Source organism: Watersipora subatra, chromosome 1 (genome assembly GCF_963576615.1).
Source record: "Watersipora subatra chromosome 1, tzWatSuba1.1, whole genome shotgun sequence".
NCBI classification, from domain to species: Eukaryota; Metazoa; Bryozoa; class Gymnolaemata; order Cheilostomatida; family Watersiporidae; genus Watersipora; species Watersipora subatra.
In genome coordinates, this window is record NC_088708.1 from 6,981,839 (window position 1) to 7,048,555 (window position 66,717).

The 66,717-nt window shown below is 34.6% G+C and overlaps 3 protein-coding genes across 3 annotated transcripts; 2 read left to right on the plus strand and 1 right to left on the minus strand.

The window, feature by feature from the left end:
- Positions 1-530: 530 nt before the first annotated feature.
- LOC137393585 (transient receptor potential cation channel subfamily V member 4-like) lies at positions 531-6,959 on the plus strand. Its single transcript, XM_068080247.1, is given in 7 exon segments — positions 531-541; positions 1,010-1,131; positions 4,347-4,457; positions 4,563-4,712; positions 4,715-4,804; positions 5,407-5,792; positions 6,141-6,959. Coding segments are annotated over 7 exon segments (1,689 nt in total).
- Positions 6,960-11,559: 4,600 nt separating this feature from the next.
- On the minus strand, positions 11,560-32,619 carry LOC137400890 (protein lin-9 homolog). Its single transcript, XM_068087234.1, has 9 exons — positions 32,457-32,619; positions 31,808-31,933; positions 29,330-29,493; positions 23,923-24,064; positions 20,528-20,630; positions 17,047-17,270; positions 16,164-16,425; positions 15,609-15,703; positions 11,560-11,739 (listed from the first exon to the last, which is right to left on the minus strand). The coding sequence occupies exons 1-9, from the start codon at positions 32,486-32,488 to the stop codon at positions 11,634-11,636; spliced, it is 1,254 nt and encodes a 417-aa protein (XP_067943335.1). The 5' UTR covers positions 32,489-32,619; the 3' UTR covers positions 11,560-11,633.
- Positions 32,620-42,315: 9,696 nt separating this feature from the next.
- LOC137393679 (transient receptor potential cation channel subfamily V member 3-like) lies at positions 42,316-47,840 on the plus strand. The gene is made up of 6 exons (XM_068080364.1): positions 42,316-42,326; positions 42,782-43,020; positions 45,073-45,183; positions 45,306-45,544; positions 46,173-46,769; positions 47,040-47,840. The coding sequence occupies exons 1-6, from the start codon at positions 42,316-42,318 to the stop codon at positions 47,838-47,840; spliced, it is 1,998 nt and encodes a 665-aa protein (XP_067936465.1).
- Positions 47,841-66,717: the final 18,877 nt, after the last annotated feature.

The following is a 66,717-nucleotide window of genomic DNA, read 5'->3' on the forward strand; positions in this document are numbered from 1 at the left end:
CTAGAACATAGAGTTCTTATGAAAGTTGCATCAATTTGCACTATTTAACTTTTGTTTGGAATTAATTTGTGTAAACGCAGGCAATCTAGCAGTTCTCTTTCCATGGAGCTTATTTGCACCAGACCCAAATGGGCAACTAGTTCATTCACATTCACGAGAAGACGTATGTATCACATATTCGATCTTTTGATGTCACAAAAGTGTAATGACCTTGTCTCGCTATTGATCGTAGTACTTCATTTGTTATCAATGTGTGGGTGCTGCTAAACAATAACAGGCTGCAAGAAAAATAGCGTACTTTATGTAAATGTTTGCACTCTTATTGTTTGGTCTACAGGCTAACTATCCAGCTGAAGCGTTCTGTCTTTTACTTGTTAATGAGTGACAAAAGGATGGCAGGCATAGTTATGGTTACAAAAACATTGATGTATAAATTATCTATTGATGAAAAAATAGCTTAACAACATTAACACAGAAGGTGAAGCGCAAAGGTTGGCACAAGACGCTGACAACAAAATCCTACTCGAGAAATGGCTGACCAGTGAGTTATAAAATTTATTTATTCAGTGAGAGGTTTATGGTGGCTCATCAATAGCTGCATGACACATGCTGCTATCTTTTATTATATTTACGTGGGAAGATATTTAGACATATCAACACCTCCACCGTACTTTGCTACGCTGTACATGTGAGCTTTTTTATTGTAATAATGAGTGATGTGTAAAATGGTACCCTTTGATGCGCTTCAGCAACACAGTTTCTCAATAAATTTATCAACTCTGCTTGTAATTTCCAACTTTAAATAATAGTTTATATTAAAACATAGCATGCCAGATAGGCATGGTTCAGTGTACCATTTACATTGTAGTTGTAAATCCTAATATCACGGCTTCGTTATATTCTGTATAAAAACAGATCTTTGAATTTACTATGTACACTAATAATAATAATAATAATTAATAGTAACGCGTAGGCTTTTGTTTCTGATATACCGGCTCTATATGTGTAGCTCTGGAACACAATTGGATTACCGGTACAAGGAAAAGAAGCGGGCAGTATTGGAAGACCAAGACTTCGACAAGTTCAACCGATCACTAACTAAAGCCATTAAAAACAAAAAACCTAAAAAAAGTGGAGATTCTCATTAAAATAGCCTAAGAGAAGAATGCTCAGGCAAAGCTACCAACAAATTTACTAAAAAAGGCTCTACTTTCCAGAGGTGATGGTAAGAACATTAAAGAAATCTGTATTTCAGCAAACCTTTCCATAAAAAGGTTCTGTTGTTCTTTGCCGGTCTTAGAAGTTACCATATTACTACAAGTTTGTAGCAAAAACTCGCATCTCAATTTTATCAGATGCAGTATAGTATTTTAGCATTTATGGTGGGCTTCCAGAAGGACTGGGCAGAATTACTATAAAACCTGTACTTAAATGCCATCTTTATTTGAACATCACCTCTATTCGAGCACCACTATGGAAAAAAGGTTGAAAAATAGAGCGCCTACCCTTTAATTAAACGCCACTTACCGTATATTTGAACGCCACTCGGCATTCTTTGATCTTTACAAACACATAATAGAAAGTGATCAGTAGAAAATTGTCCACAAAATCGTACTAATAATGACTCGATTACATCAATAATAATTAATTCTTTCGTTGTTTCTGTTTGTATCAAACACTGTTTCCCGAGTCTTGACGGTTTTTTCGTTAAAATTTCGATGCAGCACTATAAAAATAATTAATAACTGTATCAGGCTAATAGTATAGTTCCTTTTTTAACGCGGTTTTGATAATTCAATGTACATGTACATGGGAAAATTTTTTTACCTTTATGATGAAAAATGTGCTACTATGTATTTTGAGGCTAACGTGTGGATGCTATTTTGATTACAGATGGTTTCTCTTAATTTGCGCTAGAAGTTTCTATCCAAAATGGCATCACGTAAAAGTTTTGCTCTACTAAAAAATGGTTTGAACCATAGATACAATCAACCCTTACTATATCTATGGTTTGAACGCTAATATCGACTAGCTCAGCTGTGCAGAAAATGAACTGAGGCCAGAAGACATTGTGGAAGGTATTGAACAGCCAGAAGAATATGAAATGGTTCCAAAAAGAAGCAACAATCAGAACGCAACTGGCCGAGTAAAAGAAGCTAATATTTCTGTTTTAAAATGTTAATTTTGTTTTAAAATGTTAATTTTTGTTTCTGAGTGCATTATAATTATAGTTTGTTTATGTCACTTGTTCTTAAATATATATTTGTAGCATTTAATAGATCATTATTATTATAAAACTTATAAATTTGCAGATTTATAACATATTATTTGATAGCATCATTGCGATTATATACACTCAATTTACAATGGATCGACGCTTGTAACTCCTGTACTATCGTGCATAAAAAACCAGTTTTGGCTGCAAACTGTAGCAACATATCGATGAGTGTAATGAGCTTTTATGTAATCTCGTTGAATATAATTATAAAATGACAATATGCCTCCAAATATAACATGAAATTAAAAACATTAAAGCTTCAACGATTTGAAATGCAGGTTATAAGATCATCATAAGTTAACTGCAAGCAATAGAACTCAACCGGTAGACAGACTACGTATCATCTTTCTCATGCATATTTATTTAAAGATCTAAAACAAGTTGGAGGTAAGTTCGCAAATTTCTTGCATCCAAAAGGGTTAATGTCACACCCCCCACGGAGAGTGCAAAATATAGGCGACAATTGATTCGCCCACCGAAAGGGTTAAATTTATCTTTCTCAGCATTCTGATTAGGTGTTTTGAAAAGTACAACACCACACTTTAGTTGAATTTCACCTCTAATAAAGGTCCACTCTAAGGGAAAGGTTGAAAAATAGCGCGCCATGGCGTTCAAATAAATTTTTTATGGTGTGTAAAGTTGAAAAGATACCACCTTTTTCTACTTTGTGTCAAATTTGAATTTGGACTTTGCCATCTGATTATAAGACTAGAACTTCCATGAGATGTCAATTAGGCAGTTTTATTGCAGCCATGTTGCAATTTGTATAAATTGATTCAGAGTAACTTTACAAGTTGAACAGGTTTCATGTGATCAAATCGTCTAAAATTAGAATACACTTTTCATTGCAAAAGATTGAAACATGTTAAAAAATTATCAGTTTCAAGCATTGCTGACTATTGCCATTTTACATACGAACATGACAGCTATCTTGCCTGACACAAGCAGACTCCATAGCTTTAGCATTAATCTGTATAGATTACTGAGCTAGCGACAGAACACATAATAATCAATTGGTAGTTAATTATTGCTACTAGGTTAAACAGTAAACAACTATAAACATGGTCCTATAAACATGAGATACAAAACAAATAATTTGATCCTCAGTCTGCACTGATATCCACAGTAAAAATCACTCTACTTGATTACACAATCAATGCTGCCGCTTGTGCTGGCATGCTGCCTTACACATGTTATAACTTCAAGTTTAATGCACTTTCGGTATAATGATTAAACATCGTACTGCTTTATTGTAATCTGAAAGATATTTTTGCGAAATAAAGTCAATTCATATGGAATATGTCTGTATGATCAGTTAAAAATGTCAAAGTCAAACTCTTATGAAAAAGACAAGAAAAGGGAGGCAACTGGCAAAACAAAAGACTTATATCGAGTGTAGATCAAAATGTTAGCTCCTAAATTTCCAGAAAGACTTTTCACTCCTTCAATTATTAGTTACTAGTTACCAGTTACTAGGTCTCAACAATAATATACTATCTTCTGACACTCTTGCTGCCTGATTATATCTATACTGCAAGAAGGTATATATACTACAAATTTATACACATTGTCCACACTGATGTACATGCTATATGCTAGTATGCAAGCTATACACTGCTATAAATACTATACACTGCTATAAATACTATACACTGCTATAAATACTATACACTGCTATAACTACTATAATTATACCAATATATTCAATACACACGCTATACACGAATAACCATGCAATATTCTGGTATACATCAGACAACCAGACGACTAAACCAACTAGACATACTTCTGCTGACTCAACTTTCAGGTTCCGCGCCTTGATTAGCCCTGCTATTGCGCACAGGGACCTCATCATCACCTTCCCTGGAGTGACATTTTTTATTTTTTTTTCTATTTCTCTTGTCTTTTATACTGTTAGAAACACTCTTCATATTATTTTTTGAGGTTATATTATAGATGAAAATAAACAAACAAACAAACAAACATGTTATGCCCTGGTATATGCTACACAAATTACACACACTGTTTGCTACACAATTAAACCCGCTCGCTGTATTTGTTTGCGCAGATGTAGAAATATTTGAGCTCCTCGTCAAAGAGTTTCCTGTTCAGCTCTTCCGTAATGTGGAATCACAAGAAACCCTCTTACATATTGCTGTTGCAAGACAAGATTTCAAAGGTAATACAAAATCTTTGAATACCTCACGCCACCACTATGGAATTTAAGCTATCTGCTACTTGCGTTGGCATATTGACAGATAATGCTCTGCACACTTGATTAAAGGGGCCAAACTCATCTTGAAACTTTGGAGAGAGCATTCGGAGGTAGTTTTGCATAAATACATCCATGTACCTTACGGGAGCAGCGAATCTCAGAACGATGGCTGCCTCAAGGTTGAACTTCCTCTTTCTATGGCTGCCTGGAATGGAGATAAAAAATGATAGACCTTTTGCTTGAGAATGGAGCATCTATGAAGAGAACCAACAGTTGTGGTCAAAATGTGTTCCACAGCTTAGTGCAAGTAAGTAACTGTTTTGATTGGATCTAATGTTTGGAAAAAATGAAAAATGAACTGTAAATGGTACCTAAAGTGTAGTTAAGTACCCTTCGGATTCTGCAATTGGAAACATAACAAATACCGTAAACAATAAGAAGTTGCAGGTGCATTTTATGTTTTACACTCGATAACCTAGTGGAGTTTGAAAACTCTTCTTAGAGAGGTTCTCAGCAAACGAAATGTTTGTGTGTTGGGATGGCAATACAAAAAGATGTATCTCATGGTATCTTGATATCCCTAGGGGTGAGATGAGCACAGTCTATTTCAACATATTTATCATTTAGGCATATAAAGCATACTTCATTTCAGTTTATGCCTGCAATAAGTAGCTTGGGTATCAAACGCAATTAGAGACTCAGACAAACCCAAAGTGTTTCTGAAGTACTCTTGTAAAGGTGCACCAGTTTCTCTTCTCTGGCTCTCTACTACCGGTCTCTGTATTACAGATGATATCTGATCCAAATAGTCAAGGAGAGCTCGAAAAGATAATAGAGACCTTTCAACACTTAATTAAAAAAGCAGAACCTAAAAAAGATGTGATTTAAAAAAAAACACCTCAAACTCAACCAGAGCAAGCAAAGAACGGGTCTCAAACTCCAGCAAAAGAAATGAAAGATGGTACCCAAACACCAAAAGTGGAACCGGATGTGACGCAACAGAAGTGGCCAAATTTAAATTTGCGTGATCTTGCATACATGCTGAATGAAAAAGACAAAGATGGCTACACACCCCTCACCTTATCAGCCAAAGTTGGTTGCAAGCAACTATTCGAAATCATAGTCAACTCTGATGTTTATAGGCTAGCAGACATCGATGAAGAGACATCAGTGTCTAATGTTTATTTCCACGACGTAACGGAAATAGATAGTTGCCTGGCCGATCCTGGTAAATCTGCTATGGAGCTCATCATGATTGGTAGTGGAGAAAAAGAAAGAAACTACTATGAACTAGCAGAGGTTTGTCCAGCCCTTGAGATAATTCGAGAGAAATGGCAAAGCTATAAATGGTGGTATATTGGTTGGGGGTCAGTCCACTTTGTCTCTATGTTGTTTTACACAATCTTCACTACTACAACAGCACCAGTTCCATCCTTCTACAAAGTTGATGCGCGAAATTTCGTAACCAGTTTGCTGATGTCTATCTACTCGATGGCGTTGACTATTTATGAATTCTGGCTACTGATACTGCTGCTGAAACGAGATCGACCCCTTGATTGGCTTAACCCAAATAAAAATAGAAATATACCCTATACAATACTATTACTATCTTTTGGCCTATGTACATTTTCAACTTTCGTGTTACAGTTCTTTAGGGAAGAGTGGGCAATGCCAACAAAATCACTGAGCCTTCTGACTGAATGGTTATTCATGCTATTCTTTACTCGAGGTGCAAAGCCTTTCAGCTCTTTCACCGTTATGATACAACTTGCTCTAGGAGATGTATTAAAGTTTGCTGTAGTTTATATCTGCATTCTCATACCATACGCTGCCTCAATGACAATATTACACAGAACTTCCGCAGAACAGACCAATCAATTTAGTAACTTCTGGAACTCTGCACTTACCATGTTCTCATTAATGCTTGGATTAGCAGATCTTGATGCAACTTTTCCAAATGTGAAATATCCTGGACTCGGCATCTTTTTATACATTGCTTTTCTCATAACTTCCTATATCTTGCTACTTAACATGGTAATTGCCATTCTCTCTGACACCTGTACACAAGTGTCAAATATTAAGCAAGACCAATGGCATCTACAAAAGCTGGGGATCATTTTGTTCATAGAGTCTCACATTCTCAAGCAACGCCGAAAAATCTGTGGGGAGAATCCACCCTTTTCGAACAAAAGATCCCCTGAACCACAAACTCCAAAACAGGTAGATGAATTTATTCTTCAAGAGCCAATACGCTCGCGAGTACATACTCAAGACACTTCAGGCCGCCACTATTTTAAAATGAGGACACTAACTCAGCGAACAATGAAGGAATTTTCAACTGCTATTGAGGTAGCTAAAGCACTAGGTTGGATAAAGAAGAAACCTTCAAGATCTAACACTTGGGTAGATATGTCACAACTGAGTAAGAAAACGAGCAAAGCCGAAACTGCAAAAAATATTCCTTAATGGAATGCGAATATAGATTAGGTTACCATGCAGGAAAAATGATTGTGAGCGTATTTTAAGCTTTTTTAGTGAATAAGCATTGATTCAGATAGATTTAAAAACATAAATAGAGAATAATATCTCCTATTTATATTATTTATCAACTATATTATGGTTGATTAAAAACTTTTGTGTTATAAGGTTGAGATGTTGACTACTATATTTTTACGTGCGTGTTTGCTTGCAGCATTGATTCGGTTTATTATAGAAACGTACATGTATGAGTTGAGTTTTATAGTCAGCTTGTTTGCATTAAAAACTTGCTAGAAGTACTGCTATGAAATTAGTCTCAAAGCTATTTATTAAGGCATAGTATCCTTTAAAAGATTGAATGTAAAAATGCCTATTAACAATTTTTATTGTTTATCAAATCCAAATCCTAAATCCCTTTATATTTTCAAACCCATAATCACTTTCACACTTGTCCAAATTGAATCAAATGAAAACTGGCTCGAATCATTTCAAAGTAGATTTGTTTTATATATTCAAATATTTGAACTCCCTTTGATATGGACACAGCTCTGTTATATATGTTATATCAATCATTGCTGTTTCTTTTTATTTTGTAGTTTTAGTATAAAAAACCTTTCATTATTTTATTAGAATTTTCCTTTCTCTCTATTCTGGTTTTGCATTATCCCAATTACAAAAATCACTTTGGTTACCATCATATTTTTGAGATCTATATTAAGGCATCTATACTTGAGAGCCACTTTACTTAGTCTAGGAGGAATCACCAATCTGATGAGCTCCCTGACTCTGTTGCTGACATTGTCTTGCTAGAATAGACATAAAACTGCATTTCGAAGGTTATCCTCACCTTGATATATAGACAGGGAGCAATTTAACACAGTCTCAGAGCTTTGGGTTCATATGACTTGCAGGTGCATCTCGTTATTTCACAGATTACCAGATTTGGGTATTTGGCCAACACTTTTATCTAGTTGTTGTTCTTTTGATAAATGTACAAACTTGAAATCCAAATCATAACCTTTGAACATGGTGTTTTTTGTCAAACAACAAGCAAATTATAGTTAAAATGGACTCAGCTATGCTGCCTGCGAGACAGCTAAAGTGCTCCGAGGGAGCAATAAGTATGTGCCAGTCGAGCATTGTGAACTGAAACTTATTAGAGACTTGTCCATATGATGACCAGTGACTCCAAGGGCCATATTGACACACCTTAGTCTACTCTACTACGATTCAATAAGCCGCCAGATAACTTGTCTTAATGTTGATGGAAATGAAAGCAGTATGCCTGACCATGTAAAATCACCCATAATAAACTGTCGAATATTCTCAATAGATCTCAATGTTAGTTGCCAAAGCAACTAGCATTGCTTGGCTATTTATTAAAAGTTAAGGTATGCCAAGCTGTGGTGTGTGAACAAACTAAAGAAATGAATCATTTATGTGTCTGCACTATAAATGGTACAGGAATAAAACACCAGTTTTCACACAGCAAATAGTACTTGTTCCGTGATAGTTTGTAATTGTTTTCACAATACTGTAGAGTTTCAAATGAGCCTAAAGCACTTTTGTTTGTGGTATAATTATAGCCTAGGCTGAACTTTGTAGCCAGCACTGGTCAGCGTCTTATAAGTCTCATGTTTTTCATCAATATATGGACAAGACAGTTGCAGCTATATGTATATAAGAGCTTGAATTTGCTGAAAACATCGCTGCCAACCTACAAAACCAAGCTCTGTGACACACCACACTTAAAACCGTGGACAGCTACTCGGTAAAGGGTCCAAGTCATTATTGATGCAAACAATGCAAAAACAACCTCGACAACCGTCTGTTGGTTAGCAAAATTGTACTTGACGGTCATCATGATATAAGATGCGTTATATCTAGATAAGATTATTATTATTAGATGTTATACTATTATATATATATGTAGTATAACTAGATGAGATATAGTATTACTAGATAAAATATAATATTACTAATTAAGATATAGTATTACTAGATGAGATATAGTATTACTAGATGAGATATAGTATTACTAGATGAGATATAGTATTACTAGTTAAGATATAGTATTACTAGATAAGATATAGCATTAATAGATAGGATATAGTATTACTAGATAAGATATAGTATTACTAGATGAGATATAGTATTAGTTAAGATATAGTATTACTAGATAAGATATAGTATTACTAGATAGGATATAGTATTACTAGATGAAATATAGTATTACTAGATAGGATATAGTATTAATAGATGAGATATAGTATTACTAGATAAGATATAATATTACTAATTAAGATATAGTATTACTAGATGAGATATAGTATTACTAGATGAGATATAGTATTACTAGATGAGATATAGTATTACTAGTTAAGATATAGTATTACTAGATAAGATATAGCATTAATAGATAGGATATAGTATTACTAGATAAGATATAGTATTACTAGATGAGATATAGTATTAGTTAAGATATAGTATTACTAGATAAGATATAGTATTACTAGATAGGATATAGTATTACTAGATGAGATATAGTATTACTAGATGAGATATAGTATTACTAGATAAGATATAGTATTACTAGATAGGACATAGTATTACTAGATGAGATATAGTATTACTAGATGAGATATAGTATTACTAGATGAGATATAGTATTACTAGATAGGATATAGTATTACTAGATAAGATATAGTATTACTAGTTAAGATATAGTATTACTAGATAGGATATAGTATTACTAGATAAGATATAATATTACTAATTAAGATATAGTATTACTAGATGAGATATAGTATTACTAGATGAGATATAGTATTACTAGATGAGATATAGTATTACTAGTTAAGATATAGTATTACTAGATAAGATATAGTATTACTAGATAGGATATAGTATTACTAGATGAGATATAGTATTACTAGATGAGATATAGTATTACTAGATGAAATATAGTATTACTAGATAGGATATAGTATTAATAGATGAGATATAGTATTACTAGATAAGATATAGTATTACTAGATAGGACATAGTATTACTAGATGAGATATAGTATTACTAGATGAGATATAGTATTACTAGATGAGATATAGTATTACTAGATAGGATATAGTATTACTAGATAAGATATAGTATTACTAGTTAAGATATAGTATTACTAGATAGGATATAGTATTACTAGATAAGATATAATATTACTAATTAAGATATAGTATTAATAGATGAGATATAGTATTACTAGATGAAATATAGTATTACTAGATAGGATATAGTATTAATAGATGAGATATAGTATTACTAGATAAGATATAATATTACTAATTAAGATATAGTATTACTAGATGAGATATAGTATTACTAGATGAGATATAGTATTACTAGATGAGATATAGTATTACTAGTTAAGATATAGTATTACTAGATAAGATATAGTATTACTAGATAGGATATAGTATTACTAGATGAGATATAGTATTACTAGATGAGATATAGTATTACTAGATGAGATATAGTATTACTAGATGAGATATAGTATTACTAGATGAGATATAGTATTACTAGATGAGATATAGTATTACTAGATGAGATATAGTATTACTAGATAAGATATAGTATTACTAGATAGGACATAGTATTACTAGATGAGATATAGTATTACTAGATGAGATATAGTATTACTAGATGAGATATAGTATTACTAGATAGGATATAGTATTACTGGATGAGATATAGTATTACTAGATAGGATATAGTATTACTAGTTAGGATATAGTATTACTAGATAAGATATAGTATTACTAGATAAGATATAGTATTACTAGATAGGATATAGTATTACTAGATAAGATATAGTATTACTAGATGAAATATAGTATTACTAGTTAATATATAGTATTACTAGATGAGATATAGTATTACTAGATATGATATAGTATTACTAGATAGGATATAGTATTACTAGTTAGGATATAGTATTACTAGATAAGATATAGTATTACTAGATAGGATATAGTATTACTAGTTAGGATATAGTATTTTCTTAGATAAGATATAATGGTACTAGATGAGATATAGTGCTACGAGATGAGGTATGCAACTACTAGATTAGATTAAGAACCACTAGAGACAATTCAAGGTTGCTAAAAGAAATGATTGCAAGAAACTACAATAATCATAAAAGATCTTATTTATATTAAGCAGATCATTTATTACTGATGAACAACTCGTGAACATTAAAAATGACAGCAAACAATAAAAACTAGTGCACTTTTAAAAATTTTGTATCTAACAATTAGAGTATAATATTGAATGGTACTATTGAGTCAGGGCTGTACATTCATAAATAAGATAATAAAAATGACAATAAAATTGCACTCCAAAGTGAGCAGAAAATGAAGGTATCGAATTCAAAATCATTGATAAAAGCTCAAGGTATGTCACGAAAAATTGTGCTATACATGTTAAGAAAACTTTCAAGTAGAACAATTTTTATAGCATGAAAACTGCCGCAAGTCGAAAGCCCTTTTATAGATGCTACTTTTATATTACAATCTATCTCTGCAAAAAGCTCATAAAAACCGCTTTAAAAATATTCAATGAAAAAAATAAATAAAGTACTACGCTATACAATTAGCATCCTTACAGTTGCTACAAATATCGATCAGCAGATGAGGTAAATGCGTGGAGGTTGCCCATTTGAGTGAGACAGCTCTGAATGTGATTTACGTGCACTTCTACATTGTTCCTGAAGCAACTAAAATGGTGATTCACATGAATGAGATCAATACCAGACAGACACAGTTGAGTATAACACAGGTTCATCATGCCTTGAAAACTAGTATTTTCAACACAAACACTACGCTCTTCTTAAACAGCTATTGACCCTAACAATGAGCTCTTCATCTTGTAATGATTCATTCTTTGCATACAGCTTGACAATGTAAGAGACATGCAGAATGAACAAACTTGAAGCTCTAGTTCACCCACCGACAGTTGTTGGCCTACGACAGTTATCTCAATCAGGAAACAGTTTAAAGCACACACGTGTTAAAACATGATTCAGAGAAGTCTACTACGAGAAAGGTTACGCATTTAAACGATATCATGTTCTTGTGAACTCATGTTCTTATGAACTTATGTTCTTGTAAATTCATGTTCTTGTAAATTCATGTTCTTGTAAACTCATGTTCTGGTAAACTCATGTTCTTGTAAATTCATTTTCTTGTAAACTCATGTTCCTGTAAATTCATGTTCTTGTAAATTTATGTTCTTGTAAACTCATGCTCTTGCAAACTCATGTTCTTGTAAACTCATATTCCTGTAAATTCATGTTCTTGTGAACTCATGTTCTTGTAAACTCATGTTCTTGCAAACTCATGTTTTTGCAAACTCATGTTCTTGTAAACTCATGTTCCTGTAAATTCATGTTCTTGTAAATTCATGTCCTTGCAAACTCATATTCTTGTAAACTCATGTTCTTAAAAACTCATGTTCTTGTAAATTCATGTTCTTGTAAACTCACGCTCTTAAAAACTTATGTTCTTGCAAACTCATGTTCATATAAACTCATGTTCATCTAAACTCATGTTCATATAAACTCATGTTCATATAAACTCATGTTTATATAAACTCATGTTCATATAAACTCATGTTCATATAAACTCATGTTCTTGTAAACTCATGTTCATATAAAGTTATGTTCATATAAACTCATGTTCATATAAACTCATGTTCATATAAACTCATGTTTATATAAACTCATGTTCATATAAACTCACATTCATATAAACTCATGTTTATATAAACTCATGTTCAAATAAATTCATGTTCTTGTAAATTCATGTTCTTGTAAACTCGCGCTCTTAAAAACTCATGTTCATATAAACACATGTTCATATAAACTCATGTTCATATAAACTCATGTTCATATAAACAAATGTTCTTGTAAACTTAAACTATCATGTCACCTAAGGTTCTTAGCTCATGTCTCTGGCACAGATTCAAACACCCTAACCACGAAGTTACTGAAAATGCTAACTTTAAGTAAACCAAAGTTTGTATGATGCATTTTCAAACGAAGCTTATTCTTCTTCCCGAATCTTATTGGAGCCCAAGCTATTCGTTTCCTGTCATAATGATCTATTTCAATATTTAATTTTTGCGATTCATCAAACATGTAGAAGCTACATTACCGCTTAATGTGTTGGAATAATTAAAAGAACGTTTTATGGAGTGACTTTTGCATATCCAATGAGCACACATCGTAGCGAAATAATGATATAGTTTGTTCTCAAATCAAACCACAAAATGAACACAATTCACAATATCAATGTTTATAATGAGCCAACAGTAAGCCCTACTTGCAGTAACAGAAATCCATGTTTGCCAGACTAAAACCATCATGATATATGACTACCACTTGGAAAAAACTATTTCCGATTTACATGGTTTGCATCACATCAAGCTACTACAATCATGCAACTGTTGAGGAAATACTGGATAAATTCTATATGTGTAATCCAACATAATTAAAAAAATATCAAAAATGCAGTTCGGATATTGTACCATTGAGAAAAAAAAATTAATTTACTCATGAATATTTTAATGCATCTCAAGGGATATGTGAGCAACTGTCATGGTTAGTTATTGCTTGAATAATATCAGCTGACAGAAAATCCGAAAACAGTAAAAATTTATTACTATTGCTGTAGCTACTAGCATTTCAGTTTTACCGACTGCAAAGAAAATGAATGATAGGTTAGATTTTTTCCTTCTTGCAAAGGTATGGTTTATATTGGTATGAGTATTTACTTGGTATGGGTTTATAATGCACATTGCATAATATGCAGTTTCAGTTTACCTGAGACGTTCATAAAATCTGCCATGGATTTCATTACTACCGCGAACAATTTCTTTCAAATATTAGATTTTTTACAGAAAAAGTGTATTGCAATATAGGTTTAAATAGCCACCAAGTAGTAAGTGATAAATACTTCTGAATTAAATCGCAAATGTTGTAATCATGCCAATCCTTGGTAAATGTTGTAATAATGCCAATCCTTGGTAAATGTTGTAATCATGCCAATCCTTGGTAAATCATTTGGATAGCGTGAGTCCTACTCGATAGTAGGGTTCAACACATTTCCTCCGATGACAAGACCTTGGGTACACTTATGCAATCCAAACGCGCCAATACTCAATCACTACTGCAATTACTGTAAAACCAGTATTTGAATGCGACCTTTATTTGAGCATCACTATTTGCCATTATTAATCTTTACGAACCCTTAATAGCAATTGATCAGTAAAAATGAGTCCGCTAAACCGTACTAATAATAATTCGACTACATCAATAAAAATTCATTTGTTCACAGTTTCTGTTCATATCAAATTCCGTTTTTCAACTCCAAGTCTTCAAGTTTTTTCATCAGAAACTTTGACTGCAACACCATAGAAATAATTAATAACTCCATCAGTAGTTCATTTTTAAACGCGATCTTGATACTTCGATGTACGTGAAAAAACTTTTCGCATTCACAATGGAATCTGTGCTACTACATATTTTGAGGCCATTTTGATTACACGCAGGTTCTCTTAATTTGTGTAGAAATGTCTATTACAATGGGCAACGTGTAAAAGTTTTGCTCTGCTAAAAAATTGTTTGGATGCTCATATCCACTAGCTCAGCTGTTCAGTAGGTGGGTTGAGGTCAGAAGACACCGTGGAAAGTATTGAACCAGAAGAATATGAAATGGTTCCAAACAGAACAAAAATCAGAATGCAACTGGTAGAGCAAATGACGCAATATTTTTGTTTTAAAAATGTTAATATTTGTTTTTAAAATGTTAATTTTTGTTGCTGCATGTATTATAATTGTGGTTTGTTTATGCCACTTGTTCTTAAATATATATTTGTAGCATTTGATAGATTATTACAAAACTTATAAATTTGTAGTTTTATAGCATATTATTTGATAGCATGATTGCGGTAACGTGAACTCAGCTTACAACGGATCGACGCTTGTAACTCCTGTTCTACCAAACATAAAAAAACAGTTTTGGCTGCAAACTGTAGCAAACATACCGATGAGTGCAATGAGCTTTTATGCAACATTGTTGAATATAATTATAAAATGAAATATGCCTTCAAATTTAAAATGAATAAAAAACTTGAAAAGCTCCGAAAAATTGCCACTCAGGCTATAAGATCATCGCAGGTTAATTGCAAGCAATAGATACCAAGCGGTAGAGACATGTATAAGCTTTCTCGTGCATATTTATTTAGAGATCTAATACAAGTTGGAGGTAAGTTAGCAAATTTCTTGTATCCAAAAGGGTTGATGTCGCACGGCCCGAAGGAAAGTGCAAAATATAGGCAACATTCGAATTGCCTGTGAAAGTGTTAAATTTGTCTTCTCAACATTCTGATGAGATATTTGACAAATACAACGTCACCCCTTATGTGAACGTCACCTCTCATAAGGGCCCGCCCAAAGGGAAGGGTCGAAAAATAGAAGGCCATGGCGTTCAAATAAAGGTTTTATGGTAATTGCAAACCAGGCATGATCATGGCGGTGAGATGAGATAAAACTATCAAACTACTGAACTAAATTTATAAACAGACCTGCTATTAGTTGAATCTGTAGAGAGTCTGATACCTTCTAGTGCATTCTGTATAGATCGCAAGTCAAGCGCATTGACATCTCCCTCGCTGACAGCCTGAAATAAGTAAAATATATTTAATTGAGAATTAATACAAATTAGCTCGTTGTAATTAGACTTAGAGACTGTGGCTACATTGGGCAAAAAATCAATCTAGGTATCCACTGAAGTCTATATATTGCTAGCTTGCACCTCGTAGTTAAGCTCTAGTTAGTTGAAACCAAGTAGCTTTTGTAGCTATATGTATATCACAACTGGCTAGCAAATGTGGCTCTCTCTCGCTAGTTAGCAAGCAAAACATTATCATAAAAATAATAGAACCTGAATTTGAGTTGTGTACTACCGATAAAGAATGTGGCAGTATAATTGTGGTGTTTATGCCAACAAGTTCGCTGCAGTATGGTTTAACAAGAGCAAGCATGAACAGACCAGCAATTTTATCCTGAAAGAAAAATATGTAAGTGCTGAATGCAAATCTAAGTTTTACGACTGTCTTGGAGTCCAAGCCTGAGCCTACCTTAAGTTGTAACAGCATGGCTGTTAGTTTGGTAATGAGTGCGGCCATACTAGGCGACTGAATCGTGCATTTGAGGTCTTCCATGCGCCGTTCAAACATGGCCTTAGCCTCTAAATCACAACCATGCCTCGTTTCCTGTGATGTGTCTGCCCCATCAACCCCTTGTTCCATTGACAGCTCGTGGCTATAGATCTGAACAGCTGACAGTTGTTCTTCCAGACGCCGATTTATCTCTTCTAATTCTAGTATATCATAGGCATACCTAGATGAAATGAAAAAGTATCTTTAAACTACCTCTAATTGGTATCAACTGATAGATACGATTTGAATATTAATGAAATCCTCTGTCAAGTTTCTGCTTGATAGAGGATTTAAAGATCTTGATGACAGGCATACGTGATGACAGGCATACTTGATGACAGGCATACGTGAAGGCAGGCATACTTGATGACAGGCATACTTGATGACAGGCATACTTGATGACAAGCATATTTGATGACAAGCATACTTGATGACAGGCATACTTGATGACAGGCATACTTGATGACAAGCATACTTGATGACAGGCATACTTGATGACAGGCATACTTGATGACAAGCATACTTGATGACAGGCATACTTGATGACAGGCATACTTGATGACAGGCATACTTGATGACAAGCATACTTGATGACAGGCATACTTGATGACAAGCATACTTGATGCCAGGCATACTTGATGACAAGCATACTTGATGACAGGCATACTTGATGACAGGCATACTTGATGACAGGCATACTTGATGACAAGCATACTTGATGACAGGCACATGTTAAGAATTCGTGGAGCACAAACCACAAACAAGAAAAGCAAACAAAAAGATTAGCGAGGAGACTCCTTACCTCTTTTGAAATTCTACAGAAAGGGGTTCTAAATAAGATTGAAATTTTTCTGCTTTGGCATTCATTGACTTCAGTTCATCAACTTTCTCACGTTTGATGGAAAGTGACTTGGAAAGTTTGGTGACCTGCACAAGGAACTTGACTGGAAATCCCCCAATGGTCCCTGACTGGTCACCGAGAAGGCGCGAGTGAAGTGGGGCGAATCCAAGCAACGGGTCATTATCCTATAACATGGATCAGCTTTCTACATGCTATGACAGCCTAAACTGTTGCCAGGATTACAATACATGTGTTAACTCTTTCGCTACGTACTCATTCGCCGTAATATGGCTTGGCAAAGCATTTGTGTATGGACAAGAGCATTATGGTGTGGCTTTAGTAGGCTTCATAGAAAGCGTTTCTGATTAGTCAATAGTTAATTAATTAGCCTATTGTATCCGTATTAAAACAAAAGGTAAACAATTATCTGCATGTGTTGAGCGAATAGAAAATATGTTTACAATTCATCCTAAGCGAAGTTTCACTTCGCAAAAACTTAATTTTTGATCGCAATTTCTTTTTAGCAATGGCCTGTCATGTCAGACGGATTACAGCTTCAAAGGTTCATCTAATTTTAGATTTATGGAATATGAGCGATTTTCATTGAATAACAGTACTACTGAGAGTGATTACTCTATTTTTAGCGGTAATAATATTGCTGTAAGCTGTAATAATATTGATTGTCCAAATCAGACATACCCATGGTCGTAGTGTGAATGACCAACAAGTGTCAGAGCTTATTCTGCAACACATTTTTGGCTAAAATCTTATGCTGATAAATTTGATATTGAAACATCTTTTTATAGACCGTGTTGTTCAAAAGTTATGACAATTTATATGCGGCCTTGTCAAATATTAGGTTTTACCAAATATGAAATTACGGTATGTCCTGGAAAGGAAATTAATTTGGTAGCAAAAGGGCTAAGTTTCTTATCTACAATGTAAAAATTCGACCTTACATAGGAAATCGCATTCAACTATAATGAAGGCAAAAGAATAGCAGAAAAAGGTGGACAGATACCTGGCAACTACCGTACTTTTCAGACTATTAACCGCACCCTATATAAGCCGCATCTGCTTTATTTCCAAAAACGATAATAAAACAATACATAGGCTGCACTTTTTGTATAGGTCGCACAACTCATGACAGTGCTTTTTAACATGGCAATAACTTTGCTGGTTAATACGGAACAGTGCCGTTAGGCACTGTTCCGTATTAACCAACGCTTTTTAACCTAGTGCCTAAAGAAACAGTACCGCTAGGCATTGTTTCGTTTTTTATTTCACCACTAGAGGAGCACTAACTGAAGATTCCAGTTAATGCGCCCTAGCGGTGAAAGAAAAAAACCACAGAATGGCTGCACCCTCTAAACAAGCCGCATGGCTCAAAATATCAGAAAAAAGTAGCAGCTAATAGTCCGAAAAGTACAGTAACTGCATGTGTTTTTCATCTGACCCAACTGCCAAGCACTTGATATATAAACCAGTTGCTACCAATACATGACAGGCAGCTTGCTATATTTGTATACGGAAATCTGTCCTTAAAAGGTGGGATATTATTTTACCTCTGTAACTCGACTACAACATTAGTTATAGAGCTAAAATACAACTTTTCATATTCGTTATTAACAGTAAAACAATATTGATTCAGAGATTTATTGTCTCGGAGAATCTTAGCAAATGAAGTTGGACAGTTTGAGAATGAGTTTGAGAAATGAGAATTTTAAGCAAGAACATGTGAAGGTTTGCTACATGTCATGCTTCATGTCGTCACAAGCTTTAAGCTCACAAGGAGTTGAATAAGTACAGTAAAATATTCTGGGTGCTGCCAGCAGGGAATTGTAATAATTGTAATTGTTGCTTGGTTTTACTAATCAACAAATAATATATGAAAACAATTTTAGTTTCAATTCTTTGCAATCTGAAAAAAATTTGCTACTTATACTGCTAGAATAAATTTCCAAACATTCCGTAAAAGCTGTATTTGAACGCCACCTTTATTTGAATGCCACCTCTATTTGAGAGCCACCTTTATTTGAATGCCACCTCTATTTGAGTGCCACCTTTATTTGAGTGCCACTACGGGAAAAGGGTTGATTTACAATGGCACCCTTTAATTGAACGCCACTTATATTTGAACGCCATTTCTATTTGACTGGTACTATTTGACATTCTTAATCTTTACGAACCCACAATAGCAAGTGATAAATTTTTATGGAAAAGTGTCCACAAAACCGTACCAACAATGACTCAATTACATCGATAACAATTAATTCGTTCATTGTTTCTGTTCATGTTCGAAGTCTGTTCTCCAACTCAAAGTCTTTAGGTTTTTTCGTTAAAAACTTTGATTGCAACACGACAGAAACATCTAGTAATTGTATAAGGGCTAATAGTAGTTCCTTCTTTAACGCAGCCTTGATACTTCAATGGATATGGAAAAAAGTTTCCGCATTTATGATGAAAAATGTGTTACTACATATTTTGAGGCTAATATTTTGAAGCCATTTTGATTAAACGAGGTTTCTCTTTATTTGCGCTAGAAGTTTCTATTCAAAATGGCATCGCAAAAGTTTTTCTCTGCTAAAAAATTGTTTGGACGCTAATATCAACCAGCTCAACTGTGCAGAAAACGGGTTGAGGTCAGAAGGCATTGTGGAAATTATTGAACAGCCGGAAAAATATGAAATGGTTCCAAACAGAAGCAACAATTGCAACGCAACTGGCTGAGCCTACGATGCTAATATTTTTGTTCTAAAAATGTCAATATTTGTTTTAAAATGTTAATTTTTGTTTCTGCATGTATTATAGTTATGGTTTGTGTCAATTGTTCTTAAATATATACTTGTAGCATTCAATAGATTATTATCAACCTTATAAATTTGCAGATTTATAGCATATTATTTGCGGTAATCTGAACTCAGCTTACAATGAATCGAAGCTCGTAACTCTTGTTCTATCGCACATAAAAATTAAGTTTTGGCTGCAAACTGTAGCAAACATCGATGAGTGCAATGAGCTGCTATGGAACATTGTTAAATAAAATTATAAAATAAAACTATGCCTTCCAATTAAAATGAAATTAAAAACTTTAAAGCTCCAACGAATTGCAACACAGGCTATAAGATCATCGTAGCCAATCTTCAGCTACCACGCATGAAATACTAGAAAAAATGTGCCCAGACTGCCCCAAAATGCTATAAATATATATATATATATAGCATAAACTTAATTAAACTTGTAGCGCACACAGAAATAAACAAACACCTTCATTTAAAAGTTAGAATGATGAATGTTGTATATGTTTATTCATAATGAATTTTTTGCGCAACATCTTTTTACTCCACCTGCAACTCCGGGCATTCAGGTAGTACATAAATGAAATGTGATCGTAATCAACTTAATAGGCTTGAAACTAACTTCACTTTCCAGGGACACTCACCAGTTGGAGATGACTACTTCTGTGAGGAGGAGATATTGTGCCGGTGTATCGTGCAGGACGAATTCTGTGTTGGAATGAGGATAGGGGTATTGTATCTTGCAGCCTACGGGACAGAATACTACAACACTTAAGACTTGCTTTAGCAATTGTTAATGGTTAAAAGCATTATTAAAGCATATAAACTATTTCCAAAAGTGAAATGAACTTTTCAACCGGATCATAAGTTAGTTAATTGATTTCTATGTTAGTGCATTAAAATTTAGCTAAATTTTAAATATTTTTGGTGCATATATTGGCAAGCTACCATAAAAATTTCCAGTTGTTTGAATCCATAATTTGTTTGCTTTTCAATTCAGTAAAAAACAAATGTTTCCATAAACCATGAGAAGGGAATTTCAGGTAATAGCGCAGCTATAAATTCGACCGACAGGAGGAGAGTTAAAGGTTAGCACAAGATATTATTGCACTAACAGAAACAGATAGCATCATGGTTTGAATATTTTTGTGTAATTTCAACCAAATCAGCTTTATCAGTTTGATCAGCGTTTGCAAAATATCAACTGGCTGTGATGCTACACAATTGCATTAAAGCCTCATTTTTCGAACTCGATTTTCTAAAAACTATTTGTTCACGTTACTTATTCATAAAAGCAGAGCATACCTTAATAAGTTTTAAATGTATGACTTCCTAGAATAGCAAATTTTTGGCACAATTTTTTTAATTTCTTACTTATGTAAAAGAAAACTTTTTTGCAGGCACGCTCCTCAAGATGATATACACAAACCAATGGGTGTAATTTTACAACAAAAATTAAAGTGGGACGCTTAAATACGATGCAGACATTGTTGGAATCCTTGTTGACCTTGCGTTATAATTATCTGTCATTTTGTGCAGCCATAACAACGTAGCATAGCAACTACTAGGGAGAAATGTATTAGAATGACAGCCAACATAAGTGCTTCTTATCTCGTGTTCACACATAATTACAATGGCAGTGACATTTTAATTACATTGCAATGGCATTGCAATGTAGCATTGTATCAAACAATGTAGCCATGTTGTATTAAAACAAATTCAATGTATAAATATGTAAAAATCAATGTAAAACAAAATTACGTGAAAAACTTTATGAATTATTAATCGATAAAACGGGCAGTTGAGACATTGCCATTACATTAAAACTGAGGAATTGAGAAGAATAGTTGAACGATGGAGATATAGAAATCGTCTACCATACAGTAGTTTAAATGAACTTTAAATTAACAGGACTCGCTGACATTTATTTATATCTACACTTTATTTTTATTCATGATTTTTTTAAATTTATCATTAATTATCATGGCCAGTTTTTTAATCTTTGCTCATTTCAGGTTTTCAACTCTTACCACTATTTTTACTCCTTCCTCTCAATAACTACTACACTACTTCAGCCTTCTTCAAAAAATGATTCAAAGATGTTTGTTTATGGCTTTTATGATCCCTTGTCTTAAGTTCAGGAGTAATATCGCCTTTTTTTAACTGTTACTATGACAGGCTTAGTCTTCACGGAAGTTATAGTTTTAAACAATTACAGTTAACCCCACCATCGACATTAATTCGTTCTAGTGCTGAGATAGTAAGGCGAAAATGTCGTATAGAGGGGTGTAGAAACCCATAGTAATAATCTAATGCAAACACCCCAACCGTTAAAAAAACATCAAAATGTTATATACCTACAGTACCTAGTAAAAATCAGCATCAAAATAGTATATTAACCATGGTAACTTAAAATTTATAGTAAATATTATATTAAACACTAGAATGCCCAATAAATTCGATATCGTTTCACTTGTGCAAGATCGTAAGGTGAAAAACCCTCAAACAGGGTGGTCGTAACGACCGGGATTGACCGTAAGAGGAGGGTACAGTGCATCACAGGTTATGACGTTCCTCTTTTACGGTTTTTACAGTGAGTGAAATCTATCGAATTTATTGTGCTTTCTAGCGTTTAATATAATATTTACTATAAATGTTAAGTTACTGAAATTAATATACTATTTTGATGCTGATTTTTAACATATACAGTATGCATATATATTACATAACTTTAAAGGTTGACTTGCAACAAAATTCACATTACAGTTATTTGGTATCAAAAGATTCACCATGTCTTACTCTGTTGTGTTGTAAGTGCCAAATATGTGGAAATGTGATTACAAGCTTTTAAAAGCTCAAAAACGAAAAGCCGCCATAGATTGGAATCTCTTTATTTCGATGACGTAACCACGAAATTTGGTTATCATCTTGTCACGTATGTTCTCACGTGAACTGAAAGGCCAATAAAAAGCTCAATATAAAACTTATCGTAGCACTAGTTTATGACAAACACTTCGAGTTGTACCAAAGACCCCGTATCAAATATAGATGCTCGCTACTTTAGTTTTGTTTCAAAATTATTCAATCGTCAAGTCGTAATCTGATCATGTGACCCAATACTTCGCAAATAATTTTTGCAGCACTTTTCGATTATCACAGATGACCAACAGGCTCGTCATGATTATCAGACAATGATATGTACTCTTTCGAGGTAAGGTTAAAATGTTTAATGAATTTTTACGGTAAGTTATAAGATATCACTGCTAAAAGCGGCGGCATTACAATGATGATAAAACTGACGCGTAATAACAATAGACATAGTTTTATTGAATGCGTGAAGTATATTTGTGAAAATATTTCGACGAATAAGATTGCATGAAAGTGTAAACAGAAATCATCTCTCACAACTACATCACATTTGAGCCATTTTGGAAAGGGAATCCAAACTACGGCGGTCTCGTTCTACGGCGATTTTCTGTTCGCTTTTTAGCTTTTGAGAGCTTGTAATCACCTTTCCGCATATTTTGCAATGTGAATTTTGTTGCAAGTCAACCTTTAAGGTTTTTACAATAGGGGTGTTTGGATTAGATACACTAACTACTATGAGTTTCTATACCTTTCTGTATGACATATTAATGACATATAATTAATGTCGCATGATAGGGTCCGCTGTATAATGAAAGGTTTAGTATTAATCGATCAACATATAGCCAAGCTATGCGAACGAAAAGCTTTATGTTTATGAAGACATCTTACTGCACGTGATTGAGATTAGGCCTAAGAAGCTGGCACTCCCCTTGAAACAACTCAAAAGCTTTAACAAGAGTTTTATGAAGTTTAAGATGTGCCTCTCATAAAATATAATTCTTGAGCTAAGTACTTGTTCTATCAGCCTTCCATCTATATAGATGAAGCTATCAAAGTCGATTGATCAGTTTGGTCTAAAATTACTCTCATAAGCTCTTTGGTTGTAGAAGGCGCAAAGCTCAGTTTCTGCCATAAACATTCTCTATGCATTATAGATAGGAGGCTTGCCTACCTGTTAGAGAGCACTTCGTAGTCAGGTACTGTATGTGTGCCCAGACCTGCCCTATCAAATGTTATTCTGTATGTGTTGTTCATTGTGTCAACAGCGTCGATGGTGCCAGCATAGAGCCCATCCTGAGGGCTTCTCAGCAGCGCTGTTCAAACACGACAACAAATGAACAGTAAATGATGTAAGAAATACTGATAGTAGGCGAGGTTGTTGGCATGCAAATTGGTTTTTTCCAACAATACCATCTATATACAATGTATGTATGTACCTTATAACATATACTGTAAAACCTCTATTTGAATGTCATGGCACTCAATTTTTCAAAACTTCCCCTGTAGTGGCGTTTTATTAGAGGTGACATTCAAATACAGGGTGGCATTGTAATTTTCAAATAGCTTGCCAGAATTTTGTAAAGCTAAATTTAATCCTTTTACAGGCGAAGCGAATGCCGCCTATATTATGCACTCTCATTTGAGCTGAGCCACAGTAACCCTTTTTTGTGTGCGATCAATCTGCTATCACTTACCTCCAACTTGTTGTAGATCTCTAAATAAAAATGCATTAGGAAGCTGAGAAATATCTCTATCAGTTGATATCTATTGCTTGCAATTTACCTATTATAGCTTTACCGATCTTATAGCTTTCGTTGCAATTTGTTGGAGCTTCAAAGTTTTTTGTTTCATTTTAAATTCGAAGGCATATTTTTATTTTATAACTATATTTTTAAAATGTTTAAAGCTCATTGCACTCATTGATATGTCCGCTACAGTTTGCAGCTAAGACAGGCTTTTAATGTGCAATAGAAAAGGAGTTATGAGCGTTGATCCATTGTAAGCTGAGTTAAGATAACCACTCTGATACTATCAAATATGCTATAAGTCTGCAAACTTGAAAGTTATATTATGATAATCTATCAACTGCTACAAATCTCTAGAGAAGAACCAGTGACATAAACAAACCATAATTATAATAAATGCAAAAACCAAAATTAACATTTTGAAACAAAAATATTTGAGTCGTTTGCTCGACAGGTGACGTTCTGATTGTTGCTTTCATATGGAATCATTTTAACTTCTTCTGGCTGTTCAATGTCTTCCACAGTCTCTGCTGACCTCAGCTCTTGTTCCTCACTGCAGAACTAGTCGATATTAGCGCCCAAACAACTTTGTCAGCAAAGTAAAAACTTTTACACGTTGCTATTTGGAAAACCTTTCGCGAAAATAATGTTAAAAAGTTAGCCTGAAAATAGCTGAACAGATTCCTTCATAATTGCTTAACTGTTTTTACACATGTCGAAGTATCAAGACCGTGTTAACCCAAGTACCGACCATAAAAATTTCTCAAATGACCGTTATTTCAGGGATAATTGAGGCAAGTGGCTAATCCCCAAGAAATCTAAATGCTATAAACCAAACCTGGATAATGCATACATTTTCTGAAAGCTAACAAAGTGAAGAATCTAACTGCACAATAATCTAAGTTGTAGATGCTCATTACATCCACCATCTTTGACCATAAATCACGGGGAGACAATTTCATAAAGTTTTTCTAATGTTTCAGGAGTTGTAAGCAAAGGTAGTGTCCTTCTCTCAAAAGTGTTTTTACATTATCCAGCAAAACTAAGTGTAAAGAACATCTACACAAAATTTCTAAGAATTATCTTCATTATTTTTCAGTTTATTGCAGTTTTATTCTAAACCGACAAAATCAAAAAAAAGGAGAGAAAACAAATTAATATTTGACTGTACAAACTGCACAAGATGAACGCAAACAGAAAATTACAGTAACTTAATATTATTACTAATCAATATTGATAATACAATAATATGCTATATAATACAATATAATTTTATATTATAAAAATATAATATAATAATATAATTAAAAATAATTGAAGTAATCACAGCTTATGAGTAAATATCTCATAGCAGTCTAAATGACAGCCTATTTTGCATGCTGCACACCAGCATAGTTGAAATCAAAGCGGTTGCGATGAATAGCTCGAAGAACTGGAGAGGGGTAACACAATCGTCGGATATGTTTGTGGAACCAGGTTGCCACACTGTAAAATCTGGCACATCATCAGCAAGCTCATAGCTCCCACCCTCAATCACATCTGCAGTAACCTCACTCCAGCCAGCATCAGATTGCACAGCTGCCTGCTAGCCATGTACAGCTTGTCTCTCTCTGCCGGATCTCTGGCCTCGAGCTCCCACTCTGGCACCTTGTAGAGCATCAACAACTGGAGTTACAGCTAGAAAAAGAAGACAAGCATTGCAACATTGATTACAACAACCCGTAGACCAGGAATTTGTTGATAAAACAATTACAAGAACAAGAGAATATTGAGGCTACATACCAGCTGCTTCAATATTTGTTCACTCATACAGGATACTAGCTTTATTATTATTAGTCGTGACAATGACATGTATAATAAATGTAACAACAAATTATTTTATTTATTTTTACAGGCTGACACATAAACGTGATCTAATCTAACCCTCTCACAGTAATGAAAATTTATTCTGCTCAGAAAAATCAGCTCTAGATCAACTTTCGTGTGACTGACTACATGTTGAAACTTCAGTTTGATGTCTAATTACTAGTGCGACTGTGACTAACACTCTAATGAATTACGAACACCAACGAATAAAAAGCTAAATGATTTTACTTACATTCATCATCATCTTATTCAGAAGAGCTTTTGGAGTAATCATCATTAGACTGGTCGGCCTCAAAATCACTGCTATCAGAATCTAGATGACCTAAAATGTCTTCCTCGTCCATATTGAGAGTAGCAGTTACGATCGTTTTCTTGAAAATAATTTCTTTTTGCAAAATGAGTAAAACGGATATTATCACAACGACTCCAACTGAAAGCGTTTCTTTGTTTTGTTTCCTCTGCTATGATTCGGGAAACTGACAAATTTGAGCTAATCAGAAACAATATAGAGCAATATTGTAACAGCCGATTTGATCGGCTTGGTCAAAATCAAATTCGGCCGAAAAGCCGATTAGATCGGCTTGGTCAGAACTTGGGTTAAACAAAGAAATACTATTAGCCTGATACAGTTATTATTTCTATGGCATTGGTGTCAAAGTTTTTAAGAACAACCACAAGCATTTGAGTTGGAAAATGGACACCGGAACCCGAACAAAAACTATGAACAAAATAATTTTTATTGATATAATCGAGACATTATTAGTACTATTTTGTGGACCATTTTCTACTGATCACTTTCTATTATGGGTTCGTAAAAATCATAGAATGTAAAGGTGGCGTTCAAATAAAGGTGGCATTCAAATAGAGGTTTTTGGTAGTAAATGTTCGTAAATGAGGCAGGTTGAAATTATTGATATCTTGGTTTTTGTTGACTTCCGTTGGTACATAAAATAACATGCGTACACAAAAAGATAGACTGACCGCAAGCATGTAAACAAGGTGGATATTTTTAACATATATTATTTTTGCAACTGCCACATTCTCACCAAACTGCTAAGATAGTTTTACCCAAGCAATTGTTAAAAACAAAGCTTAGTGCAGTGGAACTTTTAAAACTTAGAGAAGTAATTCATTCCGAAAGTTATTTCATATGTAGACAATTTCGCAAGTAGAAACTGATTTCACCACATAAATGCACCAAGCCCGTTCCAAGCCCCCAAAAAGTTCAGATATAACATTAGTATTATTTTCAAATAGATGCAATGGTTAAAACCTATAACAAATATACATTTAAATTCCCACAGAATCAATAGAACAAGTACACATGAACAGAAGAACAGAGAAATAACAAATAAAAATTATGAAAAGTATATCTGTTTGTGTATATTTGGCTGTCTAGACTAGGCTAAGCGAAGACCGCGGAAACTGGGAAGCGGCCAAAAGAGGTAAGTGTTGTACTGTTGTCTTAGTTTTGTTTTGCTCAGAATAAATACTTTAAGAATGTAAGTAGAAAGCCATGGAAAACTGGTATGGCTGGAAAGCTACAGCCATACCGCGATACAAATAAAAATCTGAGCAAATTTTTGCCTTGAGATACAAGACAAATTTGAGATACAATCATATGAGACGGTAATTGAGTGGTCGCAGCTAAGTGGCCAAGTATGCGAGAGGCAGCTTTCGATAACAACATCGCTCAGTCTTTTTCATTTGAAAAAAGATTTAAAAAGCCGGCTAAAAGGGAAGGTGAAACAGAGTCAAGTAAAAAAGCGACGCAAAAAGACCCGAGCCGGAAAAAGTAAAAAAGAATAAAGTTTAGTGTAATGTAAGAGCTCAACTTCTTTTTTTTATGGTAATATCCTGTTTTAGGTGGTTTTCCTAGAGTTTTTTTTATGGTAATATCCTGTTTTAGGTAATATTTCCAGTGGGTGAAAATGAATAAATTTGTATTTACCGCACTTTTCGGACTATTAGCCACTACTCTTTTCTGATGATTTGAGCCATGCAGCTTATATAAGGGTGCGGCTATTTTGTGGCTTTTTTTACCGCTAGGGCTCATTAACCAGAATCTCCGGTTAGTGCGCCTCTAGCGGTGAAAGAAAATACGAAACAATGCCTTACGGTACTGTTCCGTTAGGCACTAGATTATAAAGCATCGGTTAATATGAAACAGTGCCGTTAGACACTTTTCCGTTTTAAACAGCAAAGTTGCTGCCACGTTAAAAAGCACTGTCCTGAGGTCTGCAGCCTATACAAAGGTGCGGCCTATGTATTGTTTTATTATCGTTTTTTGGAAAATTAAGCAGAAGCGGCTTATATAGGGCTGCGGTTTATAGTCCGAAAAGTACGGTAGTTAATTTATACAGAAAGATTGGTTTGATTTATGAGAGAAACATGAAGCTTGTACATGTATGTTGAGACATGATTGTATATCATCACACAGAAATTGATTTGCTAAAAGCGAAAGTTGTTTTATTATGTATGTGATAAATGATAATTTCAAATTACATAACGAACAAAAACAAAACATTTGTTGTTTACTGACTTAAGATGGAAAAGGAAACTGGGTAGCATTGTATGTCGTATCATGAGAAGCAAACGGGCCAAGACACGAAACAAACAAAGAAACAAATGGGCCAAGACACGAAACAAACAAAAAAACAAACTGGTCAAGTCATGAAACAAACCAACGGCTAAAATTATGAAAGGGCTTTTGGCTTTTCTTATCTACAAATACCTTTCATAGGTCGAAGCAAAATTTCTAACAAATGACGTGCTGTAACTTGCAAATTTCGTGTGTAGAGTCTTTCATAAGTAGAGGTTCCGATGTATAGAAAATATTGCAAAATGCGTGCGACTATAAATGTCACAGCAACAAAGGTACACATGAGGAAATAAAAATGCTATGATTAGCTTTAGCCTAAGTTTCAAAGATAGCATGGCTGAAAGACCTCGCTGATAAATAGTTACCTGTGACACCTGTGCCAATGACTAGAGGCAGAGGTATCTGATCCGGCAAGTCCTTCATGTCAGCCTCGGAAAGCTCTGTCATTTTTCGCTGTTGTATCAGCCGTATTTTCTGTCTCCGCTGCTCAAGGTTGTTTCGCTCTTCTTGGAAGAATGCCGCTGAACACCTACCGGAACATAACATTAGCAACTAAAAACTGTCGAACATCTGCTGAAGATGATAGTGACACATGCTGAAAGATTCAATAAAACAATGTCTGTGCCCCATGGTTCACAACCAAGGATTACTAGTGGCACAAAATATTAATGCGTCAACCGTAGTAGATAACATTACAAGCTGGGGTTTGATCAACATTTTCGAGTCGTTGGAAAGATTCATGATTTTGCAAACTATCAATCAGAAACGGTTGTGTTGCTATACATGTATACTTATTGTGAATTGCTCAGTTTTGTGTTTGATTAGCTAATTGTCCATTCAAAATTTGACTACCTAAACATTGTCCATAGGAAATTCTTATTCATGCAAGCATCATGTATTCTGGAAAATTTTCCAAGAAAATATTTCAAATTTGTGTGAAAGAGGTTATTGGTATCGCAATCCGCAAGCTGAGCCGCGCAAGCTACGTTGCTGCTGTAAACACCAACCAATAACTAATGAGGAACACGAAATAAGACTTGTCTTTCGGTATTTGTGAAATCTTAGTCAGCTTTACCCGGCATGTACAGAAGATTGACGTGAAAACCTAACCAGCAGATTCTTAACTATAGACTAGCAACGTATGACTGTGGTAGGTATATATTACTAATGTGAAACATATTTTCATTGTTAATTGGTTCATTTAATCAATTTATAAACTTATACTTGAGAAACACAGTTGTTAACTTTAAGGTCAGCCCATGCAGTAAGTTGTGATTTTAGTACTCCAGACCAGAATGTTTTGTTAACTATGATCAGTATCGCTGCAACATCATTGATTCAACTGTGTAAGATGAAACAATTTCTCATGAAGGATATGTAATTCAAACATTACTTTTCTTTTAAATTTATGTTCAGGTTAAATGTTGAATGCAAAGCAGCTGTACCTAATATATAGCTACCATGTCCTAGTGAACAGCACCTTTTGTTGTAATAACGAAGGCTTAAGCTTTGGAGAATTCTGCCAGCAACATGCGTTAGGCCAAGCGTGAGCCAGAAAAACAGCCATGAAAAATTCAAATTTAGTTCATATCGTTTGCTAGCTATATTAATTTTCTTATCATCAAAATTGATTTAAACATCTAAAAATCTTTTTCAACATGTTGATTTATTTTAGGTACTGATCTATGATCTGCATTTTACTGTTTATTTAGTTTGTTCAAAAATACTTATGAAATAAGATGACACGAATCCAGCAAATGCTTTATTGTAATGCAATATGTATTTACGGAGAAAAACTAGACATTCATACAGATGGAAGTTTAGACTTCCCAGGTCACAATGCTTTATAAAGACTGGATGCCTTCATGGATGCCGTCATGTATGCCAACCTCCACCATCAATAAGTTCTGAAGTCAAAGCTGAGGTAATACATTTCCGGCAGCCTTGCTATTTTGATACTTCGCCATAGAGAAAGTTTTTTTTAGTGCCCAGATGAGGCTAGACTACAAGTTATAGGGGTCACTACCCATCGTATACAGATAAAGCCATATGACTGTTATGGAAAGCCAAATATTAAAGCATCCATAGATCCAAAACCAAGTTATCAGGTTGAGAGACCTTGTCAAATTAATATTGACTCACTAACTGTGATATCACAGTGATCTATCTAGTTATGAGACCAGATTGGTAACTTCAACACTAGGATATATGAGCACATGGGTGTTTGCTCATATTATTACCACAATGAATTTTGGTGTTTTTCATGGTTTTAACCATGTCATATCATCATTTTAACCAAAACACTTGTATTCACACTCAAGGTTCTAAGAAATACTACCTCAAAAGATGTTATGATTTTGTGTGTGAGTGATTTGCTAAGCATAATAATAAAAAATGAATGTAGGTGTTATTATTTGATGGGTATTCTGCAATGTATTGTTTTTATTAAGAAGCATTATTTGGTTGTATATATCACAAAGAATTTTAAAGTATTAAAAATAATTTCTGTTCATGTTATAAAAAAGGTTAGGCCAGCTAGGAGGTAAACATTTAGGAAATGGTTTAGCTGGCCAATGGATTCCCGCAGTAGTCAACCACTTACTTGCACATGTGGTTGAGCTCATGTTGACATGTTGTTTTACATCTAAGTTGGCCAGAAAAACCTAGGATTATCGGTAAAGAAAAGCAAATGACATTACATGAGCATAAGAAGCCGCTCGCTTTATGAAAGTACATTAAAATTAATAAATCCAACAAATTGACATCCTATGCTCAAAAATGGCCTAAGGGTGACAATCCAGAAGCCTTTTTGGTGTCAAATAAGAACAAATCACATCACTGACCTTCTTGGTTTACCCATTAATCGGCGTATCTTATTCCACTCCGACTTCCGCATGAGCTCGGTGCCGAGGTCAGGAAAGTTCTCCCTCAGTACTGCTTGAAAATCGTTTCCACCAAGAAGAAGCGCCCTGCAGAAGATCAGCTAGAACCAATTAATAAGATAAATTTGTGACCTGTTCTGTTCAGCAAAACAGACCAGACATCACAAGTTTAGGAACTGCGATAAAATATGAGGTATGGAATTAATTAAGATAGGAGACGTAGAGTTAGCCGCTCTTTTTTTAGTGATGAAAATGTGAAAAACTTTTTTTAATTTTGTTCTTTGTAACTAGTAATGATCAACAACGTATGATATATTCTTGACAAGTTCATATCTCAATACCTAAATTCCATAAAAAAGCATTCGGCGAACAAGTCACAAACTTCCCTCATGTCTTGAACTGTTCACAAAACGTTGGCAAGAACGTAACACAAGACTAGAACACAACACAACTCTGACTTCACAAGGCTAAAGTCTCAAGGGCTTAGTAAAAATTGACTGCTCCATAATTATACGCTAGTATTTGTTTCTGAAGTGAACAACTGAAAACATGTAGAGAAGCTATTAAATATGGTAGAGAAAGAGATTAGCAGCCAGTGAGTTGTAAGCACCTACTGATCAAGGGTTGAATAGAACCACTCATAGCACACCCATTTATGGGCTTTGGGCAACTTCAATATGTTCTTTAGCCTCAAACCATTGCTTTGAGCTATTTCTTTTTCACTCTTGAGAATAGGAGCTGGTTTTGCCTGCTTTCTGGGTGATTCTGATTTAGCATCCTGCTGAGTGATACGACGATTACGTTTGACATTACGACTAGGTCTCTTTCTAGCACTTGCAATACCATCTGCATAAAATATTAGCAATAAAATGAACTATTACCACTTGTAGAAAATATTCAATATTATTATTGTATTATATTAAAATAGTAATAAATGGTACAGCAATTTGTCAAATATTACAAAAACATCTAAGCAACAATAATATCAATTATACTAAAGGGTTGTATAGTCATGCCATATGCTTAGTAGATGGAAGTTGGATTATAAAATTTAGAGGATTCGCGATGAAATTCTAAAATTTAAATAGAACATCAATCAAAATTTTGTGAGATGTCAACTAACACAATGCACAAACAATTTGAACAATTGCATTTGCACACTTTTTGTTGCAGAAACACACTAACGTCCTCGCAAAGCTTGATGCTTATTGTATGTAAACGTAACCTGATCTCAAGTCTTCAGTTTGATTGAGATCAATAGCTTCAATACCTTCCAGACAAGGCACTAATAAAAGGAGATGCAACAGGATAATTGTATACATTTGAAAAAATAAAAACCTGAATCTAATTTTCAGAATTTTTAAATTTTCTAAAAATTGCCTAAATTGCATGTTTGATGAATATTATATGGATGGTACATTTGTCTGCCAATATCAGTGTATATGGAAGAAATTTGCTCAATTTAGTTGTTTGCTGTATTTTTAGATTATTAAAAAGTGAGAAATGTCTTTGTTTGTAAAATACATGTCGATTTAAACCAAAATTACGCCTTACTTTTGGTTTAATTAAATTTTGGTTTAATTTAATTCTGGTGGGTTTGGTAACAATATTCACCAGCTTTTAAACAATACAAAAGCAATATAACACGGCTCGTAACGATAATTAGTAGCAAATAATATGCAAATTCTTTTGCAATACACACTCAAGGAAATTGGGATTCATTACAACACACCCACAAGTGTATCTACAATGCGAGTTTTTGACTCCTTAGCTATATTAGTTGACAATGATGTGCATTGAAATCCACAATCTAATACATAAGACAAAGTTCTGCAAAATTCTCTAAGATCGAGAACGATGAGATGAATAAACATTAACCATAACATAAGCACATTAGCGAACCTAGTTGACAGTGAGTTACAAGCTAATAGCTAGAGCAACCTTTGTATTTTCTTAGAGAAAATGTTTGAGATTGAAATTATTCTGCTTGTGTCATGATACAAGCTTGTGTCACTGTATCTTTTGTTGTCAATCCTTGTCTATGATGCAAATAAGGATGGAAAAATGACTTACTTTATCCGGTAATTAATAACTAATGATTTACCTTGATAATTATACCTACTACAGTAGGCGCTCCTACAATGTAAATAATCCGTTCCAATAACGTTTACGTTATGGGGATTTTACATTATATTACATAACAATTTTTTAATCCGTTCCAAGATCTTTCCAAACTCACCCCTGTGGCCATGCAAAAAGGAAAAAACGAGGGAACTTTTTAATTTGTGTGCTGCACCGCAACTGCAATATTATTAGTTTGCATCACCAAATTTTCTCCTTGCTGATCAATTTCACTGATTTTATAGACTGTGATTGCGGTAATTTTACAAGAAAACTGACGGGGAGCGCACATCGTCGCCGTTCATTCACAACTATTTGCTTATTCTTTTTAAACAGCAAAGTCTATTCTGCAAATTAAAACTAGTAGCAATTATTTCATACATCTTCAACAAAACAAAATATTTTTTACTATAAAAAGAGCAGTACTACTTGTTCTTCGTCTATCTGTATCCAGTGGTCAAGATTAGGATAAAAGACACCTTTAGACGATACTCCAACACATTGGTAGACCGTGTAAGATTGGTAGACTCATTGTAACACCTGCACCAATTGATCGCCTTAACCATGTTTATGAACGATTGCGCAGCTACCTATTCTCAGTTTTGTCGACACATCTGACGATCTATCATGACGATCTATCATGACGAACTAGAATGTCACGAGAGTTGTATATATATTTAGATATAATGCTATATGCAGGTTGCTTTTTCTCTCACAAGTGTGACGAGATAAGTTACCATTCAAATCAAATGTGAGAACTCGCCCGACTCAACACTACATAATATGAAATTTTTTACATAGTATAAAGCAAAAACTTCACATAAATTTTTTACGGTATTTGCAATTTACATCATAGGAGGTATAAGTTATAGGAGCGTCTACTGTACTTAAAATATTTCCATTGGTAAAAGTTTTCCAGACTACTAATGCACCGTTGCAGTATTTACAGATTCATTCTGATAATAGCACAAAGCTCTTTAATATATATATATATATATATATATATATATATATATATATATATATATATATATATATATATATTATGCCATGCTTGTTATTGACAAGCACGATAAGGTGGCATTAATAAACTATAATTGTTTAAAATAGAATGCATAAATTTTTCTTTAACAATTGATCAGGAAACTACTCTATAAACTTTATGTACGACACTGAGATTCACTCGATACTTTTTAGTTGTCCCTTCTTGAAACACGGTGATATGTACATTCACTAACTCGAGTTATTACTTTCAACTCATGGAGTGCTGCTCACAAAAGCAGCATAATTGGTCAGGGAACAGGTTATGGTCATAGTACGATATCAGTAAACACCTCTAGGTAATACAATTAGTTTTTAAAATCAGCAACAAAATTATTTTGCGACATTCTGATACGTGAAGGCAAATCTCAGCATGCGAACTTAATTTGCTACAATAGTTGTTCACATGTCAAACCCGTCGTATATTAGAGCAAAACCTCTCAAAAATTATATATCAGTTATTAAACAAGATCTACTGTTTTTGTGTTCAATCACCCTACTACTTCCTGGGGTGTGGATATATATATTAAATATATATATTTTGATAGTTTCAACTATAATATATTAATGCATATATGTGTATCTATATACAGTCAAACATGGATAACTCGAACTTCAAGGGACCGAGCAAAAGTGTTCGAATTATCAGAGCGTTCAAGTTATCAGAGCACTGTCACAAGTCCATGTATTTACTTATTTATTAGTAGATACATGTACATATACAAACTATAATATAAATCAAAAGCACAAATGGCTTGTTTCAAATTAAATGCTTCTAATGTAAAGTTTAAAACGTTTTCATGAAAAAGTATAGAGATTTTTCTATCACTTGAGATTGGTTTGTTGTTTGAGGTGATGTTATTGCCAGGACGTTTTTCAGATTGACATTGGCAAAACTTGATCGTTGTTGAAATGCTCAAAAGAAAAGACATTTTTTTCTTTTGGGGTTTTACCCACGATCAAGTTTGCCGTTTTTTCTTGAAGTTTATGCAGATTACCTTACTTTACCTGGGATTCGTTAAGAGCAACACTCCGAGGCAGTTCAGTTAGAAGTTTTACGAGGTTTAACGGTACATTCTATATCACTCACGCTTTTTTAATAGATACTTATTGAATGTACACACGTATCCTGTGTTTAGGTCAAACGATGAATAGTTTTTTGTAGCTCAGACAACGTATACGTTTAATTACAACATTTTTTAAGACGTTTTAAACATTCAACATTCCGACGTTGATTCAACACGGAATCAACGTCGGAAAACTATTCATCACGGACTAGCTGGGTCACGCACTCAAGGATTTTCGCCACGCACATACAAAACAACATGCGATTTTTGTTTTGTATGTGCGTGGCGAAAATCCTTGCGCCCGTGACCCGGCTAGCCCGTGCTATTCATCGTATCGCAGTATAAATCAAATTTCACCAAACTTTTAGAAAAGTCGTTGACAAAAATATTTTGCCGATGGTGGTAATAACGACGCTTATGAATTACGAAAAGATGAAGTTTACCTCTATGGCTTTGAATAAAGTGATTTTCTAAAGCGATAACAACCGTTTCGGTAGCCGTTGGGCAAAAAACAGTTCGAATTAACAGTGTTGAGTTCGAGTTATCTATAGCAATTTATCATTACGTGGGAACGGACCAAAGGAAATGTTCGAATTAACCATGTGTTCGAGCTATCCGTGGACGAGTTATCCATGTTTGACTGTATATAAATCTCAAAATTAGTCGTGTGTCTGACCAATTATAGCGATTAAAATCAAGGAATGAAAAACGCGATTCATGTTGGATTTGAACTCAGGAAGGTTGTAACCACAAGTTGTAAAAAACGCGCACCCAACCGCAAGGATAAGCCGTTCTTACCACTTCCATCGCTTTTACCATATACTGTATATCATTTTCACGATTGCACATGCTAAATTCTTTTTTTACCAATAGCAACAAAATTTCGCTCAAAATTTGGCAGTCGGTGTACTGATTATAACAAAATAGTGAAAACGCTGATATGCTATTCGCCGAAATCCCTCTCACGCCTGAAAAAGATATGAAGCTCGTTATCTCAGTTCAACGTTACTTGCTATAATAAGAACGAAGCCAAAAATAGAAAGGTGATAAAATTTTAGCCTATAACAAAGTTGAAGTTTAGTTTAGTAGAATACATACCGAAACATAGCTTCAAGTATGTGTTTAGTAAGCTAAATTCATTTAAGTTAAATTCAATGTCTATGTTATACCTCTGTCTCGAAGGTAAGAACTTCCAACAGTATGTACTGCACGTAATACATTGTAATGTTGCATTTTCTGGCAAATCATAACCACTAAATACACTAAAGTTACTGTAAGTAAATATAGTTACTAAGGTTAACATATTGTTATGTTACTAATTTAAAAATGTACAGTACGCATATAAAAGTTTGATGATTTTTACCAGGGGGTGTTTGAATTAGACAATCACTATGGGTTTCTAATCTTACTATATATACCGTAAGTCCTTATGCTCAAGCCGCGCATCTTGTCGTTGGCCGCGGCTTCTGGTTCAAGGTTAAAGCCAAGTTTTTAAAACATACGTGGGGCTCAGGGCGGCTTCTCGATAAATGCGGTCTCTGCTCAGTTTCGCGCTATAATCATAGAATCGCAGTCATGATACACTTTTATGTGTGGGGTTTTGGCGACCTACTCGTTTATTTTCAAGGTCATGTTTATGGAATCCTTTAGACTAAAGAAGAATTTATCGCTCGTGTTTAACTCACCACAGTCATAGGTTATTAACACCTTTTCATTCTTGACCGGTATCTTTTCATAAACGTGAAGCCCTCTAACAGCGCAATAAAAATCTAGCTGAGACATTTGCTTGCCATGTATTTTAAACTTGCTTGCCGTTCTTGATGCAAGGGTTTAGAAATTTTAATTCGAACTTGGGAGTAAAAGAAAATTCTTTTCACGTGTACTGATGTAACCTGTTTTCTTATTCAAGAGGACGGGGGCATAGCGAAACCCATCCCAACACTCTTGCTCTCGAAGGGGTCAAGGACGACAAAACCTCAGTCATTAGCCGCGGTCTGTGGGCATATGCGGCTTGTTAGAGGATTATTTTTTCTTACGTGAGTCATCTGTTTTTGAGCACAAGCTGCGCGGCTTGAGCATGAGGACTTACGGTACATGTATGAATACACTTTTAGATGTTGTGGAAGATATTTTGACGAATAGCACATCAGCATCTTTGTTGTTCCAATCTATTCCGCACACTGACCACCAGTTTTGAAATTCAAGAATCATTTTTGTTGATATCGTATGGTGAAAAAATGCCATGTGGAAGACATGAAAAACATTGTGGGTTCCACATCGCGAAAAAACATTGTGGGTTCCACATCGCGAAAAAACTGTAAAACAGGAATGTTGTCAATTCGAGGGTGCACTGTATATGCGCTTAGTGTACATTATATATATACCTAACCTAAAGAATCAAGTCAATAAGCATTTGTTGAAGCTTCGTTTTGCTATAATGATGACAAAGTGCGATTCCCTCTGTCTTGTCAATTGGATTCATATATTCCCATACATTAATGCCACAACGTTGTCAAATAGCAAAATTCAGTAAAATGCGCATACGAAACCTTTTGCTGGATGTCCCAAATATAAGTAATAGTGTCTGTGTAATGGCCACTGATCACCATCGACTCGATTGAGAGTTATCATCTCTGAATATTAGCATTTTTTGAAACATGTAGCTGCTATCGTGTGGAACTAAAGTTGTGTAAAAAACTCTAACTGCGCATTGCTAAATACTCACTGACTGCCAGATGCAAAATGCATTGCAGTAAGTTTTTGCCTGGCAATTTATGTAGTTGCATTAGCAGTGCAGTGGTAAACATGTTACAGCCATGCAGTATAATTGTGTTACATACTTTTACTACTGTGCATGTACAACTACTGTACATGCACAGTAGTAAAAGTAGATTGTATAAAATACATGTATACATATATATAATCTACTACCAGACCATGTTGTATTTAATCTCATTGCAGATTACTGAGAAGATCGTAGAAGTAACAAATTGGAAACCACTGCATGCCGTCACCAAAGAAACCAATCAATAACTAACAAACAATCGCCTCCTCTGGTCACTTTTTGAACATGCTATGGAAAATGTTATCACTGAATGTGTGCCTTCTAAGATACAAAAACAATCCTCTCAACCACCATGGATGGATAGGCAAACTGAAAGACTATTAAAAAAACAGCGTAATACATACAACAAAATGAAGCAGACCGGGTTGCAAACATACATCAGTGAATATGAAAAACTTAGAAAACAAAATAAAAAGATTATAAAAAAGAGAAAGGCTCAGTATCTCTCTGACAAGTTATTTGTTCCTTTGCAGGAGGGTGAAACCAAACCTTTTTTTAGATATTTGCGAGACAGTCGCTCAAATGATGGTGGAATCATTCCTGAACTGAGAGGGGGTGATATGGTGGCTAAAACACCAATTGAAAAAGCTAATGCACTAAACCAACAATTTCAATCTGTTTTTACTTTGGATAAAAATGATTACTTACCTGCAACAACTTCACCTCGTTTTAAAGACACTAATCCCATAGAAATAACTGAAATTGGTGTACTTAAACTTTTGAATGGTGTAAAAGTTGGCAAGGCTGGGGGTCCTGACAACATAAAAGGAATTACATTAAAAACTTTTTCGCATTTTCTTGCTCGGCCACTCCCAAATATTTTTCAATATTCAATAAACACAGCGAAATTACCTTCAGTGTGGAAACATGCAAAAGTAGTGCCTATTTATAAGAAAGGTTCAAGGCATGATTCGGCCAACTATAGGCCAGTATCATTAACTAGCGTATGTTGTAAGTTATTGGAACATATTATCCATTCCCACATAAGTGCCCACCTAGATAAATATGATATCCTTACAGATGTGCAGCACGGATTTCGTGCTAAACGATCCTGTGAAACACAGCTTATTTGCACAATAGATGATCTAGCTAAGAACTTTGATAGAAATTTGATTACAGATATAATAATACTAGACTTTTCTAAAGCATTTGATTGTGTGAATCATCGAAAACTGGTCTATAAAATTCGAAATTATGGAATACACGATCAAGTCTTAAACTGGATAACATCTTTTTTAGAGAATAGAACTCAAGTAGTCGAGGTAGAAAATGAACTGTCAAATATTGTGTTTGTAACTTCTGGTGTGCCGCAGGGTTCGGTGCTGGACCATTGTTGTTTTTACTTTTTATTAATGACCTTCCTGATAAGGTAAATTCTCAGTGTAGACTTTTTGCAGATGATGCCCTGGTATATGCCACAAGAGATCAAGCCAATACATTGCAACAAGATATGCATTCACTTGAGGCTTGGGCGAATCTCTGGCAGATGAGTTTTAATCCAAAGAAATGTTACCACCTTTCAGTAGGAAAATCCCATCTCATGTCAAATAAAGAGACATCTTTTTTCTTATGTGCCCAAAAACTAGAAAGCGTCTTATCTAATCCGTATTTCGGAGTAGAGCTCCAGAGTGACTTAAAATGGAATAAACACATTTGCAAAATTGAATCTAAAGGGAAGCGATTAATTGGGATGCTTAGAAGGGTACTCCGAGATGCGGATGCTCGAACTAGAAAGGCTGCATATACATCCTTGGTAAGACCAGGCCTTGAATATGGGTGCGTGGTTTGGGATCCACATCTTAAAAAAGATATTTTATCATTAGAGCAGACACAAAACCTAGCACTGAGATTTATTTTCAAGAAAAAAGGAATTACTAGTTTCACTAATTTAAGAGAGAATACTTCTTTTGAATCGCTGGAGGAGAGACGATCCAGACAGCGTAAAAATATTTTTGGTAGAATCGTCGGAGGCGATATTGATATAAATGTGGGCGTTAAAGTCAGGGAAAGTGGTTCTGATAAAGAGGGAAGGCCTCCTGCATTGTCTACTCGATTTGGGAAGTATTACTTGTCCCACACTAATACCGATCAGTATGGCGCCTTACCGTGAGACTCACGCAATCACCCCAAAGAAAAAATGGAAATGCGTGAGATTTTTGCCCCAATTTCCACAATTTTATATATACTATCATTGATACATCAATTGCCCCAAAACCAAATCTCACGCGTTGCCCCACTCTTGGGTTGGCAGGTCTGGTTCTACAACAAAGCTAATCCAATGCTATAGTTCATGTAACGATGCCTCATATATACGCTAATGTACGTACACCTCCAACCAACCCTCTAAAGACTGGGTTGGGGTTAGATTAGCAGTTTAGACGTAAGATATTATGATATAATATACATGTTGATCGATCAACTATTAGTATACAATTAAATGATGTTGCTTCCTTAGTTGCTAGACATGGAATGCATATAACTATAAAGCTAGTTCTATATAAATTGATAGACTGAATAGGAGTTGTGTTCCTACTATAGTGTTGCTATGGACTGAGTAAGTAATTCCCAACTCCACAATCAAAGGGTAAGAATATTGTACACGTATGCAGCATGTAAACAATGGTTGTTGATGCATACTTGTTTCCGTTAGTGGGAGATAATATATGCTGTAGGAATGTATTGTAACTGCTAAGTTTCCTACCTATTAACTAATCTCTTGACATTTACGTTTGTGGGAACATTGCTAATATACAGCTATTTTAAAAACATGATTTTCAGCTATAACAACATACTGCTATCTTTTATTTACGTGTGAAGATATTTAGACATATCAACATACTGGCGTGTGTTAACGTTATACACCATTTCCCTTTTTGGGCTAAAATTAACAATATATGGAAATAAAAGATATGACAACATGTGTAATGTAATTCCTGTATCTATTGATTGTCTAATGTCCATATAAGCTGATGTCATAATATTTCAGATATGGGGTCATTTTCTTTGACCTTTGCAGTCCACTATAACCCTGCCAGTTCAGTATGCTTAGCTGTTTTGCCCTCTGCAACATCTGCCCTGGGCCGCTAGGGATGCTATTGATCGTAGTACTTCATTTGTTATTAATATGTGGGTGCTGCTAAACAATAACAGGCTGCAAGAAAAATAGCGTACTTTATGTAAATGTTTGCACTCTTATTGTTTGGTCTACAGGCTAACTATACAGCTGAAGCGTTCTTTTTTTTACTCATTAATGAGTGACAAAAGGAAGGCAGGCGTAGTTATGGTTACAAAAACATCAATGTATAAATTATCTATTAATAAAGAATAGCTTAGCAACATTAACACAGGCGGTGAAGGTTGGCATCAGACGCTGACAACAAGATTCTACTTGAGAAATGGCTGACCAGTGAGTTATAAAAGTTATTTTTAGTTCAGTTAAAGGTTTATAGTAGCTCATCAATAGCTGCATGACACATGATGCTATCTTTTATTATACGGTATTTACGTGTGAAGATATTTAGACATATCAATACCTCTTCTATACTTTGCTACGCTGTACATGTGAGGTTTTTATTGAAAAAATTAGTTACGCATGAAATGGTACTCTTTGATGCATTTCAGCAACACAGTTCTTCGAGAAATTTATAAGCTCTGCTTGCAGTTTTCAACTCTAAAAGATTCATTTTATTTTAAAACATAGCATGCTAGATAAGCATGGCTCAGTGTACCATTTACTCCGTAGCTGTAAATCCTAATACCATGGCTTCATTATATTCTGTATGAGAACAGATCTACACGTTTACTATACACATTTAATAATAATGTGCAGGCTTTTGTTTCTGATACCAACTTTATATGTAGCTCTGCAGGAGAATTAGCTTACAAGGAAAAGAAGCGGGCAGTACTGAAAAACCAAGACTCGCAGGTTGAATGGTTAAACCTTCTCAAGCTCAACCAATCACTAACTACAGCCATTAAGAAAAACAACCTCAAAAAAGTGAAGATTCTCATTGACGTAGCCAAAGAGGAGAAAGTTCAGACCAAGCTGCCAGTAACGCAAAGCATAGTAAAAATAGCTCTAATCTCAAGAAAAAAAAATGGTAAGACCATTAAAGAAACCTCCATCTAAGCATGTTTCGTCATAAAAATCCATGTTGTAAAGTAGTTTTTTGCTTAAAGTAAGCCAAGACTCGGTCATCATTATAAGATAATAGTTCATTGCTTGAAGATGTGGTTCATTGATTATCTCAATATTGAGTGATTCGCTATTGTGAAAAATCACAGAAGACAGCATACCAAAGTTGTCTGGGAGCGAATTATAGTAGTTGACATCATATATGTCTACTAGTTAAAGGTTGACTTGCAAAAAAATTTACATTAGAGTTATTTGGTATCAAAAGATTCACCATGTCTTACTCTGCTGTGTTGTAGGTGCAAAATATGTGGAAATGTGATTAAAAGCTCTTTAAAGCTAAAAAAACGAACAGTTAACCGCACCCATCACGAAAACGCCGTAGGTTAGAATCCCTCTCCAAAACGGCTCAAATGGGACATAGTTGAACAAGATGGCTTCTGTTTACACTTTCATGCAACCTCATTCGTCGAAATATTTTCACAAATATACTTCACGCATTCAATAAAACTATGTCTATTGTCCTTACTCGTCTGTGTCATCATCATTGTAATGCTGTCACTTTGAACACTGATATCTCAAAACCTACCGTGAAAATTCGTTTAATTTTTTAACCTTAGCTCGAAGGAGTGCATTTCATTCTTTGATAAACATGACAAGCCTGTTGGTTACCTGTGACAGTCAAAAAATGCTGCAGAAGTTTTTTGTGCTGTTTGGCAGAAAGTATGGGTCACATGATCAGATTACGACTAGACGATTCAACCAAGCCGGAACAAAACTGTAAAGTAGCGAGCATCTAGATTTGATATGGGCCTTTCTGTAGAACCCAAAGTGTTTGCCATAAACTAGTGCTACGAGACGTTTTATATTGAGCCTTTTATTGGCCTTTCATGTCACGTGATAACATCACGTGTCAAAACAATAACCAAGTTGTTTGAGTATGTCAGAAAAATAAATTGATTCCAACCTACGGCGTTTTCGCGATAGCGGCGATTATCTGTTCATTTTTGAGCTTTTAAGAGCTTGTAATCACATTTCCACATATTTTGCACCTACAACACAACAGAGTAAGACATGGTGAATCTTTTGATACCAAATAACTGTAATGTGAATTTTATTGCAAGTCAACCTTTAAGGAAGATCATGAGTAATCTTTCTTGATTCACAACATTAACGAATTTGCAGAGCAGCATGTAATTTTCTGTATACAAGGCAGTATATAGAAAGTAGATGATGTTGACCTTTGCAAGTAATGCAATGGGGACCTTAGTGCATTTGTCACCGTAATATGCACCTCCACAGAAGACTTCATTTTTGGGGCAAGATGCTACTATATGTTTATATTGATGGCTTTGGTAGCAGTTTGCGATTAGTGGTTTAATATATTCCTGAACCACAAAGGTCCAGTTATTAGAGCCCATTATGTCTGTTATTGCAATAGTTCTGGTGAGCTAAAGATTACCTTGAAAGGTCGGTAGTTTTTCTGGTTTTAGTTATTCTAGGGATTGACAATAGCCCAAATCTATCATGTACTACAACGTAGGTCAACAATAAGCTAGTTTGCCATAATTAAATGTGGATTATTTGTTATTAACCTTGGCAAAACTTCAAAATTTTTGTAATCAAAATATTCTATAGTAATTATTTATGTATTTGTTATTTATTCTTTAATTATTAGTTACCAGTTACTAGGTCTCAACGATAATATACTATTCTCTGACACTCTTGCTGCCTGATTATATCTATACTGCAAGAAGGTATATACACTACAAACTTATATACATTGTCCACACTGATGTACATGCTATATGCTGATACAAATGCAATACGCAGATATGCATACTATGCACTGCTATAAATACTATCTACCAATGCATTGTACAATGTATATTCAATACACACGCTGCACATGAATATACATGCTATATTCTGATATACATGTCATCACCTTGTATACACTACACAAAATACACATGCTGTACGCTACACAATTAACCATCTCACTGATTTTCTCACACAGATATCGGAATATTTAAGTACCTCGCTAAAACGTTTCCTGAACAGCTCGTTCGTAATGTGAAACCACAGGAAACCCTCTTACATATTGCTGTTGCAAGGCAAGATTTTGAAGGTAAAACATACTCTTTGAATACTACCTTTGAATAATACTCTTTGAATGGTACTATGGGATTTAAGCTGTCTGCTACTTACGCTGGCATATTGGTTGATGATACTCTGCACATTTTATTAAAGCGGCCGAACTCATCTTGAAACTTTGGAAACAACGAAGCGATCTAGTTTTGCATGAATACATCAATGTACCTTACAAGAGCGGCGACTCTCAGAACGACGGCTGCCTCAAGGTTGAACTTCCTCTTTCTATGGCTGCCTGGAATGGGGATGAAGAAATGATAGACCTTTTGCTTAAGAATGGAGCATCTATAAAGGGAATCAACAGTTACGGGCAGAATGTGTTCCACAGCTTAGTGCAAGTAAGTAATTACTTTGATTGGATCTAATGTTTGAATAAAATGAAAAATTGATCATAACTCCTAAATTACTAGTTCGTACTCATCTGATTCTGCAATTAGAAGCATAAAAATAAACAATAAGAAGTTGCAGGTGCATTTTATGTTTTACACTCGATAACCTAGTAGAGTTTGAAAATTCATCATAAAGGTTCTCAGCAAATGATAAGGTTGTGTGTTGAGATGGGCAATGCCCTGGAAATCTTTTATTATATTGCATCATATATCTAGATGAATGATGAGCGCAATCTAACGCACATGTGTATATAACGTATTCCAAAAAGGCTAAGGGTGTTATTTGTTTGCAAAAGCAATCAATACCAATGAAATTAGCTAAAATTTGCAGAAAGATCAAATAGTGTAAACAATGGAAACGGGAAGATTTTCATGAATAGGTGGCTTAATCTCTGCTTTTCAATTGCACTCAAATGTAGAGTTATTTGATATAGAGTGAGCGCAGTTTAATGCATGCAAATAAGCGGCTATGATTTCATCAGTTAAGAAATGCAAACAAACCCTATGACTTTTTGGACTTATAAAAGTGCACCAGTTGTTCTTCCCTGACTCTCTACTACTGGTCTCTGTATTACAGATGTTATCTGATCCAGATAGTCAGGGAGAGCTCAACAAGGTAATAGAGACCTTTAAACACTTAATAAAGAAAGCAATGGTAAAACCTGAAAAACCAGAGGAAACCATTCAAACTTCACAAGAATCAAAATCGAAAGCAACTCAAACTCCATCAGGGCAAGCAAAGAAGGCATCTCCAACTCCAGCAAAAACAAGGAATGTTGAAACCCAAACACCAAAAGTGGAACCGAATGTGCCAGCTTTAAATTTGCGTGATCTCGCATGCGTGCTGAATGAAAAAGACAAAGATGGCTACACACCCCTCACCTTATCCGCCAAAGTTGGTTGCAAGCAACTATTTGAAATCATAGTCAATTCTGATGTTTATAGGCTAGCAGACATCGATGAAGAGACATCAGTGTCTAATGTTTATTTGTACGACGTGACAGAAATAGATAGTTGCCTGGCCGATTCTGGCAAATCTGCTATGGAGCTCATTGCGACTGGTAATGAGAAAAGAAAAGAGAAGTTTTATGAACTAGCAGAGGTTTGTCCAGTCCTTGAGATAATTCGAGTGAAATGGGAAAGCTATAAATGGTGGTACTTTGGTTGGGGTTTGGTTCACATTGTCTTGATGTTGTTTTACACAATCTTCACTACCACAACAGCACCAGTTCCATCCTTCTATAAAGTTGATGTGGGAAATTTCGTAATCAGTTTGCTGATGTTTTTCTACTCGATGGCGTTAACTGTCTATGAAAGCCAGTTGCTGATACGGCTACGGAAACGGTGGCGTGAGTTGCTTAACCCAAACCGAAATAGAAATGCACCCTATAGGATACTATTACTTTTTCTAGGCCCGTGTATATTTTTAACTTTCGTGTTACAGTTTTTCAGTGAAGATTGGGCAATGCCCACACAATCACTGAGCCTTCTGATTGGATGGTTATTCATGCTATTCTTTACTCGAGGCGTTAAGCGTTTCAGCTCTTTCACCGTTATGATGCAACTTGCTCTAGGAGATGTATTGAAGTTTACTGTAGTTTATATCTTCATTCTCATTCCATACGCTGCCTCAATGACAATAGTACACAGAACTTCCTCAGAACAGCCCAATCAATTTAATAACTTCTGGAATTCCGCACTTACCATGTTCTCATTAATGCTTGGATTAGCAGATCTTGATGCAACTTTTCCAAATGTGAAATATCCTGGACTCGGCATCTTTTTATACATTGCTTTTCTCATAACTTCCTATATCTTGCTACTTAACATGGTAATTGCCATTCTCTCTGACACCTGTACACGAGTGTCAAACATTAAGCAAGACCAATGGCATCTACAAAAGCTGGGGATTGTTTTGTTCATAGAGTCTCACATTCTCAAGCAACACCGAAAAATATGTGGAGAGACATCGCCCTTTTCAAGAAAAAGATCCCCTGAACCACAAACTCCAAAACAGGTAGATGAATTTATTCTCCAAGAGCCACCAACCCCTAGAAAACATGATACTTCAGGCCGCCGCTATCTTAAAAAGGAGACACTAACTGAGAGATCGATGGTGGAATTTTCAACTGCTAATGAGGTAGCTAAAGCACTAGGTTTGACGATGAACAATTGCGTCAATGCTGACAATGCGACAGATAGGCCGCAAACAAGTAAAAAACTTACTATGGTCGAGACTGCATGAACATCATCATGAAACGACAAAACACTCGAAAGGCTTGCATTATTTGTTGCTGCAATGCAAATATAGACAAGTCCTAATGTGCCATAGAATATCCCATACGTATTGTAAGTTTGTCTAGCAAATATGGTTGCTTTGGATTGGTTTAAAGACATAAATAGGAGATATGGTTGGTTGAATACTTTTGTTTTATAAGGTTGGGACGTTGACTAATATATTTTTATGTGTGTGTGTTTGCTTGCAGCATTGATTCGGTTTATTATGGAAACGTATGAGTTGAGTTTTATAGTCAGCTTCTTTGCATTAAGAACTTGATAGAAGTACTGCTATGACTGTTTCGTCAAGCTGAAAAATGGATGAGAACTATTATGTTATAAGCTTTGTTTGGTGACAACTTTTTCTAATTTGATTTGTTAGTTTGCCTGTTTTGGAAATAAAGTTAATCATAACATTTTAGTTGTTGCAGGATTTGCAAGCTTTTGCAGATGAATTTGATTTTACATGAAGAGACTAGATGAAAAGTTATTCAATTGATAAATCTGTTTAAGTGCACTCAAAGCAGGGATCGCTAAACATGGTATAAAAATGTTTACTTTTCCATATCCATTTCCATAAACATAAATATTTCCATAATTTTATGGAAATGGAAATTTTATTTTAGAAATATGGAAATGTTATGGAAATGGAAAAAATATAGAAATGAATTATGGAAATGGAAATTATATGGAAATCAATTATGGAAATGGAAATAATATGGAAATGAATTATGGAAATGTTATGGAAATGGAAATAATATGGAAATGAATTATGGAAATGGTATGGAAATGGAAATAATATGGAAATGAATTATGGAAATGGAAATTATATGGAAATCAATTATGGAAATGGAAATAATATGGAAATGAATTATGGTATGTTATGGAAATGGAAATAATATGGAAATGAATTATGGAAATGTTATGGAAATGGAAATTATATGGAAATCAATTATGGAAATGGAAATAATATGGAAATGAATTATGGAAATGGTATGGAAATGGAAATAATATGGAAATGAATTATGGAAATGGAAATTATATGGAAATCAATTATGGAAATGGAAATAATATGGAAATGAATTATGGAAATGTTATGGAAATGGAAATAATATGGAAATGAATTATGGAAATGTTATGGAAATGGAAATTATATGGAAATCAATTATGGAAATGGAAATAATATGGAAATGAATTATGGAAATGTTATGGAAATGGAAATAATATGGAAATGAATTATGGAAATGGAAATTGTAACATACACGTAATCCAAGATATAAACAGAAGCAAGTTATACTGGCTAATACGTCTATATAGGTATATATTTAAATGAAAGAATATTCAAAGTGCTAAGTGTATACATAAAACGAAATAATAAGCATGAAAACAATGGCAATGCAGCGAACAACAGTGGCATTACAGAAACTATTAAATAGGTCTGGAAGAGACTAACTCAAATTGTCTCTTGCTTGGCTGCATGTACAGACAATGGTAACACACAAACCCGCTAACAACAGTGGTATTACAGAAACTATTAAGGGAGTTGAAAGAAATCTCTGAAAGAAACTATCTCAAACTGTCTCTGTCTTACTTATTGGTCCAGGCAACATACAGCTTTGCTGTTGCCTGGACCTTGAATAAAGTACATTATATTAGCAAACAAATATCATACTCATATTATGTATAAATAAATAAATCACACATTCGGGAAGAGTGGACAATTGCATACACACTCATTTGACACACAAGCGCACACACACGTACACACACTTCTGTCTTCAGCATGTTTTAAACATGGAACGTCGAACACTGGTAAATTACAGCGACCATTATACATTTCCTGTTGACACTTCTGGAACATACACATTACTGACTGGGTCGCGTGTGATTTGCATCCTCTTGAGTTAATTCAATCCACCAAGTTCAAAAACTTATTCTCGCTTGTGAACCTCAATATAAGATTGCCTCAAGAGATAGGTTTAGAAAGCAAATATCTCAAAGGGCACATACACCAAAAAACTTCTCTGAAAGCCTAGTTTGAGAGTGTGAAGTCTGTCTGTGCAACTGCAGACTTGTGGAGCAATAACCAGATGTGTGCATATCTAGGTGTCACAGTGCACTGGATTACCACAGATTGGAAACTGAACTCTGCCATGCTGGCTTGCAGACCCTTCAGATGCAGGCATACTGGAGAAAACATTTGTCGTGTGTTTAATGAGATAATTCGAGAGCATGGTCTGCAGGACAAAGTGTAATCCGTGGTGACAGATAATGCCAGCAATATGGTTAAAGGGTTCAGTTTACTGTCCACGCGTGTAGTCACTGTTGATTTGAATATCGACATGCCAGAGAGACCAACATCAGAAAAAGAAGATGGTGATGACATGTGTGAGGCTATTGAACAAACAAATGACAGTGAAGATGAATCCTCGTCAACTGTAGAACCGACAGCCATTCCAATAGACAGACAGCATCAGTCATGCTTCGCACATACCCTTCAGCTTTGCATCAAAGATGGACTGGGTGAAGCTGCAAATTCGCCCTATGCAAAGATTTTGGCAAAGACTGCTCGTATTGTCAGATCAGTGCGAATGTCGATACATGCATCTGAAGTTCTGAACTGTTAGAGAATGGCGTTGGACAACTTAGACCACAAGCATCTAACACAAGATGGAATTTCCAGCTCAACATGCTAAGGTCAATTTTGAAAGTATTAAAAAATAAACTCGCTGAAGCTAGTGCTGGAACCTTGCTAACTGGAACTGACCGTGATCTCATTCAAGAGCTAAAAACGATACTAACACCTTTTGAAGTCTTCACTAATTTACTACAGGCAGAAAACTCTGTCACCGCTAGCCTGATCAATCTTTGTGTTGAACAGCTAAAATCCTCGTTCTCTGATTTAGAAGATTCTGTGAACAGCCAGCTGTTAGGTAGCTTGAGAGATTCAATTAACAAAAGTTTCACAAAATATCTCGGCCTAGCCAAAAACGAGTTTGCAATATTTTGGACCCTCGTTTTAAGGCAACGTTTCCTGAGCCTTCTGTGGTAAATAGTCTCTTGGACATAGCCAAACTAACTTGTGATCAATCATAGATTGAGGTAAGCAATGATAGTGGCGAACCAAGTCCAAAACTAAAGAAAGCTCTGTTTACAGTAATGAGGGAAAAAACTGGTTCAGTGAACTCATCATGTGGTTCCAAGTCTAGGCTTAAGATTGATTTTAACACATGCCAACAGATTGCATTTTTTATTTTTGAAATTGTTTAAAAACTAATTTTTTGTTACTATTACCTATATTTTTAATTTGCAATTTTTAAATGTTCCGTTTCCATTTCAAATATGTGTTACAATTCTATTTTCAGTTTTTCGTAAGAATCAAATGTTAAATCAGTATGGGCTAATACTTTTCACGCGAACATTTGCTTTATTTCGAGTATAGGAATAGCCTCTACATTCTCTCTCTGTTCGGGCAGACCAAGTAACAGACAAAGACGGTCTAATATCTCATTTTTACATTTGTACCAGGATCGAGATGCACCAGCATCATCGTGTTCAAAGTTTTGATGGATAGCTTCTGCTGGAACAGTAACCTTTTTTTGTACACAAATACACTTCTATGCATGAATTATTATTATTAATTCAACATATTCAGGATTTTTATTTTGTTTTCTCAGTTCGTATTAATTGTACCATTACCAAATCATCTTTTATTGTAATCGTAGCAAAACAGACTTAATTTAGCTACTACTAGCTAATTATTTCGCATTTACATGTAAACACTTTTATACACTTTGTAGTTGTTTTATTTTGTTTCTTTCTTTATTTGACCTGCACAAAACATTTTCTTCATGATATGAAGTTTAAAAGTTAGTTGTTTATATAGCTATATATTAAAAAAATAACTATTTTGTGCAGAGACTTTTATTACCCGAGCAACCCCGGGCATTTAGTAGTTAGTTAATAAAAGATGTTTATTTACTTGCCTTTTGTAAGATATAAATTTTTTTATTATTACATTTACGGGTTTTAGTATTTTACAAGCTACCCAGCTGTACTTCAATACTTGCTAATTACATGCCTAATCTTACCTTTAAGCCAGGGATTACGTGTATGTCACAATTTCCATTTCCATGACACTTCCATAACTCATTTCCATATTATTTCCGTTTTATAACATTTCCATAATTCATTTTACATCATTTCAACATTTACATCATTGATTTCCATATAATTTCCATTTCCATAACATTTCCATAATTCATTTCCATATTATTTCCATTTCCCTAATTCATTTCCATATTATTTCCATTTCCATAACATTTCCATAATTCATTTCCATATTATTTCTATTTCCATAACATTTCCTTATTTCATTTTCATATTATTTCCATTTCCATAACATTTCCATAATTCATTTTCATATTATTTCTATTTCCATAACATTTCTCTATTTCATTTCCATATGATTTCCATTTACATACCATTTCCATAATTCCCTGACAATTGCAACAAGATTGCTTGCTGCATGAAACCATTGGTAGTAGCAAAGTTGAATAAATTTTAACTATATACTTTATATATTTAATATACATACATATATGGTAATAATGAAATATTACAATGGCAGGAAATGAAACTATATCTAGGACATACATGTCACATGTACATTACAAGTATTCGTTCATATCACATTCTATTTATTCATTCTGACAACAGCGTATGGACATAAGAGCTTCAAATGTTTTATCTTTTAACCTACACTTGATCAGTCTAAAATTTTTGCCTGCAACACTGAACAAACGTTCTACAGATCCACTAGATGCAGGGCAAACCAAAAATTTTTGAGCTAGTTTTGCCATGTTTGGTAGCCTGAGATAATTTTGAGCCCAGCAGGTAAGAGGGCAACTGTCTTTTGAAAGGAGCTCCTCTGTTTTGTATTGGCATTTGGATTCAGACATTTGGCATGTGTTAACATTATACACCATTTCCCTTTTTGGGCTAAAATTAACAATATATGGAAATAAAAGATATGACAACATGTGTAATGTAATTCCTGTATCTATTGATTGTCTAATGTCCATATAAGCTGATGTCATAATATTTCAGATATGGGGTCATTTTCTTTGACCTTTGCAGTCCACTATAACCCTGCCAGTTCAGTATGCTTAGCTGTTTTGCCCTCTGCAACATCTGCCCTGGGCCTTTAACAACCGCTAGGGATGGCCTGGGTTATTTGCACCAGACCCAAATGAGCAACTAGTTCATTCACAAAGAAGAGAAGACGTATGTATCACATATTCGATCTTTTGATGTCACAAAAGTGTAATGACCTTGTCTCGTTATTGATCGTAGTACTTCATTTGCTATCAATATGTGGGTGCTGCTAAACAATAACAGGATGCTAAAAAAATAGCTTACTTTATGTAAATGTTTGCACTCTTATTGTTTGGTCTACAGGCTAACTATACAGCTGAAGCGTTCTGTTTTTTACTCATTAATGAGTGACAAAAGGAAGGCAGGCGTAGTTATGGTTACAAAAACATCAATGTATAAATTATCTATTGATAAAAAATAGCTTAGCAACATTAACACAGGCGGTGAAGGTTGGCATCAGACGCTGACAACAAGATTTTACTTGAGAAATGGCTGACCAGTGAGTTATAAAAGTTATTTTTAGTTCAGTTAAAGGTTTATAGTAGCTCATCAATAGCTGCATGACACATACTGCTATCTTTTATTATACGGTATTTACGTGTGAAGATATTTAGACATATCAATACCTCTTCTGTGATTTGCTACGCTGTACATGTACCGAGGTTTTTATTGAAAAAATTATTTATGCATGAAATGGTACTCTTTGATGCGCTTCAGTAACACAGTTCCTCGAGAAATTCATGAGCTCTGCTTGTAATTTTCAACTTTAAATGATTCCTTTCATTTTAAAATGTAGTATGCCAGATAGTCATGGTTCAGTGTACCGTGTACTTTTTAGTTATAAATCTTAATACCATGGCTTCGTTATATTCTGTATGAGAACAGATCTACACGTTTACTATACACATGTAAAAATATTGCGTAGGCTTTTGTTTCCGATACCAACTCTATGTGTAGCTCTGCAGGAGAATCAGCTTACAAGAAAAAAAAGCAGGTAGTACTGGAAGACCAAGACTTCGACAAGTTCAACCGATCACTAACTAAAGCCATTAAAAACAACAGCTTAAAAAAAGTGGAGATTCTCGTTAAAGTAGCCAAAGAGAAGAATGTTCAGGCAAAGCTACCAGTAAATTTACTAAAAAAGCTCTACTCTCCAGAGGTGATGGTAAAAGCATTAAAGAAATCTGTGTTTCAGCAAACCTTTCCAAAAAAAATGTTCTGTTGATTTTTGCTGGCCTTAGAATTCACAATGTTACTACAAACTTGTAACAAAAAACCTTCATCTCAATTTTATCTGATACACAGTAGTATTTTAGCATTTATGATGGGCTTCCAAAAGGACTGGCAGAATTACTGTTAAACCTGTATTTGAATGCATCTTTATTTGAACGCCACCTCTATTCGAGCACCACTATGAGAAAAATGCTGTAAAATAGAACGCCACCGTTTAATTGAATGCCACTTATATTTGAACGCCACTTCTATTTGACCTCCACTTCTATTTGACCTCCACTATTTGGCATTCTTAATCTTTACGAACCCATAATAGGAGTCATCAGTACATGTAGAAGAGTATCCACTAAACTGTACTAAGAATGTTAAAATTACATCAATAACAATTAATTCGCTCATTGTTTCCGTTCAAATAAAACTCTGTTTTCCAACTCCAAGTCTTTACAGTTTTTTCGTTAAAAATTTTCAATGCAGCACCATAAATATAATTAAGAACTGTATCAGGCTAATAGTATGTAGTGCCTTTTTAATGCGGTCTTAATACTTTGATGTACTGTACATGTATGTAAAAGGGGGTAAAACTTTTGTTAAAAAGTTTTACCCCCTTTTACATAACATTAGTTAAAAAACTAATGTTAAAACTTTTTCCCCATGTACATGTATGTACATGGGGAAAAGGTTTTAACATTGAGGATGAAAAATGTGCTACTATGTATTTTGAGGCTAACGTGTGGATGCTATTTTGATTACACATGGTTTCTCTTAATTTGCGCTAGAAGTTTCTATCCAAAATGGCATCACGTAAAAGTTTTGCTCTACTAAAAAATTGTTTGAACCATAGATACAATCAACCCTTACTATATCTATGGTTTGAACGCTAATATCGACTAGCTCAGCTGTGCAGAAAATGAACTGAGGCTAGAAGACATTGTGGAAGGTATTGAACAGCCAGAAGAATATGAAATGGTTCTAAAAAGAAGCAACAATCAGAACGCAACTGGCCGAATAAAAGAAGCTAATATTTCTGTTTTAAAAATGTTAATACTGGTTTTAAAATGTTAATTTTTGTTTCTGCATGTATTATAATTATAGCTTTTTTATGTCACTTGTTCTTAAATATATATATATATGTGGCATTTAACAAATCATTATTATTATAAAACTTATAAATTTGCAGATTTATAGCATATTATTTGATAGCATCATTGTGGTTATATAAACTCAACTTACAACGTATCGACGCTTGTAACTCCTGTACTACCAAACATAAAAAACCAGTTTTGACTGTGAACTATAGCAAACATATTGATGAGTGCAATGAGCTTTTATGCAACATTGTTAAATATAATTATAAAATGACAATATGCCTCCAAATCTAAAATGAAATTAAAAACAGTAAAGCTCTAAAGTGAAGTTGAGTAAACCAACTAGTAGTTGAGTAAAGCTCTAACTAATTGCAATGCAGGTTATAAGATCATTGTAGGTTAATTGCAAGCAATAGCTATCAACTGGTAGAGAGACATGTATCAGCTTCCTCATGCGTATTTATTTAAAGATATACTGATATCCACCCTGAAAATCACTCCACTTAATTACACAATCAATGCTGCCGCTTGTGCTGGGTTGCTGCCTTACACATGTTATAACATAAAGCCTATTGCACTTTCACCATAATGATTAAAATTTGTACTGCTTTATTGTAATCTGAAAGATATTTTTGCGAAATAATGTCGATTCATTTAAAATATGTCTGTATGATCAGTTACGAATGTCAAGGTCAAACTTAGAAAAAAGACATGCCAAGGGAGGCAACACCAAATTTATATTGAGTATAGATCAGAATGTTAGCTCCTAAACTTTCTAAAAGGCTTTTTCATCCCTTTAAAGATGTGGTTGCGTCAAATTTGAGTCGAACTTAAAAGAACGCTTTTTTTCTCTATCAGTTGATATGTTGTTTTTTGTGTTAGGCGATCTCATTGCCAGGATATTTGAAGATTAAAATCGAAAAAATCTGATTGCGGTAGAACCGCTCAGGCCAAAAAAACATGTCCAGACTTGCCCAAAATGATGTCACGTGTGATATATCTGTCAATATATCTTGTATTCACATCGGCTATTTGCGATAGAAGTCTAGTCCTACGCGGCTCTATTGGCATATATTTTATTTTGTATCTGCTTATGTTGGCTAGAATAAAATTTTAATCCAGCTACAGATACATTATTATGAATGTTTCAAAGGCCTCATATAACGAAAATTGAAAATTTGTCTTACTCACTTTCTCCAAATGCTGTGTAAACATTTGAGTACCGACTACCAATTCTACCGGTTTACGGTAATTCTGCCAAGCAAACTGTGTAGAATAAGGTCTTTGTATCGGCACAGTTCCGTCGCTACCCACACTAACGATATACAGCCTCCCAAAAGCCTTGCCCACATTATGCCCGTCGCCTATCCTGGGAGTGGGGCTGTATATCATTGCCCACACAGAAAACTAGTTTCTTACTACCATAAGTAAAATAAGCAAGCTGCATCTTTGAAAAGAATATACATAGGGATAGAGTTTTAAGGATGAGAAATCTGCTGCAAACTGGATTTGAACTCACATTCTCCAGCTCTGCGGACATCCATATACCGTATCCATATCACTACAATATTCTGCAAATCATGTTTTGCATTATCTTCAACAATATTATTTTATTATATAATTTTTACAAGCAAAAAAATTTTCATCTCGGCATAAAGCTTTTATTAAAAATATTCATCAAGTCGTGGCCACTCACGTAATTTTAGCTGATACAATAAGACAAATTCATCTACTGCAGCAAACTCAAACAAAACATCATGGTTTATACAGCACACATTCAAGTCTCTCTTTCCCATTTATGGCGGTTTCCACACTGACAAAGCTGCTTCGGCGGGTGGGACCACATAAACATCCTGTAATCAGTAAAACAAATGCAATAAATATATGTCATTTATAGATATATCATTCTAACATGTATCTATGAAAGCTTTCAAATTGGGAGTTGAATAGATTGCGACTGTAATTTTAAAAATGAATAAATGTTTAACAAAGGCATAAGTACGCCAAGCCAACGATTCGAAGCTTTGGTTCTGGAAGTTAAAGATTTGCATTGATCAATCGATTTTCTTCACTTTCTACAAGTGAGAAGTGAACATCTAAAGTCAAATCATAAATCTAATTTACTAGATAAAACTGCCACAGAAAATTTGAAGCAAATGTAGCTAGGTGAACCGATAAAAAAATTATAAAACGATGATTAGTGATAGCAAAAAGTTATAATTTTATTAATTAGTACGTGTATTAAAGAGTACTAAAATATTAACTTTAGTATATTCATCAATCTAAGCCATTGTATTGCTAGATGCTATGGATTAAAAAGAAGCCGTCAAGAACTCACTGTACATATGTATCTCGCGCGCGCAGGAAATTACATTTTAGCCTCAAACAAGGAAATATAATCTGAATGTAAACTCAACAGTATATCTATAGGAGACTCAAAGTAAAAGATAAATTTACCTCCATTCTCCGATCTTCCTCCGTATATGATTACAATAAAAGATGATTTGGTAATGATACAATTAATACGAACTGAGAAAACAAAATAAAAATCCTGAATATGTTGAATTAATAATAACAATTCATGCATAGAAGTGTGCATGTGTGTATAAAAAAAAGGTTACTGTTCCAGCAGAAGCTATCTATCAAAACTTTGAACACGACGATGCTGGTACATCTCGATACTGGTACAAATGAAAAAATGAGATATTAGACCGGCTTTGTCTGGTACTTAGTCTGCCCGAACAGAGAGAGAATGTAGAGGCTATTCGTATACTCGAGATAATGCAAATGTTTGCGTGAAAAGTATTAGCCACATATTTGAAATGGAAACGGAACATTTAAGAATTGCAAATTAAAAATATAGTTAATAGTAACCAAAAATTAGTTTTTAAACAATTTCAAAGAATACAAAATGCAAAAGATAATATTAGTTAATAATCAAAAGTGCACATTTGGCGTGTGTTAACATTTTACACCATTTCTCTTTTTGAGCTAAAATTAACAATATATGGAAATAAAAGATATGACAACATGTGTAATGTAATTCCTGTATCTATTGATTGTCTAATGTCCATATAAGCTGATGTGATAATATTTCAGATATGGGGTCATTTTCTTTTACCTTTGCAGTCCACTTTAACCCTGCCAGTTCAGTATGCTTAGCTGTTTTGCCCTCTGCAACATCTGCCCGGGGCCGCTAGAGATGCTATTGATCGTAGTATTTCATTTGTTATTATTATGTGGGTGCTGCTAAACAATAACAGGCTGCAAGAAAAATAGCGTACTTTATGTAAATGTTTGCACTCTTATTGTTTGGTCTACAGACTAACTATCCAGCTGAAGCGTTCTGTCTTTTACTCATTAATGAGTGACAAAAGGAAGGCAGGCGTAGTTATGGTTACAAAAACATCAATGTATAAATTATCTATTGATTAAAAAATAGCCTAACAACATTAACACAGAAGGTGAAGCGCAAAGGTTGGCACAAGACGCCGACAACAAAATTCTACTCGAGAAATGGCTGACCAGTGAGTTATAAAATTTTTTTATTCAGTGAGAAGTTTATGGTGGCTCATCAATAGCTGCATGACGCATACTTCTATCTTTTATTATATTTACGTGGGATGATATTTAGACATATCAACACCTCCACCGTACTTTGCTACGCTGTACATGTGAGCTTTTTTATTGAAAAAATGAGTAATGTGTAAAATGGTACCCTTTGATGTGCTTCAGCAACACAGTTTCTCAATAAATTTATCAACTCTGCTTGTAATTTCCAACTTTAAATAATAGTTTATTTTAAAACATAGCATGCCAGATAGGCATGGTTCAGTGAACCATTTACATTGTAGTTGTAAATCCTAATATTACGGCTTCGTTATATTCTGTATAAAAACAGATCTTTGAATTTACTATGTACATTAATAATAATAATAATTAATAATAATAATAATTAATAATAATAATGTGTAGGCATTTGTTTCTGATACCAACTCTATGTGTAGCTCTGGAACACAATTGGATTACAAGGAAAAGAAGCGGGCAGTACTGGAAGACCAAGACTTCGACAAGTTCAACCGATCACTAACTAAAGCCATTAAAAACGAAAACCTAAAAAAAGTGGAGATTCTCATTAAAATAGCCAAAGAGAAGAATGCTCAGGCAAAGCTACCAACAAATTTACTAAAAAAGGCTCTACTTTCCAGAGGTGATGGTAAGAACATTAAAGAAATCTGTATTTCAGCAAACCTTTCCATAAAAAGGTTCTGTTGTTCTTTGCCGGTCTTAGAAGTTATCATATTACTACAGGTTTGTAGCAAAAACTCGCATCTCAATTTTATCAGATGCAGTATTTTAGCATTTATGGTGGGCTTCCAGAAGGACTGGGCAGAATTACTATAAAACCTGTACTTAAATGCCATCTTTATTTGAACATCACCCCTATTTGAGCACCACTATGGAAAAAAGGTTGAAAAATAGAGCGCCACCCTTTAATTGAACGCCACTTATATTTGAACGCCACTCGGCATTCTTTGATCTTTACGAACCCAAAATAGTAAGTGATCAGTAGAAAAGTGTCCACAAAATTATACTAAAAATGACTCGATTACATCAATAATAATTAATTCGTTTGTTGTTTCTGTTCGTATCAAACTCTGTTTCCCGAGTCTTGACGGTTTTTTCGTTAAAACTTTCGATGCGGCACTATAGAAATAATTAATAACTGTATCAGGCTAATAGTATAGTTCCTTTTTTAATGCGGTTTTGATAATTCAATGTACATGTATGTGGGAAAATTTTTTACATTTATGATGAAAAATGTGCTACTATGTATTTTGAGGCTAACGTGTGGATGCTATTTTGATTACACATGGTTTCTCTTAATTTGCGCTAGAAGTTTCTATCCAAAATGGCATCACGTAAAAGTTTTGCTCTACTAAAAAATTGTTTGAACCATAGATACAATCAACCATTACTATATCTATGGTTTGAACGCTAATATTGACTAGCTCAGCTGTGCAGAAAATGAACTGAGGCCAGAAGACATTGTGGAAGGTATTGAACAGCCAGAAGAATATGAAATGGTTCTAAAAAGAAGCAACAATCAGAACGCAACTGGCCGAATAAAAGAAGCTAATATTTCTGTTAGCTTCTGTTAATTTTTGTTTTAAAATGTTAATTTTTGTTTCTGAGTGCATTATAATTATAGTTTGTTTATGTCACTTGTTCTTAAATATATATTTGTAGCATTTAATAAATCATTATTATTATAAAACTTATAAATTTGCAGATTTATAACATATTATTTGATAGCATCATTGCGATTATATACACTCAATTTACAATGGATCGACGCTTGTAACTCCTGTACTATCGTGCATAAAAAACCAGTTTTGGCTGCAAACTGTAGCAACATATCGATGAGTGTAATGAGCTTTTATGTAACCTCGTTGAATATAATTATAAAATGACAATATGCCTCCAAATATAACATGAAATTAAAAACATTAAAACTCCAACGATTTGAAATGCAGGTTATAAGATCATCATAGGTTAACTGCAAGCAATAGAACTCAACCGGTAGAGAGACTACGTGTCATCTTTCTCATGCATATTTATTTAAAGATGTAGTTGCGTCAAAAATGAAATTAGGACCCATAAAAGGCTAAAACATCAGCTACAATTTGATGCCATTTTTGTCTTTGTAGACCAACCCTGTCCAGAGATATATGCGTTTGAATGAGGCCCTCTTTTAAAAAGCTCACGTTCCAGCGGGTGCCAATTTCGTGACGTCACTAGCTTGTTTTCTGAAACGAAACCACGAGCGATAAATATGAGGTCGCTTCGTTAGCCAATCACGATCGCGAAATTTTTATATAGACCGTAATAAATGTTATCACTCGTAAAACGCGTTGTCTGTGATCTCGAAGATTCTCATCGCTAGAGAATTCATGCTCATCGTTACTGATTCAACGCGTTTCAACAATTACTAAGTTATACATAGTTTTAAAATGGCTTCAAGTTCGAGCGACCGCTACTCAGAGTTATCTGAGCAACGTTTAGTAAAAGATTAGAGTAGACAGCCTATGGCCAAAGCTGACAGGCGTCAGCAGCGTTTTGCTGCAGAAGAAGACAGAATGGAGGTAAATTAACTTAGAGTCTTCTATACTTTAGTAAATGTAATATTTTTTATAGTCATAAATACATATACTAATTAATAAAATGATAATTCTTTGCTATCTCCAATCATCGTTTCATAGCTTATCTGCCGTTTTACCTAGCTATAATATTTTTTCGAATTTTCTTTGGTAAATTAGAGTCATGATTACAAATTATTTTCACACGTAGGAAGTGGGTAAAATCGATTGATCATTGCAAATCTTTAATTTCCAGAACCAAAGCTTCGAATCGTTGGCTTGGCGTACTTGTGCCTTTATTAAATGTTTATTCGTTTTTAAAATTACACTCGCAATCTATTTAACTCCCAATTTGGAAGCTGTCAATAGATACGCTTTAGAATGACATATCTATGAATGACATAATTATTGCATCTACTTTGTTTACATTTACTTGTTTTACTGATTACAGAATGTTTATGTCGTCCCACCAGCCGAAGAAGCTTTGTCAGTGTGGAAACTGCTATAAAGGAGAAAGCAAGACTTGAATGCGTGCTGGATGATGTTTTGTTTGAGTTTGTTGCAGTAGATGAATTTGTCTTATTGTATCAGCTAATACTATGTGAGTGGCCACGACTTGATGAATATTTTTAATAAAAGCTTTATGCCGAGATGAAAATATTTTTGCTTGTAAAAATTATATAATAAAATAATATTGTTGAAGATAATGCAAAACATGATTTGCAGAATATTGTAGTGAATCGGATATGGTATATGGGTGTCCGCAGAACTGGAGAATGTGAGTTCAAATCCAGTTTGCAGCAGACTTCTCATCCTTAAAACTCTATCCCTGTCTATATTCTTTTCAAAGAGGTGGCTTGCTAGTAGTAAGAAACTAGTACGTAGGCAATAGGTAATAGGCGACATAATGTGGGCGGGGCTTATGGGAGGCTGTATATCGTTTATATGGGTAGCTGCAGAACTGTGCTGATACAAAGACCGCGTTCTGCATAAAGTGACTAGACAGAATTACCGTAGACCGGTAGAATTGGTAGTCGGTACCCAAATGTGTACACAAGATTTGGAGAAAGTGAGTAGAACAAACTTTCAATTTTCGTTATTTGAGGCCTTTTAAACATTCATAATAATGCATCTGTAGCAGGATTTAAAATTTTATTCTAGCCAACACGAGCAAATACAAAATAAGATATATGCCAATAGAGCCGCGTAAGACTAGACTTTTATCGCAAATAGCCGATGTGAATACGAGAGATAGAGAGAGGTTGCCAAATGCGTGACATCATTTTTGGCGAGGCTGGGCACGTTTTTGTGGCCTGAGCGTTTTTACGGTGATCAGATTTTTTCGGTTTTAATCTTCAAATATCTTGGCAATGCGATCGCGTAACACAACAAACAACATATCAACTGATAGAGAAAAAAAAATGCTTTCTTTTAAGATCAACTTAAATTTTGACGCAACTACATCTTTAAAGATCTAAAATAAGTCGGAGGTAAGTTAGCAAATTTCTTGCATCCAAAAGGGTTAATGTCACACCCCCGACGGAAAGTGTAAAATATAGGGGACAATTGATTCACCCACCGAAAGGGTTAAATTTATCTTTCTCAGCATTCTGATTAGGTGTTTTGAAAAGTACAACACCACACTTTATTTGAATTTCACCTCTAATAAAGGTCCACTCTAAGGGAAAGGTTGAAAAGTAGCGCGCCATGGCGTTCAAATAAATTTTGTATGGTGTGTAAAGTTGAAAAGATACCACCTTTTTCTACTTTGTGTCAAATTTGAATTTGGACTTTGCCATTTGATTATAAGACTAGAACTTCCATGAGATGTCAATTAGGCAGTTTTATTGCAGCCATGTTGCAATTTGTATAAATTGATTCAGAGTAACTTTACAAGTTGAACAGGTTTCATGTGTTCAAATCGTCTAAAATTAGAATACACGTTTCATTGCAAAAGATTGAAACATGTTAAAAAATTATCAGTTTCAAGCATTGCTGACTATTGCCATTTTACAATATGAACATGACAGCTATCTTGCCTGACACAAGCAGACTATATAGCTTTAGCATTAATCTGTATAGATTACTGAGCTAGTGACAGAACACATATAATAATCAATTGGTAGTTAATTATTGTTACTAGGTTAAACAGTAAACAACTATAAACATGGTCCTATAAACATGAGATACAAAACAAATAATTTGATCATCAGTCTGCACTGATATCCACAGTAAAAATCACTCCACTTGATTACACAATCAATGCTGCCGCTTGTGCTGGCATGCTGCCTTACACATGTTATAACTTCAAGTTTAATGCACTTTCGGTATAATGATTAAACATCGTACTGCTTTATTGTAATCTGAAAGATATTTTTGCGAAATAAAGTCAATTCATATGGAATATGTCTGTATGATCAGTTAAACATGTCAAAGTCAAACTCTTATGAAAAAGACAAGAAAAGGGAGGCAACTGGCAAAACAAAAGACTTATATCGAGTGTAGATCAAAATGTTAGCTCCTAAATTTCCTGAAAGACTTTTCACTCCTTCAATTATTAGTTACTAGTTACCAGTTACTAGGTCTCAACAATAATATACTATCTTCTGACACTCTTGCTGCCCGATTATATCTATACTGCAAGAAGGTATATATACTACAAATTTATACACATTGTCCACACTGATGTACATGCTAAATGCTAGTATGCAAGCTATACACTGCTATAAATACTATACACTGCTATAAATACTATACACTGCTATAAATACTATACACTGCTATAACTACTATAATTATACCAATATATTCAATACACACGCTACACACGAATAACCATGCAATATTCTGGTATATATCAGATGACTAAACCAACTAGACATACTTCTGCTGACTCTACTTTCAGGTTCCGCGCCTTGATTAGCCTTGCTATTGCGCACAGGGACCTCATCATCACCTTCCCTGGAGTGACATTTTTTATTTTTTTTTCTATTTCTCTTGTCTTTTTATACTGTTAGAAACACTCTTCACATTATTTTTTGAGGTTATATTATAGATGAAAATAAACAAACAAACAAACATGTTATGCCCTGGTATATGCTACACAAATTACACACACTGTTTGCTACACAATTAAACCCGCTCGCTGTATTTGTTTGCGCAGATGTAGAAATATTTGAGCTCCTCGTCAAAGAGTTTCCTGTTCAGCTCTTCCGTAATGTGGAATCACAAGAAACCCTCTTACATATTGCTGTTGCAAGACAAGATTTCAAAGGTAATACAAAATCTTTGAATACCTCACGCCACCACTATGGAATTTAAGCTATCTGCTACTTGCGTTGGCATATTGACAGATAATGCTCTGTACACTTGATTAAAGGGGCCAAACTCATCTTGAAACTTTGGAGGGAGCATTCGGAGGTAGTTTTGCATAAATACATCCATGTACCTTACGGGAGCAGCGAATCTCAGAACGATGGCTGCCTCAAGGTTGAACTTCCTCTTTCTATGGCTGCCTGGAATGGAGATAAAAAAATGATAGACCTTTTGCTTGAGAATGGAGCATCTATGAAGAGAACCAACAGTTGTGGTCAAAATGTGTTCCACAGCTTAGTGCAAGTAAGTAACTGTTTTGATTGGATCTAATGTTCGGAAAACATGAAAAATGAACCGTAAATGGTACCTAAAGTGTAGTTAAGTACCCTTCGGACTCTGCAATTGGAAACAACAAATAAACAATAAGAAGTTGCAGGTGCATTTTATGTTTTACACTCGATAACCTAGTGGAGTTTGAAAACTCTTCTTAGAGAGGTTCTCAGCAAACGAAATGTTTGTGTGTTGGGATGGCAATACAAAAAGATGTATCTCATGGTATCTCGATATCTCTAGAGGTGAGATGAGCACAGTCTATTTTAACATATTTATCATTTAGGCATATAAAGCATACTTCATTTCAGTTTATGCCTGCAATAAGTAGCTTTGGTATCAAACGCAATTAGAGACTCAGACAAACCCAAAGTGTTTCTGAAGTACTCTTGTAAAGGTGCACCAGTTTCTCTTCTCTGGCTCTCTACTACCGGTCTCTGTATTACAGATGATATCTGATCCAAATAGTCAAGGAGAGCTCGAAAAGATAATAGAGACCTTTCAACACTTAATTAAAAAAGCAGAACCTAAAAAAGATGTGATTTTTAAAAAAACATCTCAAACTCAACCAGAGCAAGCAAAGAACGGGTCTCAAACTCCAGCAAAAGAAATGAAAGATGGTACCCAAACACCAAAAGTAGAACCGGATGTGACGCAACAGAAGTGGCCAAATTTAAATTTGCGTGATCTTGCATACATGCTGAATGAAAAAGACAAAGATGGCTACACACCCCTCACCTTATCAGCCAAAGTTGGTTGCAAGCAACTATTCGAAATCATAGTCAACTCTGATGTTTATAGGCTAGCAGACATCGATGAAGAGACATCAGTGTCTAATGTTTATTTCCACGACATAACGGAAATAGATAGTTGCCTGGCCGATCCTGGTAAATCTGCTATAGAGCTCATCATGATTGGTAGTGGAGAAAAAGAAAGAAACTACTATGAACTAGCAGAGGTTTGTCCAGTCCTTGAGATAATTCGAGAGAAATGGCAAAGCTATAAATGGCGGTATATTGGTTGGGGGTTGGTCCACTTTGTCTTGATGTTGTTTTACACAATCTTCACTACTAAAACAACACCAGTTCCATCCTTCTACAAAGTTGATGTGGGAAATTTCGTAACCAGTTTGCTGATGTCTATCTACTCGATGGGGTTGACTATTTATGAATTCAGGCTACTGATACTGCTGCTGAAACGAGATCGACCCCTTGATTGGCTTAACCCAAATAAAAATAGAAATATACCCTATACAATACTATTACTATCTTTTGGCCTATGTACATTTTCAACTTTCGTGTTACAGTTTTTTAGGGAAGAGTGGGCAATGCCAACAAAATCACTGAGCCTTCTGACTGGATGGTTATTCATGCTATTCTTTACTCGAGGTGCAAAGCCTTTCAGCTCTTTCACCGTTATGATGCAACTTGCTCTAGGAGATGTATTAAAGTTTGCTGTAGTTTATATCTGCATTCTCATACCATACGCTGCCTCAATGACAATATTACACAGAACTTCCGCAGAACAGCCCAATCAATTTAGTAACTTCTGGAACTCTGCACTTACCATGTTCTCATTAATGCTT

Coding starts and splice junctions, on each gene's coding strand:
- LOC137400890 (XM_068087234.1), bottom strand. CDS start 32,488: ATGAGTGGTTCTATTCAACCCTTGATCAGTAG. Junction 31,934..32,456: donor ATTCAACCCTTGATCAGTAG/GTGCTTACAACT, acceptor GATCTTCTGCAG/GGCGCTTCTTCTTGGTGGAA. Junction 15,704..16,163: donor CCATGCTGTTACAACTTAAG/GTAGGCTCAGGC, acceptor TACTTATTTCAG/GCTGTCAGCGAGGGAGATGT.
- LOC137393679 (XM_068080364.1), top strand. Junction 43,021..45,072: donor AATCTCAAGAAAAAAAAATG/GTAAGACCATTA, acceptor TTTCTCACACAG/ATATCGGAATATTTAAGTAC. Junction 46,770..47,039: donor GGTACTTTGGTTGGGGTTTG/GTTCACATTGTC, acceptor TTCGTGTTACAG/TTTTTCAGTGAAGATTGGGC.